Source organism: Calidris pugnax, unplaced genomic scaffold, assembly GCF_001431845.1.
Source record: "Calidris pugnax isolate Ruff unplaced genomic scaffold, ASM143184v1 scaffold56, whole genome shotgun sequence".
Classification (NCBI taxonomy): Eukaryota; Metazoa; Chordata; class Aves; order Charadriiformes; family Scolopacidae; genus Calidris; species Calidris pugnax.
Window position 1 is genome coordinate 9,694,318 of NW_015090839.1, and position 72,089 is coordinate 9,766,406.

General features: G+C 36.1%; 2 protein-coding genes across 7 annotated transcripts in view; one reads left to right on the top strand and one right to left on the bottom strand.

Moving 5' to 3' along the window:
• The first annotated feature begins 13,048 nt into the window (after positions 1-13,048).
• STRN3 (striatin 3) lies at positions 13,049-58,707 on the top strand. Of its 6 annotated transcripts, XM_014941687.1 has the most exons (18): positions 13,049-13,152; positions 18,171-18,244; positions 19,668-19,749; positions 20,049-20,228; positions 20,689-20,821; positions 22,136-22,277; positions 27,891-28,001; positions 35,552-35,692; positions 40,789-40,922; positions 48,459-48,634; positions 48,765-48,812; positions 49,985-50,106; positions 51,702-51,869; positions 52,125-52,265; positions 53,368-53,475; positions 55,596-55,682; positions 55,792-55,993; positions 56,594-58,707. In XM_014941687.1, the coding sequence occupies exons 1-17, from the start codon at positions 13,124-13,126 to the stop codon at positions 55,959-55,961; spliced, it is 2,046 nt and encodes a 681-aa protein (XP_014797173.1). In that variant the 5' UTR covers positions 13,049-13,123; the 3' UTR covers positions 55,962-55,993; positions 56,594-58,707. The 6 variants fall into 6 exon arrangements, with proteins under 6 accessions (XP_014797173.1, XP_014797172.1, XP_014797174.1 ...); XM_014941686.1 differs by having other exon boundaries at positions 55,792-58,707; XM_014941688.1 differs by having other exon boundaries at positions 19,671-19,749; positions 55,792-58,707.
• A 9,029-nt stretch (positions 58,708-67,736) lies between these two features.
• COCH (cochlin) overlaps positions 67,737-72,089 on the bottom strand; it is a 20,884-nt gene continuing 16,531 nt past the window's right edge. The window contains exons 8-11 of the mRNA XM_014941619.1: positions 71,802-71,905; positions 70,891-71,117; positions 68,876-69,392; positions 67,737-68,142 (exon numbers count right to left, since the gene is read on the bottom strand). Of these exons, the coding sequence (XP_014797105.1) occupies positions 67,967-68,142; positions 68,876-69,392; positions 70,891-71,117; positions 71,802-71,905 (1,024 nt within the window). The 3' untranslated portion in view covers positions 67,737-67,966. The remainder of the gene's footprint in view (positions 68,143-68,875; positions 69,393-70,890; positions 71,118-71,801; positions 71,906-72,089) is intronic.

Genomic DNA, 72,089 nt, shown 5'->3' on the forward strand with positions numbered 1-72,089 from the left:
GTGTTTTTACTGTGTAATAATTATTCTTTCATAAATAATTATTTGGAATAAAGTCACTCTTACTTAAAAGCAGTGCACAGAGCTGTTTTTTCATAACAGTTGCACTGGTGAGGTTTTCTTTTAGACACAGCCTAGAAGTGTGTTATATAACATTTCTTGGTGAAGAGTTAACTTTTTTTTTAAACACTGGCCATGTATTTTATTAGTTTCATTGCCATCACGCCTGTGCATATTTACTGGCTCTTTGAGGAGTCTCACTTTGTGGGGAATTTTTTTTGGGTGTTTGTAGTAGTAGTATCTGGTACTATAATAATTTCTTTCACAATGAAAGTAGGTTTTGAGATAGTGGTGCGTGTTCTTCATCCTTTTGTCGCTTAAGAAGTTGGGAGAAAGTGATAATGAACTCTTTTTCCAAATTGATGAAGAGAGTGGCTGGGGAGGTTGGATCCTTCACTGATTTAACAAACCTTCAGGACAAATGTATGACTTGCAAGAGCTTTGTTTGCATATCTGATTGGGTTTTTTTGTCACTTGGACTGTTCTTGAATTATCCTGAGCAATGGCTCAGTAGGATATTGAATTTAATGATATCTTCTGCCTTAATCTGTACAACTCCAACAGGTGTTAAGAGCTAATTATGAAGCTGGCTGTTCTTCAGGCCCAGACCTGATCCCACAGCACAAATTCAAGCACAGTGTAGTTTTTTCTGCCACTATATGATTTTTATAAAAATGGCTGATTAGAGGTAACCTGCTGCTAGCAATTAAGGGTAAAAATACATTTTTCTGGGTTCAGAATAAATTCCAGTTAATGTTACTGCGAGATGGAGTGCGTTCTTAACCTTTTTAGGGTATCGTGCATGTTTATGTTTATATTTGCATTGAAAAATCCTGCATGTGTTGGCTATAACATTCTGAAAAACTGTGCTTCTCTGAATGCTGATTAGAATGATCCTGAAATAGGGAACGAACTTCAGAAATTCCAGATGTCTGAAGTTCACTCTGATTATCTTTTTAACTCAAAACTGTGGTTTGTTTCTATGTAAAATAATTTTTAATCTCAAAATACAATTTTCAGGTGAATGCTGTAATCTTTTGCTTGATGCTAAATTTACTAGCAGACAGCTTCACTACATTTGCTTGTATTTCAGATACCACAGTTTGTCAAAGTAGAAAATAAGAAGTGGTAACAAGCCAGATGAGTTTAACTCTTTAAAACACTTGGCGATTCAAGGGTTGCGAAACAAAAATTGTTTGCTTTCTTTGAGGGTAAGGTGCTTTAGCTCTCAGACCCTGGGGGGTGGGAACAGAATCCTGGGATACACCTTGAGACCCTGGGAAAGGAAAAGATCCTGTTTAGACAAACAGAACTCTCAGAAGTATTCTAGGAGACCGTGTAAACAAGTTTACAAGTTCTATAAAACCTATTCTGTTACATAGCTTTAGCAAGACAGTTGAACTGGTAGAAGACACGACAACTGACTGTGTTAACTCTCTGATAAAGTGGTATAAATTAGAGAGAGCTGACCCTACTCTGTGCCAGGAGACTAGATTATCATCTAGGAGGCGCAAAATACTTATTCCTCATCAACTATCTGAGATGCCTCCCTGAAAACACTTTACATTATGCATTTGTATCTTTACTGTCTTTTTTTATTTTCCATTTTTCTTTTGTGACTTTTGTTTCCACGGACTGGATTGTATTCAGTTTTGTTATTGTCAACTTTGCCTTAATGAGGCAAAGCTCTTTGAACACTGTAATACTGTGTTCTTTTATGTATGTATAGACGGTTTCTTTTATTCTAGTTCTGGCACTTCAGTAGTTTTTGATTTCTTCTGTCTGTTCCTTGGGAATGTGTGTTACTGACCTGCAGCTGATGAACACTGACATGAGCGTTCATCACTAAAACAGTCTAGGTCAGTTTAGGTCACTGTGTTCACAGTCTGCTGCGGTTTATACTTTCTCCTTCTATATTCCTAAATAATAAATAGATGTTCCTGGTCTTGGAAAGGAAGTGTGCGTTCTTGAGGGTGTTTGCCACGCTGCCATTTTTCCTTTGCTTTCCTCTCTAAAGTGATTGTGACGACCTGCCGTGCTACAAAGTGTACAACTTCACTCTGTTTTCTGCACTCTTGTACTACAGCTACTAATAGAAAAGAGAATGAGTTTAATATTCGAAGTTTTGTTTAGTGTTAAGTGTCTAACAAAGCTCTAACTGTGGGACTTCATTATTAGCTGTGTAACTTAACAATGTTTTTTCATCTTAATGGAACAATGTGACAGTGTAGTGATGCTGACAGTAAAAATATTTTTAATCTAATAAAATTCAAATACTGTGTTTCAGCGTTACCATCAGTGTATAACTAGTCTTAATGGTTGTAGTAATGACTTTCTTGGAAAGAAAACTTTTTTACTAGCTTAGATGTGTTCCAAAAAACACCCAGCAGTTTAAAAGACTGTTTCTGAATCTTTCTAGATAGATTTCATTCATATATTTAGGAGAAATGTAGAAAATATAGATGATAGAGAATGAGAAACTTCATCTGAGGATGGACTTGTGCTGAAATAAACATGCTGAGTTGCTTTCTCCAGGACTACTGTGAGTTTCCTACTAAAAGAAATTCATAAAACCCCTAAATGATGTGTGGCTTTGTAAGTGGGAGCTATAAATATAGAAATTGGGAAGTGATTTCTGTCTTGTGATCTGTGCAGAACTGGCAAGGTCAACATTGCAATATAATGTCCCATTCTTCAGTAGTAATTTTTAAAAGAATGCCGAAAGTTTAAAAAAAAATAAACCCAAACAATTTTGAGGGCTGTAAATACCATCTTGAAGAGTAGTCCATATAAAATTCAGTCTTGTTGGCTAATCAGAAGTCTGAGAGGTAGCCTTATAGGGTACCTCCATTGGGTTTTTAGATGTGTTTGGATGCTTTTTTAATTTAAAGTAGAAAATTGTTTACTTCAAGGGGTATGACACAGCAGACTGGAACTTCACCTTAAAAGAAAATTATCCCAATGAGGGGGTGTAGCTGGTGTGGCAGATAGGTGTGAAGTTGGGTAACTGTGGTTTTGAGTGTTTTGTTTGCTTTGTTTTGTAGAACAGCAAAGAATTAATCAGTCAAAAAATTTAAAACATACTGAAATAACTTTTGTACAATGAAAAATTAGGAGTCCTTTCTACATGAAGACAGAAGAAATATACAGGGATTCAAAATAAGCCATCTATTAGTCTTATTTATTGCTATTAAGTTTATATGTTCTTTCAACGCCTTTTCTTAAGGCATCATACTTAAATGAAGAACTAAACCCTTGGAATAAGCTACTGAGGGACTAGGGGGTTTCTTTTTTTCTGTTTTGTTTTTTGGGTTTTTTTTGTGTGGTTTTGTTTTTAAATCCTAACTCAAACATTTGATTCAGTACGAAGGTAATTAAATGAGGTCTACCTAAATGTCAGACTGCTTTAATTGATCTTGTCTTTTAAATTAATTTTATTTGCATCATTGTTGGTTTGAAAACACTTTCCTAGGTGCCCCACTCCAGTTATCATGTTAGAGAAGATAGAAGACTATTGTTTTCCTCCTGGAAGACAGAGAATTTATAGATGTATTTTTAGCTGATTCCACTGCTCTTCTGTAAAACTAAGTCTCCAGCACTTTGTCACATGTGAATCTCTTCTCCTGTATGACTGAAAATAAAAACTTGCCTGCTTTGGATTGAAAAAGCATATTCACCAAATTAAATTCCAGTAAAATGTGTGTTTGTGTATAAGTACATACAGCCACACAAATGCATAGTTAGCTTATTTTCAGTATCACTCCTTCAGTTTTGTGTTTTCTAATCCAGTTATGGAGAAAACTGCAGTAGTAAGCAGGAGTTTGGTCACGAGAGTACTGTAGGTTAATCTTGTGTATTCACATTATTGAATGGTTCTCTTAAATGAAAAGGAAGGCAGTGCTATCTGTACTGTAATAGGTGAAATGGACTCAATGTCGCTAGTTGCTGCTAGGAAAGTCAATGACCTTTTTGTTTAATAACTAAAGTAGAGACCTAATCAGATTACTGATAGTCAGGACCGAAGTACAGGGTAGGAGTTTGCTGATGGGTTGCTGAATAATACGCCTGTCCAGGGGTAGAATCTGTTTTTGAAAAATTAAAAGCAGAAGAAAATGTACAAGAACCCTTCCAGTGTAAATTTTAAGACACCCAATTGCAAAATAATCCTTTCTTTAAGAAGTTCTCTTTCAGTTGCTGTGGTTGCACTGCACTTTAGCCTGTGTTTTGCAATCAATTTGTGCTGTAAATTAGAACCATTACATAGTGTTGTGTATAAACTGCAGACCTGTCTATAGCACCCTTGTATCTGTGTTTCAGTAACATACAGAGAAGATACAGGCATGTTCAACAGTTTATTTTGAATCTCTGATTATTGTCGTATGGGGTAAATATATACAAGAGTTTGAGTCCCAGCAGAAAAGTACTTCAGAGACTTCAAAGTTGAGTGAAAATTTATTAGGGATTATTTTAACATTACATAGTACATTTTGTGAATGAACTGACATCTAAAATGATACTAAATCTCTTCAAAATACTTGCTCTACTGTGGTGTCACAGCTGTGATGGTGAAGAGATTTCTCAAATGGTTAAACCTGATGATTGGACTCTGTGTCGTCCACAGGCTTCTCTGTATCTATTTGCATTAGTATGTCCAAAGAGAAGATACTACTCTCAAGCTTTGATTTCCTTAAGCATTTGATACTGGAATAATATACAAAATGTTCCAAATTAGAAAGTTAACATAGGAGATAGTATATCCAGTCTTGTTAATTGAGGGAGAGAGCACTTATAGTTGATAGCTGATATTTTTGGCAAGAGTTCAGCTTTTGAAATTGGTGTTGCAATTGGGTTGAGGGTTTTTTCCAGCACAGACATTTGGAAAATGTCACTGACTGTAAAAATGCAAAACCTCAATGATTTCTTACCAAACAGTAGTCTAATAAGAATTTCTGTTCATCTGTGAAAAAATATTAATTTTTGACTGCTGTATGTAGCAAAGAAAGAATGTAGTGTTGAATCTGCAAAAACACAGGACATTTATGTTGTCTATTTTTTGCAATATTTTGTGAAAGATTGTGTGACTTCATAAAAAGAACTGATTTGTTTAGGTAGATGCTCTTAAGCTCTGCTGACTTTGATGTTCTTGCTATTGTGAATCTTGTGGCACGGATCAGTTTTCTGGTTTGATAAAGAAATGCTGACTGGACATAGATGTAGGATGTATTTTGTCTTGAATTTTGGTATTGATCGAACTATGTCTTTGCAGATTAAACTGCATAACTCGTGTTCTTGTGCTTTTCTGTGGTCCCTTTGAAAGTGACCATATGTTGGTGTGTAAAACTATCTAACATCCTGCATTTTTTTTTTTTCTGTAAAAGGCATATGAACACCAATATATTTATTTATTGAAAAAACTGATGTGAAACGAATTGAAGTCCCATAGCAAGACACTTACGAAAATAGACGTAGGACTCTTGAAGATCAAGTTATATAAAATAATACTAAGAGCTACATACTTTCTTGAGGAAGGATACTAGTGTTTTCATACAGTCCTAATTGTAAAGAGAACTTAGTTCAATTTACATCTGTTTGCACAGCTTTCTTAAATTATTATGAGAGCTTGTGTTCAAACGTGTTTCACAGATTATTCAACCTGCTAAAGGAATGCAGTTGAAATATGCTGTCCAGACTCTTCATAGAATAGTGTTTATAAGTAGTAAGAAATACTTTGGCTGCTTATGTTTTACTGGGCTATTTAGTTGTCTTGAGTGGTGGCATTCAATTTGATGTTTGAATGGAAAGATTGTAATTTCTCTGTAGAATTATATTGATAGCGGTGAAGATAGAATGACTTGGAGGTAAAAATGAGTGTTTTTTGATGTCAAAGTGAACATTGTGTCTGAGGTGATCTAGTACCATCAAGCATTCCTGTCAGCTGTCAGTTGATTAAAGAAATAACTATGGCTGTTTAATGGTTTTCAGCTAAAATTTTTGCTGAATCTTGGGTCTGCTTAGATTGCTGATGTTCATGATGACTTCATGTCATCATGGCCAGGTGCAAAGGAAAATGCAAATTTGCTAGTGGAGGAGCCTTTAATGATACTAAAATGACATGCAGAAGTTTTAAGCTGTGTGGGGAGGAGGAGGGCTGGCATATAGGGACACTGTGGCGTGGAGCATTTTAGTAGTTCTCTTACAGTATGTTGGTAATAATGACCAGAATAGCTTCACTTTTCCTGAAGTTAATGTAATCATTCAGTCTTAGAGAATAGAATCTTTTTCCAGGAAGATGACAGTTCTTTTAAAAATTCTGGCAGGAACTTACTTTTCTGAAGGGTTACCTCTGGGACTGAAATGAAAACGAAAAACTTATAAACAGAATTACACTCAATATTTTAAAGTTTTAACTAAAAATTTTAGAAGCCTGTCGCATAAAGAACACTTGAGTACAAGAATGGTCAATGAATGATAAACTTCTAAGGCACTTATATTTGTTATTCCAAAAAAAATGGTTTCAATTCTTAGACATGTTTTAAGTCTCTGAGGAGAATGCTCTTTGTAACAGAGTTTGAATCCATCGTTTTTAGTGGCTTCTAACTGTTCTTGAACCTGTAGTCTCAATTGATGTGTTTTTCCCTGTTGCTGGCTTCTACATACTGGATAGGAGACTATGGACAGCTGGTTTACTTCTTGTCCACACCGTGAAAATCTTTGTGTTAGTCTTTAAAAACACATCCATGAATTGTGCAAGTTTTGTAACTCTATTATTGCTAAACACTATATTGGTTAGGAGAGTGGCTATAAAAATCCTAGCACAAGAAAAAATGATTCTATGAAAAAATTCTAGTAAGGAATAGTGACAGAATGAAGGCAGTACCACTGTGGTTCTAGATAACTGACTGATACGTGAATTGGGTAAACTAGCAAAGAAGCAGTCGCAACAGGTGGGAAAAATACTTAGATCTGTGAAAGTTGTACCAATAGGGTAGAAGGCTCGATTTTCTGTAAGATGTTCAAAGAAGCTGGTGAAACTTGGCAGTACTTGAGCCTGTAGTGAACAGAAGCAAACTTTTGGATCCGCATGACTGGAGGCGGTATGGTGGCACTGGAAAAGGGGAAGGACAGACTGAGGGAAGAAGAGAGTTTTGCAAGGTTGGTCTTTGCCATACCCATCGCAGGACTGAAGGGAACTTAGGGATGAATAAATTCTCTTATATCTGTCAGTTGTGTCATTAACCTGCCAGATTGGTCCTTAGAACTAGCTGGCTTTCTTGTGTCCACCACTCCTGTGGGACAGTTACTCAAAGATGTCGCTTTTCTAGTAGTTGCATTTGAGAAACAATCAGAATGTGATCAGACGAGCCTTTGAAAAAAGTATCAGTTGAGCAAGAAATGATCATCAGCACAAGTGGAAAAAGTCTGTAAAAAAGGGAACCTTCAGGAAACATGCTTCATGTTTTCGCATGCCTGATGGTTTAGGTGTTTGGAATGAGGTGACACTTCAGACTGATGAAAACCGAAGGTGAAGACTTCTCTTACATTTGGTTTCCCTTTTGTGAATGGGAACTAGAACATTAATAGCTGCCCACATGTGACCACTCTTAAATTACTGTTATGGGTCAAATCTTCCACCTCCCCAGTACTTCCTGGTTTTCCAAAATAGTGTTCTGCTTCATCTTTGGCATAATAAGCTTCAAAAAATGAAGATCATGTTAGTCTTTTTATGTGATAATAATCTTGTGATTAAAACAAAATGTTTTAAAAAAAAAATCTTACTGTTGTTTTGTGATATGCCCTAGCAGGATATAAGCACACACTTATGCACTGGATATGTATATATCCGAGCTGCTTCAGTGTATTGCATTTCTTTCAAAAATACTGCAGGTCTTTCCTTCCTTCCTTCTAGAAGTCTGAATGGACTTCAGAAAAACAAGACACAAGCATCACATTGCAGCTGGCATTGCTTTACATACAGTTGAATTTTTTCAAAATGCGCTTCTAGGGTCTGAGAGTTAATAATGTTTACAACTGTAATGGAAAGAATCTATACTCACTTACTGAGTGTGTTCTTGTATTGGTAAAATCCATTACAAGTTGATTGTTTGACTTGTACAGGAAAGTGTTAGTGTTTCAACAGCATAAGATAAGCCCTTTAATCAGTCTTCTCTGCTTTACCATTCAGGTTTCCTGCCTCTCTTTCCCTTTGATGTGTTTTGCTAGGTTTGAGATGTTGGATAAATATTTCGAATACTGCATATCAGGATTTATTAACAAAATAAGGTTATGAAATCCTATATGTAGTTATTATGTAAACTTTAGGTTGCATATGCAATTTTACCTGCCCCAAATGCTGTAATAACTTCCCTCTTTTCATCCTCAATGGCTAAGAGAAATACGATTGATCAACATAAAGATAAATCAAGCTTTTCTGTGCAGTTGAGACAATAAAATGTAGTTGTAGTATGAAGGCTGCTATTATGGGTAATGCTGTGTGAAACGTAGAGCAGTAATTCTTAAGTTTTAGGACATTTCAAGCTTCTTTAAAAAGAAGGGGGAAAAGTACTAATTTTCTTCCCAGAAAACATTTTTTCTTTAAATTTTGGTTTATCAACTTCCATGTGAAATGCAGCTTTTAAAATTATTTAAAGTTATGTGGAAGTTCTCTAGTAAACTACTTCAAATCTTCTGTTAGACTTTGATCAAGCAGTGTAATTGCATGCTAGAGATGTGGAGTGGCAGTATCATCGGTGGTTTATTTTTCCCTACCGCTCAAGGAAAACTTCAGTTTCCTATTTGAAATATTGGAGACTGTTGGGTGAAAGGCTATTGCCTGGTTTGCACATGGTCAGTCTTCCTATTTAAAAGATTAAAACCCTGCCAACTACAAAATGTATTGCATGTATGTCTGAAATGCAACACACCATTAAAACAATATTAAGTTTACAAAGTCTAGAATATTAGATGTTAGAATTTTAATTTGTCCCCTTCTGTGTGTGCATTCTGTAGTTATTTAACCTCAGACAATTCTTTTTTGTGGGATCTATACTATTCAAGTAGTTGCTCAGTAATTCTTTTTATCTTTGTATTCTATCTTGCCTCGTTTCAGGCATTATTTCATGCGTCCTTGCACAAATACAAAGTACCTGTCACTCTAACTGCTGCTCAGAGCTCCCCGAATCCACTTTCATAACAGAACTGGGCAAGTTCATGTGGTGGTATTCTTGTTTACAGCTGAGGGCCAAGGTGTAGAGGGAGCCCGAAGTGTCACTGAATTTTGTAGAAATATTGTGGATCTCAGAGATCCATGAAAATGCTAGAAATATGAAAGTGGACAGGCTGCCCTGGAAAAGAGACTCCGGGTTGAGCTTGTTTGAAGAATCTGAAGCATAGCCCTATCTGTGGGGGAAAATATTCTAACAGAATCTGTACACAGCTGAATTCAACTGGATTTTTTTAAAGCCATGGGAGGCCATATTTTTAGTTACAGAACTAGTGTTTTATACATGTTCTGTAAAATAACATGTTTTCTCCCTCTTAAGAAATGCTCTTGCTAATACACTTCAAAAATATTTTGATTTAATCTGTAACCAAAAAGAGTTAGGGCTTGTCTTGTATTTGACTTCCATAGTGTCTCTACTCTTATTTTTGCAGCTCTGGTGCCCTGAATGTGCAGATCATGGTCAGTTAGGCTGATCTGAGACCATCTTGTCACTGAAAAGAACTGTTACTTCGGTATCCTGTTTGCATCCCTTGTGCCAGCCTAAGTACTCCCATGGCTATACAGAGTAGGATCAGGAAACTGATGTAATTCAGAACGGAGTAAAAAATAAATAGAATGATTTCCTCAGTAGGCCTAATGCGTGGCAGCAGAAGCAGCTAAGTCAGCACAGTAGAGGGAACAGAAATGTGAGGAGGAGGATTGCTCCTCTTAGTATCAGCCTGGGGACTTACAAATTGGTTTAAGACAATGGAAAGCATTCTGTCATAACGGGGAGGGAAGGAAGGTGAGTACCAAATTGTTCTGTGCCAGTTTGTTTCCCAATTTTAGTGCCAGTGAATTTTTTAGCAGTGCTATAGATATAAATTGTATTGAATCTAGCTCTCCCAAGAATCGTTTCAAAGGAAAGGAGTATCTGAGGTAGAGAAAGTTGTATTACATAGAGAGCATTTCTTAAGCATTTGTCTTTGTATGTGGAACTGAAGTTGGTGCAACAGCCCTGAGGGAGACTGATCTGTGTACTTTATCTGTTTGTTTTTGTTTTTTTTTACTGAACCTGAGATTTACTGCTTTCAAAAAAGTCAATGTTGGGGAACTGTGTGTTAATTCTTAGGGCTCATAGTCCTGCAGTACATCAAGTGGTAGTTTTGACATTCTACATTGCTCAGTTTAAGACTTAAGGAAGCAAGTTGATTAATGTAATTTATACAGCAAATCTGCAGTGATCTTACTTATTCTTCTTTTTGTTTTGTTGAGGGTCTTGATGACTAAGTGTTCCAAAAGTCTAAGTTGATTTTCCATATTTCTAAAGATTAAGCTCTTAACTTCTGCATAGTTAACTTTTGTTAGGTTTTAGCCATGTGATGGTTACAATGGAGGAAAAAAAAATAATCCCTCAAATCAGTTATATTTGTATACAAGCAATTACAGAAAGTGATGCTAAAAGAAGTCAAAAATGTCAAAAACTCAATTACGAAATGTGTTCCTGGGTGGCAACCTCTCTGTTCAACCTTTTGGACCCTGTGAAGATTGTTATAAATACTGTTGCATATAAAAGATTTTTTTGAGGGCTTTTTTGTAGGGTGGATTTTTGGGGTTTGCTTGTTTGGGTTTTTTTATAACATTATTTCTGTAGTGCATTGATTCTCAAGATCACATAGCTCATTAAGCTGTCTGGTTGAAAATTATGAGATCTAGGCAATACCTAGTAAATGAAGACTTGATTCTGCTTGGCCAAGTATTTCAGAAGTATTTCCAGAAGAAGGAAAATACTTTGGCCGCAAGCATTTATGAGGCAGACGCTTCCCTCTGTGTATTATTTTCCTCTCCATTATCAGCAATCTGAGGATGCAATAAGGCCCAAGACTTGTCAAATAGTTATAAAAGGGTGCTGGCCAAAGAGAGACGACTAATAGAAGGGGAGAGAACCACCACTTACAGAAAACCTGAGTTTTGGAAAGAGTTGAGAAGTGCTTTCGAGTCAAAGAGCATAAGAGCTCTCATAACCCTCCTCAGATGAAAATTATAGAAGTATTTCATTCTGGTTTTATTTCTGTAGAAAGAGTCTGTATGCATGTAGCAGCTTCCAAATATTTGAAGTACGGTATTGCACATATATGTGTGTAACATAATACTTTTTAAAAAAAAACACCCTACTTTTATAATTATTTTATGTGTACATTCATATTTATGTGTAAGAGCTTTTCTTGTCTTATCCTTGACTAGTGAAAATTGAGATTACAAGTTCGCCTTGTGAAATTGACTGGGCATTTGCTGAATTAGATACTAGAGGATTGTGAAGTATGTGTAACTGTTGTTTTCTCCAGAAGGCTGTTAACTCTCTATTGGATTAGAGTCAGTTTTATAGTATTTTTTAGAATCTGAGGAACATAATTGCAGTTCAGTATAGTTGTTGGGTTTGCTTAGCATCCCCTTTTCATCAGGAGCCCACTTTTTAAAAGAGCTGATTCTGTATCTTTTTCTCTACCTGTAATCTAGAAATATCTGTGCAATCATTCAAAGTCTGGTTGTTTGTTTTTTTTTTTCTTCTCTACTAATCCTGCACTGCTTGGTCCATTACTTTCTCACTAAGTGGCAGTGGCTAGTTGAGAGTGCTTTCGTAACAGACTTTTAACTGAAATACTCATAACTGCCTTGTTCTCACTAAGTTTTAAATTTTAATTGAATAAATCATTAGTTTATTAATGCAAGGTAAAAGAACACATTTTATTGGTTTACCATGGAGTGTGAGGGATGATGTGGGAAGTTTCATGTGGTGATATCACTTAGTCTTGAGAAAGGAGCAGTGCAAGAATGCTATCCTCCTGGTTAGATTCTTTCAGGCTCTAAACACTGAGACTAATGAAAATGTACCACCACTCCCTTTAAAAAAATCTTCAAGAATAGAAATTCCCTTATCTTCCCTAGGATTTTGGCTTGCAGAAGACAAAATACAAGCCCTTTCACTTTGTCTTGAAAAGGCTACTTTTTTTCTGAACGAACTTAATGCCTTCATTTTTCAACTACTTTCAAGTTTTCCACTAAACCTTTTATACTAGTTGAGATAACATTCAGTGGAACATACAAGCTATCTAGTAGGTTAGCAGGCAGGTAGGATGCTTCATTGCTTTTTTGTCAGTTGGGTGGGTAGTATGATTGATGCTTTTTTTTAAAAAAAAAAAAAAAAAAAAAGGCATTATTTTTATCAATATAGAACATATCTCCTGTGATATCCTAACCTCTAGCTGGTTTTAGTAGTAAGTAAAATGTGAATCCATAAAATATAGTTCTTTCATGCATAACAGATTTGTAAATTCTGTAATTGAATTCATGTATCCATTTATTAATCTGTTCAATAAACTGGCATTGAAAATAGTTTAAAAGTGTGCTGTGCACCTATTTTAATTAGACTTTGGGTTAAGAAGAAAATCTTGAATACAGTTTATGCTAACAATACCATAAGGACAAAAATGTGTGCATACGTTGAAGTGTCCCATATGATTGCTCTTTGTGCCTTCTTTTAGAGTTACTATACTAACTTTTAATATCTTTATTTCTAGAGAAACCTGCCAAGATTTATGAACAGAAAATAATACTCGGTCTCTAGAGCAGAAATATTTTTGTTATTAATGACTGACTGAAGTGATTAATGCAAAACAGTTTTGTTTTGTGGTGGTGGTGGTATTCTGAGCCAGACTTCATTGCTTTGTTTTGGGAACTTGGGAACAGAATGGAATAAAATCCATTATCTTTCTTTTTTTTGTGTGTTTTCAGGCTCGGATAGCGTTTTTACAAGGGGAAAGAAAGGGTCAAGAAAATTTGAAGAAAGATTTAGTAAGAAGAATAAAAATGTTAGAATATGCATTAAAACAAGAAAGGTAGGTATACAAATTGTTGAACTTTTATTTGACCTGGAAGACTTTACAGACTAAAAGGATTTCCATCATGTTATGTAAACTGTCTTTACTAGATGATTATACGGTTTATGTAAACTGGCTTTATGGTGGGTCATCTTTACACCATGTTTTCTGATAAACTTAGTGTCTGCTATAATAAAAAGTTGCATAATTTTCAGATTGTTTGGACTTGTGTCTTAAACAGAAAATTCAAATTGGACAGTTTTATGTGTTAGTGATGGTATACTAAGTAAGAATATATGTTCTAAAAACATACCTTATTGCGTACCTTTAATGTTCTTCAGTAGTATTAAACTTGAAAGGATGAAAAATATTGTTCTCTTGATTCCTTACAGCTATTTTGCATGTGTTAAATGGTGAAAATGGGGGGTTTTTTGTGGCAAAACCGAATCCTTTAAAAGTTAGTATTACATTTTGAAGTATTGTTTTTTCTTGTGGTAGATGCTAGAATTTCTGGTCTTAGTCGGTGCTGATTTAAAAATTAAAATTCCATTCAGTCCATGCGGGCTGATGTCCTTCATACCTACATGCTCTTCTGTTGCCTGGATATTTCATTTCACCAAAATTGGTAGTTAATTTTGCAAAAACACTAGAAAAATAATCTTGTCATGTGCCTATACTTTCTGTAGTGGACTCAATTCTTACATTTAATTTTATATTGCTCTTAAAAAAGTAGCTGAATCAAACAGTGTAAACGTCTTGAGGCAAAAAAATAGGTAGCCTTTATTTGTTTATTTTGATTTGAAGGGAACATTCCTGTCAGAGTAAACTTTAAATTTTATAGCAAAGCGACGTGAGGCTTCACCTAGACAATTTTAAGTTAGTTGTCCAAGAGTGAGTATATCTAAATTTTACATTATTAATTAGTACTACGAGTAAGTGACTAGCACAGAAATAACTTTGATTAGTTTGTTTGGTATTAGAAGCTAATGTTTTTGGCAAGGATGGCTACATACCTCTGTGTGATGTGTCCAGTACAAAGGAAGCAGTGTACACTCATACAGAAAGCTGTACCAGCACATCATGTGTTTTCTGGTGAAGTAATAGGCAGAAAGGATCTATTTCTTCATTCAGCCCTGTCCTCAAAATGGAAAGTAACTCCAGGTTTCCAGCCAATGTAAGACCAGAAGTGACATTGTTATATCATACAGGTAATGTGTAATTTGCTTGGATTCAAGGCAGATGAAAAGTATGCAAAGTGTTGGGGTGTGTCTGCTCTTCCTTTAAAGAAATTGAATGTATCAAAGGAATAATGTGCTGTTACGGCAGACCTAAGTGTCTTGGGCATAAGTAACTTTTTGAAGTTGAAGGAAAACATTTTGGTTGTTTTGGCAATGATAAACCCTGTGCAGCACATAGAGACTTTCTGCAAACGCAGGACTTTCTCACACCATAAGGCTGTGAGGCTTGCCTACTTATTGAGATAAATCAGAGGCAGTTAATTACAGCTGGAGTGTGAAGACATCATATAACAGAATGCAGAATTTGAAGGTGAATGGCATTGGTGAAACCTTGTTCCTGCTCTCCCCTGAAATGCTGCCTTTTTACTTCAACTTCCCATGAAATTCCAAAATTCATCTAATGGGCAAGAAACTTGTAATCATCTCTACAACAGAAGCAGAAGAGCAGAAACATACGGTTTGCTTCAGTTTTGGCAGCTAGTGGATACAAGCCAACACTGCGTACTTTTCAAGAGGAAGATCCTTGCTTAAGTCCTAGCAAGAATAGTCATGAAGGTTTCTAAAACCAGGAACTGAAACTCTGGGGTTGATTGGTGAATGTGTGGGAGGCAACAAGGAAGCTTTCTGGGGTTGGGGTTTTTTTTGTTGTTGTTTTTTCCTACAAATGCCCAGTAGTTTGAGGGGATCTAATTGTGAAAGTGTGATGGATTGAGTAAAGAAAGCAGGCAGGTACTGACTTGTCAGTAAATCATCCAGGAATGATAGTATGTCAGTTTCTTGGTTGTTGCACTGAATGAAAAGTTCAGGATAATACATACTATTTTTTGCTGTTGTTCCTTCGAGTGAAGAATCACAACTAATGAAAGAAATCAATCCCAAAGCAAAATAAATTCTGAGAATTTCAGATCTGAAAACTGTTGAGAGCAGTTTTCAGTGTTGCACCTGATTCCTCCTTTCCCCCTTTCCCTTCCTCTTGTTGCTAACTCCCTGAGCCAGTCCAAAAGTTTCATGTGGTGAAATATCAGATTCTAGGGAGTCAGAAACAAACTCATTCAGACAATGATGACTGTTGTGATTTCTCAGGAGGAGGTTATGAAACGGGGCATCAGTGTGAAGATAAAATAAGATGCAGTAGTATTTACAAAATAGTTGGTATTTCACACATCTGTCTCTAAGTAGATGTACAACAGGTGTGATAATGTTTCAGAGAAGTAACATATGGTTTATTATTTTAATGTCCTTAAATATTTTGATAATTCTCTATGAATTTTATGAATTTATTAATTTAATGTTAGGTCTTAAGTAGTTATATATGTGGGATTTTTTGTGGTAGCTAGTGGATATTCCTTTATGCTGATTTGCAGACCCAGCTAGACGTCTTCTCTTGGGTATGTTGAGCCACTCCACTCCAAGCTTCATTAGCATAGTGCTGGGCTCAAGTTAATAAGGCTTGCTGAGATCATAAAACTATGGCTATATTTTGACTTTATGGGGTTTGGACTGGAGCTGGCTTATATCCTTGCAACCGAGTAGCAGGTTTCAGCAGTTAAATCAGCTTCAGGCATCTTTTTCACTCATGGAAACCCAGCCTTAGAAGATCAACAGCCCAGTACTCTGAAGGGTTCAAAACATGCCTCTTGTGGAATTCAGTTACTGTGTGGTGTGAGGGAGTAATGTCATTGACTTATCAACAACAATGTAGCTTGTTAGTGACTTTTAAGATGTGTAGTAATTACCCTTGTTTGTGTGACAATACAGAGAGGAATATGTGTGTGAATACGTAGTTTATTGGGATTTAATATTAATTTCTTACTGTAAAATTGAGCATCGGATGTGATATGAAAGATGTAAGTAATGTCATTACATGAAGCAGTATTTTGACTTATTTGTAGTGGGTAGTCATTGGTATAATTTTAGATCAGATACATCATTATCTTCTATAATGATAAATTAAAGCAGAATTTTAATTAATGTTTTGAAATTGTAGCTCTAAAATGGAACAACTGCTCCTAAATAGTATTTACCACAAATCTAAATTGAACAAATTTAGGTTGGCTTTTCAATTACAGTGCTTTATTGGCTTCACTTATGAGTTGAGCAAAAACACTTTGTCAGCTTTATTTAACTTCAAAATTTCCTAATTATTTTCATTTTGATTGGTGGTTTGTTTTGTTTTTACTGCCAAATGTACAGTACTTTATAGTGCATATAAATCATAGCGCGTACACTGTCTGCAAAAGTTGGTGGAACCCTGCCCTATTACAATGTGGAACAAAGCTTTGTCTCTCGGTTTAAAGACAGCATCTAGGGTAGAGAGGCTTACTAATGCATGGTTGAAATATGAACATATTCATAAATAATTTAAAAAATATGATTCTTTGTAATTGACAGTCAGATTCAGGTTACACAAATAAATACCTTGCCTTCAGGAGCCTTACAGTCTTTTAGTTCACATGTAATTGCTATGAAATGCAGGATTTTATCTTATTATAAAGGTTCAATAGTGCCATCTACTGATAGTTTGTTAATGAGTCCATTCCTAATTGCAACTTTAGCAGAAACTTCTGTAATTTAGAAGAAAATCTTCTATACCACTAAGTATATCCAGCAGATTTTGAGATCAACTTACACCTCCAGTATGGAAAACTTACAGCATCATTTTAGACGAAGATTTGTTGGAAATCCTTGGTTTTGTCCAGTATGTGTTCCATTATCTACCTTTTCTTGAGAAGCTTCATATTTGAGAGTAGTCTTCAAAATTGATGGGAGCTAGATATGGTTCAGTTACACTGAAAACCTTGGTCAAATCTTCAATTTCGAATTATTAAACCAGCTGTATTTTATAGAGACTTTTTAAAAATATGACTTCTAAATTTTTAACAGAGATCTTTCACCTTAGCTCTATTGCAGAACATCTAGATCAGTTTTCCCTGAAATTTTGAGTGTTTTTTGCAGAGGATCTATGAGGCAAAAATGAAACTGTGAAAGGTCTAGGACAAAAGTTAGAGAATTCCAGGAGGTAGGTGTAGGTAGTTCATGTGATATCCTGGAGGTAAAGGAAGCTGAAGACATTTTGATAGGCAATTTAGGCACAGAATAAGATTTGGAAGGCATGGAAATAGTATCACCAAGACTGATTTTTTTAAAAAAAGTGATGGAGAAGGAGAGGTTAGGGGATGAGAGACAGAAGATGGGAAGGAGTGAGGCATGTTTGCGTAGATGGACTGAGTAGAATTGGAAGCTAAGCCACCAGTCAATGAAGAAGAGAAAATTAGTGAGAGAATACATGAGGGAATCTAACATTCCAACATGGTTCTTCAAAGGGAAAAAATCTCTATCATAAGCAAAGGCAGAGCAGGAGAGAAATTGAAGCAGAAATTGAAGGTGACAAATAGGCAGGAATGCCAAATGTGAGGCTCATTCAGCGTAGTTTGATTGGCTGGATGTGACAGTGCTACAACTGAAAAAATAATCTCTGCTAAATAGTTGAACCTACTGTTTTTTGAAAAGTTCTCTTAATAGCCAAGTATCTAACACGTTTTCCAAGAATGTGGCTTTTTTTACATACTAAACTCTCATCTGTGTGTTACTTGATAATTGTGAGTAATTGTAAGAAGGTTATCCTAAAACTGGGTTCTCTAAAGAATAGGAATATGTATGATACAATAATTATCACAACAGTTTTATTTGGATAAATTGTATTGTGCTAGTATGGTTGTTTTAAAGGGAGTAGTAGAATGTTTTGAGTTGATAAAAACATTGTATGGTAATTTGTTAAACATTTACATACTTTTTCAGGGCAAAATATCATAAATTAAAATATGGCACAGAATTGAACCAAGGTGACTTGAAAATGCCAACTTTTGAATCAGGTAACTTTTTTACAATAGCCTGTTTTAGTATAACTTGTTTATACACTGTTCTAAATCTGCTCTGTTCAACTTACTGCAGCTTTCGTTCTGCCGCTCACTCTCCCTTAGGTGTGCTATAGAGAAGATACCTTGGAAATGTTTGGTAACGGTTTGAAAATCAAAATTAATTGACTGTTCCTTTTTGAAGGAGCTCTGAATGTCAAAGCTTTAAGTGAAGTTACACAATTCCTTATTTAGCTCCTTCTTGAAGGATTTAATAATTTTTGCCATTGTGCCGTGAATCCAGAAGGAAAGATTAAGTGCAGAATAAACAGAAGAAATACTGTTGGGTTTTGGTGCTTTTATAGGATTCTTCTTTTTAAAGAAAGGGGGGGGAATAGTGCCTTTGCTTCTGTTTTTGTCTTAAATCAAGGAAAAAAGTCCTAAGAGAAAAATGAGGCTATCCTTAATGGTACTCTGGAGCACATCCAATTATGCAATGTAGATTTAAAGTTGATCATAAGTTTTTCTCTTCACAATATTGCAAACAGAGGAAAGCATTTTTCATAACAACATTGGACTATTTAATAACTAGAACTACACGTGACTTCTCTTGAAACGTAGGTCTTTGGGAAGTTGCACTCTTGGCCTATATTTGTATAATGTGCCTTAAAATTGTGGTCTAAAGATTTTTATTCCACACACACGCCCTTTTTTGTTTTGTTGTTTGTTTTCTGCTTTAAAAATGCCAGATTTTTGGTATTTTTATATCTGGTTGAAACTAGTCGTCATTATTCCCATTTCTTGCTTGATGGGATTTTTCATATGTGTTAAAAACCAGTGTAAGTTAGATGTAAAAATCCTTAAGCTATTAGGTTGTAGCATGTTTTACAGTTTCTGCCATAGTTAAAGTGCAGCGGGTCTAGATTTTAGTTGTTGAGAGTAAACTGAAGGAATTTGCGTTAAACCTGACATGTTAGTTTTCTCCAAATGCTGATACATGTCACTGTTTCTCTTATTTTAACTGTATTTTCTATGTTGCTTGCTAAGGATCTCTGCTTTGTGAGAGATACGGCCTGTTTTCTTAGTAGTAACACTTCTGCTGATCAGGGCAAGGTTTTCTTTTGTGTACAAGTTAAATATTTTCCTAGTTCCTTTTCTGCATGTAAGGGGCCAGGATTTTTCAACTGATTCTATTCTGTTTAAGTATTTGCTTGATGCTTCAGCAAAAAATGAGAAAAAAATATTATTTGGTTAAAAAAGACTGCATGAAACTGCATCTAATGTCAAGCTTTTTTTTAAGATTTGTGTTTAATTTCACTTAAATGTGTTTCACTTAAATTTCACTTGATGTCTTGTAAAAAGTAAATTGATCTTTACACAAAAACCAAAATGAGAATAAAAAAAACCCCAACCCATCCAACTATTACACTATATCTTTCAGAAGAAACCAAAGATACGGAGGTTCCTGCAGTACCTCAAAATAGCCAATTGACCTGGAAGCAAGGCAGACAGTTACTAAGACAGTAAGTAACACTGTTGAGTATTGGTGTATTCAGACTTCTCCTTGAAGCATGAGGAGCTGTATGTATGCTTCCTCTATGAAGCCCAGTAACTGAGGTGGGAAAACAGTGGTTCATTTTTCAGGACATCGTAGTCTTGAGCTTTAAGCAATATAGAATAAAGTTTTCCATATGAGATGGAGAGCAATGAAGCATATTTTCCATAAACGAAATAGAAGTGGCATTAATTTTTAACAGTCAATACAAATTTCTTTCCTTTTTCCTCAAATGTCCTTTCCCCTTTCTTCTCTTACTACATCTAGGTACCTTCAGGAAGTAGGTTATACAGACACAATATTGGATGTACGCTCCCAGCGGGTAAGGTCTTTGCTTGGACTCTCCAACTCAGAACCAAATGGTTCAGTAGAGACAAAAAACTTAGAACAGATCCTCAACGGGGGTGAATCGCCTTCATCAAAACAAAAGGGACAGGATATCAAAAGGTAAATGAAGAGATAAGAAATCCATAAAGTTTAAGTATGTTTTACTTGGTCATTGATCTGTACTGCGCAGTTCACATTGAACCTTCAACGGTAGTGTCTCTGAACACCTGTGAGTCTAGCTGACTAAAAATGGTTGTGAACCTAACTGAAGATGATTATACATAGGAATGTATGTATCTGTATTACATACATACATGTATACTATATACAGGAAAATATATTGTGTATTAAAGTTGCATTTCTGTCATATAACCACTTTAAGGCAAGATTCTGTTGAGTGGTGCTTTTGCAATCACTAATTCAGCACCTGTAGAAACTTCTTCATACAACCACTTCTTACTGTTTTGCTAGTTTTAAAGCTCTTAAGCTGTTAGGTAGCAATTGCATTTAATCTGATTAATCTTCTAAAATCTTCTCAGCAAGTAAAATGGATTCTCTGTTAATGTTTTTATTTATGTAGGAATTCTGGTGATGTTCTTGAAACATTTAACTTCTTAGAAAATGCAGATGATAGTGATGAAGAAGAAGAGAGTGACATGATAGAAGATATCGCAGAAGGAAAAGAAAAGCACCGGATAAATAAGAAACACAAAGTAAAAGATTTTTAAATTTTTTTTTAATATAGATCTGAAATACCCTTCTTTTAAAAGGGAATTTTTTTCCCCAGATAATTATAACTGTCATATTAAGATGTTGTACCTTTGTTATCCAAACGGATTGTAAGCAGGTGCATAATTAGTAAATTTAGTGGTTTAGTTAATATGTTGCCTTGAAAACTGAAATCAACCAATCAAGCTGTTTGCAAATGTGGCTTAAATGCTGAAAGAGAGAACTAATTTGGCCATTTGGCCATCTCGGCTTCACTGCATACTGTGAGTCTCTTTATGAGGCAAATTTAGCACAATACAATGTGCGTCCTTTTTGAATTTTGGAGAAGGTAGGGACAATTCCTTAGAAGAAACTAAGTTATGTAATGGGAAAAAAATCAATTTCATGCCAAATACATGTTTAATTCTTGCTTTTATGCAACCTTTTACCAAATATGTTAAGAACCTAGCAGAGACTTGTCTCCAGTAGCTCTTTTTCTCCTGTACTGCAAGAGTCTTAATCTCCCAACTTGACTTGAATCATTTTTGTTCTAAAGCAGTAGGTAGTTCAATAAATAGATTTTCTAATAAGTAAAGCACATACGAAGACACTTCTCTTATTTTTTTGCTCTTGACAAAGCTTGTTTTTTATAGAAAGTAGAAGGATCATTTATAGTCGTCTTTGTCAAAGTTATCTCTTCCTGCAAAAGTGTAAGAATATTGTGCAACTCATAGAAACATAACCCCATGTGGAAATTTTCTTCACCTGCAGAAGGAGAGAAACCTTTTCACTGATGCCTTGGTAGGGGGGATGTTTCTTTTGTTTATGATGTAATAAAACTAGTAAAGAGACGCTTTTCTGAAAACACCCTATTTTCCAAGCTTATGCTTAACACTGAAGTAGAACTGGAAAGCAAAAAGGAAAAAAGGCTTCTGTAGCAGTAGAAACCATAGTTTGTTTGTAAAGCTGCTCTGCAGAGCTACTGATATTGCAAGAAAATCAATAAAATTTTCCAAATGGTATGTTTTAAATAAAAAATGAAGATGGGGATGTACGAGATCAGATTTAGCTACAAAACCAGTGTCAGTATTCTTTTCATTTCCTGATGATCACTAGACTGCACTGCTCGCGCTCTTTTTTTTTTTAATAAGCAACTCTAGATCTGACTATCTCTACGTGTTTTTTTCTGCATTTCATGTTGAAGAATGTTTTCCCCTGCAACCAAGTACTCGGAATAATCTATATCAATTCTAACCTAAATATTTGAGTAGAAAATCTGTTCATGAGTCAAATGCAGAAAAATGTTTGTCTGCTTGCAGATTGGTAATGAAGGTTTAGCTGCTGACCTTACAGATGACCCCGATACTGAAGAAGCTTTGAAAGAATTTGATTTTTTAGTGACAGCTGAAGATGGTGAGGGAGCCGGAGAAGCTCGAAGTTCAGGAGATGGAACAGAGTGGGGTAAGATGCTAACAAAGGCATTTAGAAATAAAGGAATACTTGTTCATGATAGTACGTAAGAGGTGCAGTACTAAGATGGTGTGAGTGCGTGGATGACTGTGATAATCAAATGCTAATGCTTAGATAATAGTGTATTGGATGCTAAAACTTTCATATATGTATATATGCTGTTGTAGTTGCCACATACACAGTTATAGTTACATTTGTTTTGGTTTTGATTCCAAAACCAAAATAGGAGTCTGTTTTCTTTCTTGAATAAGAAGGCTAGGATTCAGAATGCCTTCATACCTGAATTAAATTTGCTTTCAAATCTTGATTTGATATTTATTTTTTTTTTCCCCCCGTTTGTTGCTGGTCAGGAGCCTAAAACTTTTTGTATTGGAGTTAAATGAATTTCTTTAGTGTACACTTAAAAATGGGCAATTATATATTAATGTTTTCTGGTTGAGATCTTTAGATGTTATTGCTAACGTGATTTGCATTAACAGAATCAATATAATACTTTCATATGTGCCCAACTTTTTATTTCTTTATTTTAATTTAGAGTATGTAATAAAATTAAGTAGGTTACAAATTTGATAAAAACCAAAATATGTTAAGTCAGAAACTTCTGGACCCTACATGTTTCGAAAGAAAAAATTGAAAGAGGGAAAGAATTTGGGTAGGAAAAAGAATAATGAACCAAGTAATTCACATCCACCTTGAAATGAGAAATTGACCATCTTCGTTTCTGAACTGTGGTACTGTCTTTCATTGTAAGGCCAAAAAGTGCAAGTAGATAATCTTGTTTGACCATCTTATGTCATTGAGAGAAGAATTTGTCATACTTAAACACCTTGGTGGGAAAAGAGAGTATAAAGATCTACAGAAATCAAAATACTGACACATCTTCCAGGAAAATCATCCTGTCTTGATTTTGAAGGTATCAAGGATTAGAAAGCATTCCTTCCTGGAAATCAGTATCAAAGGGTTAGTCACCTTTATTTTTAAAAATCAGTCTTATTTCTAGTTGAAGATGAAGTCGGACAAACTCTTACCATTAGTTTTGGTCTATTTTTAGAAGCACTTTAGTTGCTTGTTGGTGTTCGCCTTTGAAGCAGTGTTATCTGATTAGTTTTTTGATCGTCTTTTTATTTGGCCAAACAGGCAAATCTCTTGGTATAACAGGGCCTATAGATACATATAGGCCCAAAGCCAAGGTTTTGACTTTGTTTGCAGCATCCCATCAAATGTATAGGGATGCAAAAAGTTCTGTTCTAACATCAGTCGTATGATAATTGTATATGGAAGGAAAGACAGCTTGTTACTATAATTCATGCAAAGTTTTATGCGTTTTCTCAGAGCAGACTGCTGAAACTTACTGAACTACTGAAATTCCAAGTCATTGCTTTCCCAGATTACTTCCCAGTCTGTTAGATCTCGGTTGCCTTCTCAGGTAGTTACCCAGAATGGGGGAATTCTGATTTATTTGTGATGCTGATTTTGCAAGTTAATGTTTTTTCAAACTTGTTTTTGAGCAACTTAGTTGCTGTCCCAAACTTTAAAATAAAATAAAATTCAAAAAATCTATTTTAAAAAACAAATTGACCCACCAAAATTTTCAGAGAACAATTCTAATGTCTTTTATTACAGTTTAATCAAGTCCATAGCAAAAGTGAGAGCATTTTGGAAATGTGTACACTCTTGTGACAGCTTTTATTGTGACAACTGGTTTAACTGCAGTAATTCTGTAGTTACCAAAACACTTCTGTCTGAGGCAAGGAAGTGGGGAGGAGGAAGTAAATATAAACCTACTTTCATCTTCAAAAGTATGTGTTCTAAGTTTTGCCTTATGAAGACAATATCCATAAGTTTGCTGTGTACTTTGTACTAACTTACAGTTTAAATGAGTCAGAAAACATTCTTCCAACTGCAGTAGCAATGTTTTTTTTCATAGGATGTCAGCGGTTTTAGTACAGCTGTTCTTTTCTTAATGGGTGTTTAAGGATACAATCTATCAGTCTTGGGGTTAAGTGTCACTTTTTTGAAGATCAGTGTGTACATTTGAAATACTTTAAGGCAATGCTTCTTTATTACCTATCAAAAATAATATATGAAATTTTGTCTCACTTAAAGACCTTCTACAATAAAATAAAACATTGCCTAAACCAATTTATTTTAGCCTGCACATTATTTTGAACTCTATGAAACTGTTTTTGCTTGAAATCTCTGGGTCCACCCTTTTATTTATTTATTTACTAGGAGAAACTGCATTTAAATGAATACTTGCCAATACTTTTCTAAACAATTGCATCAATCATCTTTATTATTTCAGTTATAATTCATATTTTTCTTCTCCTCGTAATGTAAACAATTGCTCTGTTCTCTTAACAGCTTTTTTCCTTCCTGTTTTAGTTTAGCTGTCATTGGCATCCTTCTATCACTTCTTACTCTTGCAAAGATTTAGGCGCTCTGAAAAAATACAGATGTTTACATGTGTATTTCTTTGTAATGCTTTTATTTACTCTCTGGAAACCAAACTTCTGATGTTTAAGCTCTAAAGCTATTGCCTAGTCTTGCTTTTATTATTATTTTCAATACTTAATTGCCAAAGTATTATCTGTAGGTCTAACTTCAGATATGCTAAAATATTTCATTGCCAAATTTGATAGTTTACAATGTAACTTCTGCAGACCAGCCACCAAATGTGGAATTTTGTGCTGCTTTTGGTTTTTTTTTCTTCCTGTAATACAGTTTTTTATGAACAAATTCTTTTTTTTTTTTTCCAAAGTGCCTCATTTAATATACTTTGAGTCTTAAATTGTTCCCAGACATTGTGATTTAAAGTGTCCTGTCATGCGACATGTTTTACTTAGGAACAACTTATCTTCAAAATACTGGAAGATGAGCAAATTCAAACAGTGTTAAATGAAGGATGGAAATACGCAGTACATTCACAAATGAATGTATGTTTTTAGATTAAAAAATAGTAAATGCCTTGTAGTGATACGGTATCATCAAGAAAAAGATGTACATATAATTTGTTTGCTTAAGCGAACACGAATAAATACATATTATAATATAGTATATTACAAATTAAAGATACTGTATATTATGTAGTCTTCTTATTCTGCTTATTATTTCAATGACTAACTACATATTCGTCACTGAATTTCTTCTCTCTATGAAACACAAAAGTTCTGTTTACAGATGGACCATGAGTCAGAGAATGACTGTGCCCAGAATTTTTGCGTGGCAGAGTTTGACTGGAATTCAGAGTCTTGTGGGTCATCTTTCAAATTAATTAAAAACAAAATTGCAAACATAACACCTTTTTCCACTAAATGGTATTGGCCAGTGGGTATCCTGGATCCTCTGCACTGTCCTGGTGCCAGTTTTGCGTGGGCTATAAACACTGCAGGCAATTTGAGGAAGTTCCCTCTCTACCAAGGGGGGAATTATGGAGTTCTTCTGATCTTACATGGCTCTATCCTGAAATAGCTGAGTGAGGCATACCTGAGAGAAACACTGCTGGGTTTTCCTAAAAATCTTCGTGAAAATTCATTTCACAGCCTCTTCGGTTAATCAGAGTTAGTATTTTATCTAGTTTTCTATTTCTGACCTACATTTCAGCAGCCGACAGCATTGTTTTTCAGTATTTATGTTTGCAGGCTTACGCTTTTCCTGTTTTCTGTTGACTGAATGAGCCCAGTTCCTTGAAATTCTTTGTCTTGATATCTAAATGCCCTGTTTGTTTTGCAATCCACAGACATATTTTCTAAACTTCTAATGTAGAACGCAGACTGGACATGTCAATTTTATCATCACCATCACTGAATTATGTGGACTACCTCTGGTTTAATTCACCACACCTTTTAAAACACAGAATGACAGTTTTGTTGTGGCATTCTTTTATTAGGTTGGGTTTTTTTATATACACCAGCATTACGTTGCTGTTACGTGTGTTTAGCTTCTGGTTCAGTTTAATTCCAGAATTATTCTCTGCAATGCTGCAACTTAGCTGATTATTTTCTTTTTATTAATAGTGCTTTGGGTTTTTTTAATTGTTCTTAACTGAATTTCCTTTCATTGGATTTTAGGATTTTCTTTGGTTGTTTTTTCTAATTTCCTTCCTCTTTTGGCTGGGCATATCCTCTGATTTATCTTTCTGTCCTTCTTATGTTTCCTCACCAATCCCTATTCTTGTCAGTGTTTCGGCCCTGCGATTAGAAGGGTTTAGGTCTTTGTGTTTGCAGTTTGGTCGTTGCAGCTGCAGTTTGGTGTAGGATGTCGTTGTTCTGTTCCCCTCTCCGCAGTTCTTTGGGGACAGCTCAGGGCACTTTGCTGTTATGCTGCCTGTTTCATGCCTTTGCCACCCTCGCCGTTTCTATATTCCACCTCTCTGATCAAGATTGTTTCTCTTTGTCACTGATTGACCCTATTTGAATGATTTTCTCATCCCTCTTGGTCGATGAGAAAATACCATCAGATATTTTTTCATTCCTTGTCATGTTTTGTCATGAAACATGTACTTGGAATAGGTCCTACTTGTTTGCATCATAAATGCATGTTTATTTCTCTCTGTAGCGTATGGCTTCTCTTGTGCGCTTTTATAACTGTAATGGTTATAACCTCAAAAATTGCTGTTTTGTGAAAACTCTGATATTGTAGGTATGATTGGAAGTTGGTACTGAGGAACTTAGTTTTATTATTTTATGTCTAAAGAATTTGTGAGCGTAAGGCTTAACTGGCTCACAAACCAAGTTTGGTTGCTGCCTAGTTGTCTTTTAGCAAAAGTCCTTCTGCACATGTGACATTTACCTTGTCTTAGAAACAAGTTTCTAAGGTGGAATCCTTTCACTAATTCTGTGTTTCCGGAAGTACTTGTGATGGATAGTTTAGTGAAGTGGAGACTTGACTTTTCTTGGAGTATAATTAACTCTGCAATATTTGTCAAACAGAAAAAAGACATGTCTTCTGAATCTACTATGGAATGTTGTATTTCTGCTAATTATAATTTATTTGCTGGAATGCAGTGGGATGTCAATTTATTCACCCATGCAAATTACTTTTCTTCATCTTTATGTAATAAGCTGTATTTATAGACTTGTTTCTCTGGTTATATGTAGGACCAAGGTTTCTTTCTTGTGCATGTAGAATGAGTGCGAGAGGATGCATGGTGGTCTTCATGAATAAACTGACACTGACTTACTCAGCTTGCATTTTCATGAGTAATATAGCATGAATACTTTTATTTGCTTATTCAACACTGGCTGAATAATTTCTTAACACTGTCTTTCTAAAGATGCAGTAATCGTTTCTGAACGCAAATGAATTTTTGTATATTTTGAAGTATCTAACATAAGCAGTTACTTATGAAGCTTAATTTGTTTGCTCCTTAGTAACAAATTAACACAAAAATTTCAAATATGTAACTGATATTATACAGTGCCTTGGAAAACTGTATGAAATGAGACTTAGTATTTTGTAAACTTAAAACTGAGACTGCACCTTTAAAGTAAAGATTTATTAAGAACTTTTATTAATGCTCTTATACAGCTATGATAGTAAATCGCCAACAGCTTGCATTGCCAATTGCTGATTTTTTTTCTTTTAATAATATGCTGCATGTAGACAAAGATGACCTGTCCCCAACTGCTGAGGTTTGGGATGTAGACCAGGGACTAATAAGTAAACTGAAGGAACAGTACAAGAAGGAACGAAAGGGGAAGAAAGGGGTAAAGAGTAAGTGCAGATTCTGAATCTTGTAATGCAACGCTTTTTTTGCCTATCTATATAGAAGACATTTTTTCTCACAAGTTCTGTTTTTGGTTTGTTGTTGTTTTTTTTTTTCCATTAAGCATTGTTTTCTGTAATGGGGGCAACCAACTTTAACTTTCAACCTGCTGAATGTGAATGTGTCAAAACCTTTGCCAGCCATTTCCTAGATAAGAAATTTTGAAAACACATAAAAATTTAAGGTTAAATGAGGAAAGAGCCAAATGCTTTGGAATGTGAGTGTAAAAATAGTTGCATAATAACTTGCATTTTGAGGATATTCCTACCCTGAGAAGTTTTCTGAAAGATTTAAATTATCTGCTTCTTAAAATATAATACTGTGGTATTGTTGTGGGTGGGGTGGTGGTTTCTTTTATTTTTTTAACATGAGCTTGAATCAAGCTATAATTGCTATTTATGGGCTTGTAATTATTTGTACAATCTAAGCCTGTAATAAGATTTTAAAAAAGAATTTAAAAAAGCCTGAAACGTAAATAGAAAATTTTGAGGGGCTTTGTTTCGGTATAATCCTTATTTTATGGTGCCCTTCACTTTTCTGTGCGGTTACCACATTCTGGTTGACATCCCTTTGCTCTTTAAGAGTTTCCAAACCTGTTGACCTGTTTGAACTATGGAAGTTAAACCAAACTTCAATATTGAAGTACCTGGTGAAAATGCTTTTGTAACTTATTTCATCAGCTATACCAAGCTCTTAGTGGACAAAGTGTTATTAAATAAATGAATGTCACTCTAGAGAAGCTCCCTTTGTAGCAGTGTTTTTATTTTGGGAGTATATTATAACAGTTTCTGATGATATTTAGTAAAAAATACTATTTCCTTGATTTGAAAAATCGTGCAAATATGTATTACCTAAATTAAGTGATATTGAAATATAACACTTCATGAATCATAGAATTGTCTAGGTTGGAAGGGACCTTTCAGATCATCGAGTCCAACCATCAACCTAAGACTGACAAAAACCACCACTAAACCGTATTTCTAAGCACCACCTCTACCCTTCCTTTACATACTGGGATGATGATTCCACCACTTCCCTGGGCAGCCCATTCCAATGCTTAATAACCCTTTCAGTGTAAAAATTTTTCCTAATACCCAGTCTCAACCTCCCCTGGCAGGTGCAACTTGAGGCCATTTCCTCTTGTCCTGTCACCTGTTACATGGAAGAAGAGACCAACACCCACCTTGCTACAACCTCCTTTCAGGTAGTTGTGGAGAGCGATAAGGTCTCCCCTCAGCCTCCTGTTCTCCAGATTAAACAACCCCAGCTCTCTCAGCCGCTCCTCATAAGACTTGTGCTCCAGACCCCTCACCAGCTTCGTTGTCCTTCTCTGGACACGCTCCAGCATCTCAGTGTCTTTCTTGTAGTGAGGGGCTCAAAACTGGACACAGCACTCGGGGTGGGGCCTCACCAGTGCTGAGTACAGGAGGACAATTATTTCCCTAGCCCTGCTGGCCACACTCTTCCTGATACAGGTCAGGATGCTGTTGGCTGCCTTGGCCTTGTGGACACACTGCTGGTTCATGTTCAGCTGGCTGTCGACCAGCACCCCCAGGTCTTTTTCTGCTGGGTAGCTCTCCAGCCACTCTGCCCCAAGGCTGTAGCCCTGCATAGGGTTGGTGTCACCCAAGTGCAGGACCCAGTACTTTGCCTTGTGGAACCTCAGACTGTTGGCCTTGGCCCATCCATCCAGCCTGTCCAGATCCCTCTGCAGACCCTTTCTACTCTTAAGCAGATCAACACTCCCACCCAACTTGGTGTCATTTGCAAACTCACTGGGGGTTCACTTGATCCCCTCATCCAGATCATTGATAAAGATATGAAAGAGAACTGGCCCCAGTACCAAGCCCTGGGATATACCACTTGTGACTGGCCACCAACTGGATTTAACTCCATTTGCCACCCCTCTCTGGGCCCGGCCCTCCAGACAGTTTTTTACCCAGCAAAGAGTACTCCCATCCAAGCTACAAGCAGCCAGTTTCTCCAGGAGAATGAAATATTCTGTAATTAAGATTTGAATTTACTTTATAACGTCGAACAAATTAAAATTCATTTAGTGCATGTTGATTGTTTTTTTTTATCAACTTCGCATGACTTGCATGTACACACATGTACAAATATAAAATCTTTTATGAAGTAAAGATTTTCTTACCTAGCCTTTGGTGTGATTAGAACTGACAGTAGTAATTGGGGTGCTAATGAGTATGAGCAGTTGACACCAAATTCACATGAAGTATTTTGTAGGGTTAGAAACTTCCCTCTTAATACTCAAATGGAGTTCTTTTATTTGAAATTTTAAACTCTGCATTCTAGACTTTTCAAAGCACACTGGCTGTGAAATAAAAGCAAGTGTTTTTAATTCTGGGGAAAATAAAGAAAATATTCAGGGGATCTCTATATTTCTTCCTCAGACATTGCAAAGCTTTAGGTTATTGCATACAGAAGGTTCTTGACACAGCACTTACACATGTCAATTCTAATCTTTTTGTACCCACCACACTGTTTAATTTCTACCTGCTGGCTTGTGGCAGGCAAGCATCTGTAGAACAGGGATAAGTAGTGTAGGATTATAAATTCTCTGAAAAACTCTTCTCAGGCCTCCAGATCTGTTTTAGTGGCATTATTTTGACTTGTCTAGGAAGGATTTCTCTTTCCTGTGCTTGTTGCTTCCTTGTCTGCTATGCAGTCAAGAATTCCTATCACCTTTTTGGTTTTCCATCTGTAACTCTGAAAATTTCCAGAAGAGAAGCATAATTCTCACCCATCTAAAATAACTACGTTGTCAAAAACTGGCATTTTAATGGTCTACATTGCCTATTAAATTGGTTATGACTGTCATTTAGGATAAATGATGATGATTCTATCTGAAATGTCCAGTTGCAAAATTTAGCTTTGCAACATTATTATCAAAACTTTTCTTCCTGTTCTCTTTCCTGCAGTTGCTGCCAACGGTATAACATTAACTTTTGTACCATGAATGGCCTGACATGTCAGCCATCAATTATTATTTGACATATATTCTATATTGGCAGTGTGTTTCACTGTCAGTACTTAAAGGAGTATTTTCTTTATTTAAAATAGTTTTGAAAGCTGCTTATGCTCACAGAAGAGAATATTTAGGAGATAGCTGTGTGTCACAGTGCTGTGAGGTCACATAAGTCATTGTTCAGCGTTTCGGGTTTTAAATTTAAATGGCCCTTTGGGAAACCCTCAGGTCATATACATATATAGTCTCACGGTGTGGTTTGTGTGATACTGCACTTGTGTCACATTTGTGATAGTAGTTTCTGATTAAAAATTGGCCTCTAAATGACTGAGCTAAGTGAATGAGAGAATTCCACAAACAGTAAAAATGTTTCTTTAAGGTTGGCTAGGTTTCTTTAAATTCTATTATTTGACCGTTTTTTTTCTCAGCTTGTTTAACATTAAGACTGAAAATAGTGTTGAGGGTCTTTATTCCTGCTTCTCATGTCTGATCGTTCATGAACTTAGAATCATAGAATCATCTAGTTTGGAAGGGACCTTGAAGATCATCTAGTTGATGATTTAAAATTGATTTAAAAAAAACAAAACAAAAAAAACCCCAAAGCACACAACTCTCCCCCCATTACTAAACTATGTTTCTAAGCACTATGTCAACCCATCTTTTGAAAACCTCCAGGGATGGTGCTGAAACCACTTCCCTGGGCAGCCCATTCCAATGCTTAATAACCCTTTCAGTGTAAAAATTTTTCCTAATACCCAGTCTCAACCTCCCCTGGCAGGTGCAACTTGAGGCCATTTCCTCTTGTCCTGTCTCCTGTGACTTGGGAGAAGAGACCAACCCCCACCTCGCTACAACCTCCTTTCAGGTAGTTGTGGAGAGCGATAAGGTCTCTTCCTGATACAGGCCAGGATGCTGTTGGCCTTCTTGGCCGCGTGGACACACTGCTGGCTCATGTTCAGCCAACTGTTGACCAGCACCCCCAGGTCCTTTTCTGCCGAGCAGCTCTCCAGCCACTCTGCCCCCAGCCTGTAGCACTGCCTGGGGTTGGTGTGACCCAAGTGCAGGACCCTTCAGAACTTCATCTCTTGTTTTGCTCTTCAATGTGTCGTCAGACTTTTCATCAGAATTTATTTGGAGCAATACCAGAATTTATATGTGTGGGAGTATATATATCAAGATCAAATGAATGTACATTGACTATCACCTCTTGCAATACTTTGAGGACAGCATAATAGGGCAGACATTCTAATGAGTTCTTTTGATTGGTATGTTGGTAACAACCAAATCTTCATTTAGTCTGCTGTCTTCATAGCCCTGGCCCACGTATGGTAAACTCCATTCCAAATGTAGATGTTTTGATCTCTGAAGGAGGATAAACTGAGATGGGATTGTAGGTGTTTTGCTTTTGCTCAGAACAAGTTCATGTTTACTGATTGTTGTTTTTTTTTCTTCTTTTGTTGAGGATGAGTCATCCATTTTGTGCCTTGAACATGGTTGCTAATGCAGAGACAGCACATTCTTATCCTTAAAAATTTCTTTGTAACATTTAAAATGCTTTAACAATTATGTGAAGGTACACTTCCACTTACTTGAAAGCAGAAATCTGGAGAGTCTTCTGTGGTAGTGGCACAATCTTGAATATTGACAATTTTCAGCATGAAATACAGAGAAGTTGTTTGGAACAGCAGCTGTTCTTTTGTAAACTTCAGAAAGAAGTTTCTCTTTCTATTGAATGATGGATGTCCTGAAGTTGTGCCTGAAGGATGAGAAGTGACTAAACATACTGGCCAGCAGGTCAAGAGAGGTGATTCTGCTCCTCTACTTTGGTGAGACCCCAAACTGTGGACTGTGTTCAGCTCTGGAGCCCTCAGGAATGACATGGAGCTGTTGGAGTGGGTCCAGAGGAGGGCCACAAAAATGACCAGAGGGATGGAACATCTCTCCTGTGAGAACAGCCTGAAAGAGTTGGGGTTGTTCAGCCTGGAGGAGAGAAGGCTCTGGATAAACCTTATTGCAGCCTTTTAGCACTTAAAGAGGATTTATAAGAAAGATGGGGATAGACTTTTTAGCAGGGCCTGTTGTGATAGGACAAGGGGTAATGGTTTTAAACCAAAAGAGGGTAGACTTAGACTAGATATAGGGAAGAAATTTTTTACTGTGGCAGTGGTGAGACACAGGAGGAGGTTGTCCAGAGAGGTGGTAAATGTCCCATCCCTGGAAACATTCAAGATCAGGTTGGACATGGCTCTGAGCAACCTGGTTTAGTTGAAGGTGCTCCTGCTTATTGCAGGCAGAGTTGCTAGCTGGTCCTTTAATGGTCCTTTCCAACCAATTATTTCTGAGTGTGCTCTGAGACAAACTTCTTATGCCCATATGTTTGGTGTGAAAGCACCAGAAGATGCTTTCAGTTTAAATATGAATACGAGTTTATAAGCCATTTTTGGCATTTTCCTTCCACATGTTGAACGGTTCATGCATATCGACATGGAGAAGACAAATGTTGATAGCAAAGGATATGTTAAAGTAGGTGGTTTAGGGTACCATGTCATTTATTCATTGTTCTATAATATCTTCAAGAATTTACCTGCTGCTGGTCACCATAGGTGGCTGGCTGGCAGCCAGCTGGAATGAAGACAAAAGCAAGCTTTGTGGTCTGTAGGCCAGAGACCTGACCATTTTAAGAATGAGTTCTTTATATGAGATCTGACCTGCTGACTTGACTGCAATTAAGTACTACACCTTTGAAATGAAATCCTCTCAGTCTAGTGACTATTAGAAAAAAAAAGCGTTGGCGCAAAAAGACAAGCTTCATTTTAATTATTTTACATGTACTTCATTAGCTGAGATCACAGGTTTTGAGAGTGATTTCTACTAGAGAGTGAAATGAAACTTAACTACTCAGGAAATCTGTTGCGTAAGGGAAACTTTTGGAAGCCATTTTTGTTCTCGGACAACTTCTGGGTAGCAGCCTTTGTGAAAGAAAAATGTGAGAAACACAAAAAAGAAGGTATTGGGTGTTATATATTATTTGGCAAAATGAAATTGTTTTGCCAATATGAATGAGAATAGTTGCATAGCATCCCCCTTGCGGTATTCGTGGTTTACTTTTGCTATGATTCTACTTCCAGAAATGTTTTTCCTTGTCATCATTCTCTCCAGAGAATTCTCCATTATCTTCAGAGAATTCAATTATTGAGGGATAGTTATTTTTGAACACATCCATTTTAACAATTTTTTGTCAGTATGATCTAAGAATGGAAATGATCAGATATTATTTGAAAGAGTGGTTTTAGTGTTTTAACTGTTCAAAGGGACAGTTCTGCTTTTGGTAAGTCATCTGTAATTACAGTGTTTACCTTTAACTTTTTTGAGAATTAAGGCTTTGTTTTAGTTTTGATTTCCTTTAATAAAAGTGGTACATGTCACTTCAGAGTATAAGAAATTGTTTCCTGATACTTACTTTACTAAAAAATGGACATATTTGAAAATTATTGCAGTTCTAATATGCCCATCTAAATACAGTAAACACTTCATTGTAGCAAGTTTAAAAGTATAGTTTTTGAGGGGCAGGGTAGTGGGGGGTTTTATTTTAATTGTTCTATAATAGAGCTGTTAGCAATCCCAGGAAGGACTCTTTTATTGATAGAAAGCTGGTTATGTCTTGCATCATTGTGGATCATTTTCTTTAAAGAGTTTTTGGCCCTGAAATTTCACTTTGTGATTGAGGCTTGCTTTTTGACATGCAAGCTGTAAGGTGGAATCAGGAATGAGTTTATTAATTAAAAAAAATCAAGCTATAACGTACTGTTCTTGTCTGCTAGTGTTGACATCTTGAATTTAATGCATATATAATTCATTATGATTTGCTTCTAGAGGCATGCTTGTATAATAAGGGTAATACACATCTGCAATTTCATACATTGGTGGAAGCATTCTTGCTCTTGTGTTTAATAAATACTTTATACAATTTAATTACCATTCAAAAGCAGGGAAAGTTAATTGTTTGTTGCACCCCCTTATGAGTTGTCTGTACTTCTTCCCTCATTTTTAAGCTTATTTTTTCTTTGCGCACTGTTTTTCAGTGTTAAATTGTTTAGTATAGTTAAAGTTGTGTAATATTATTAGCAAATGTTTAATTCATCTGTATTTTGTTTAATAGTTAATGTTCTTTTAATATGTGTCTTGACTTCTCAGTAGGGCTGTAAGATGATTTTTTTTCTCCCCTACAGGAAACTGTAGAACAGATCTACAGAACACAAAGGAGTTATTCTTTGATTTAGTAAATTAAAACTGTTTGCATGTAGTTTTCAAATTTGATGCATTAACTCCTCCTTTTGATTTCCAAAAGATGAATTTCATTAACATACAAAGACAAAAGCAAAGCATTGTATTTATTTTAAGGAGGTCCCATCAGTAATTATTCTTGTTTAATTAGTTTAATGGATTTTTAGACTTCAGTCAAGTCAAGCGGTAGCAATCAAATGAATCTTTGCTGCTGACGTTAATTTACAGGAGTCAACAGGACAAAACTTCACGACATGATAGCTGATCTGGGAGATGATGAGATACCCCACATCCCTTCAGGAATCATTAATCAATCTAGGTCACCCTCTTCTAGAATGACTGATCATGAAGGTGCAAGAGCAGAGGAAGGTACAAAAAATTCAGCTACTTGTTATATTTCAGGAGATTTCTTCTAGAAAGCACACACTGTAATTTACTGTCCCCTCTAGAAAGCTTAATGCAATTGCAGATTGCCACATTATTATTTTATTTGCAGTTCTTCCCAAATGGTTTTATGAAAATATGTCTGAGCTTCTGTGGCTTATCATAACTCACCATTATTTCATAAGTTTTTTTAAACAACTTCATGTACAGCAGTGTGTTCTGAAACTATTCACTATTAAATCCCTGTTTGCTGACACCCCCTGTTAGCAAAAGCTTTTACAAATAGGATGTTATTGATTGAGGGGAAAAAAAGGTGAGTATTAACATTTTATACACAGTTTGCATTTTAAAGTTAAATTTCAAAGTGGTTATTTAAGTTATGAGACTTGTTTGTCTCTTTTCCTCAAGTTTAATGTTCTCTTCTTAAAAATTGTCTTGGTCTTTGTACAAGTGTACAAAGACACTCTTTCTTTACAAAGTATTGGTTTCAATTTCAAGATTATTTTAGGCAATGGAAGTTAGTGGCAAACTATTACCTAAATAGTCCAGAGTCTTGTATTCAACTTTAAGGTTTTTGTTTTAAGGTAATAATTTTCCTTGTATTAACTTTGAGATTAGAATACTATTATGTAAATTCTGTCCTCAGAACATTTTCATTCTAAATACTTGGCTAAATTCAGATTTGGCTCCTTTATTATGATCTTGAAGCAATAAGCCCTGGCATGGAATCAGATATACCAGAAGTGGAAAGAATTTGCTTTATTTCTGATCCTGATACCCTGTTGGTTCTCCTAGTCTTCCTTCACCCCTGCCCCCACAAATGCCTGTCAGCAAGCAAGCAGAAAAATAGAATTTTTGCAGGGAGGTTTTTCTGTTGCTCTCCCAAACTGTTATTTTATAAAAGCGTTTGTCTTCCTGCCTTCTCTTTTACTGCCTTGCCTTTCATCTTTGTTTTTATTTACAACTTAAAGTTGAACCAGTATCAAAGTTATCTGTGGAGCGCAATTAAAAAACCTACTGCTGAACTTCCATTTGCTAAACTTGTGGACGTGCATTTATGTTGTGTTTAGGTTTAGTATTTACAGGCTTTAGGTTGCCTTTTAGCCTTGTTAAGGTATAGAGGGCATGTTGCAGTTCCCTCAGTCTGTCTTAGGCTGTAACATACATGTTATGCCAGGGAACACGGATGTTGTGTGTTAAGGATAAGCCATGTAGCTGTGTCTTGTTCAGAGACTTTACATCTAAAATAATATTGGACAAAATTTTCCTGAAGAAATAGATGCTAAATTTTAATTTGATAGGGACTGATTTTTATTACCTGGTTCCTGTAGCACAAACACTTAAAATAAAATTGTCCATGCTATTTGCAAATAAACTATTCCTTAAGGATTATAATTTCGTTACATTTAATGTGTTTGTATGTTTTCAGCCTGTCAGCGTAGTTTGGGCTTTATTCATTAAAAGTTGTAGTATGAATATCTCTACTGTCATATCTGCTAATTGTTCTTTCTACATAACTTTTAAACTTGAATACTAGCATGTAAATTCTTCTGTTTGATCAGAAATTATATCCTGAACACTAGGTGACTTTAAAGTTCTTGTCTATACCGTATGGTGCAAAGCTGCAAGCAAACAAGCTTAGTGCTGCCTTTGAATCCCTTCTAGGTCTGTCTTTCCTTAACAAGGCCAAATACTTCATTATAAAAAAATGCAGATCTTTTTTGCTCAATTATTTTTTCAACCGTGTTTTAAAAGCTAAGTTTTTTTGCAGACAACTTTAGGCCTTCTTACTGGGACACACTAGCCTATGCTGGTCATTGTTACCAAGTCAAAATGTTCTTGTGAATGTATGCAAGGTTTATGCTACACTCTGAAGTGTTACAGTTCTGAGGTAGTGGTTGATAATTTTGTCTAGAGAATAAAGCATTATTCAGTTCATTTTTTTATTTTTTTGTTTTTTATTGAGGGGAGGAGGGGTTTCAGGAAGGAAAGTAAACTATGGTTCTAATTGGCTGGGATTATACGTTTTGTACCTCTGAAGGTGTGGACTTTGGTGTTGGTTTTTTTGTTTGTTTGGCTTTTTTCTCTCCCAAGCGCCTGGTTAAATATGATGAGAAAATCGTTATGCGTTAATTACACTTTATAGTTTTGGCCATAAGAAATTGGGGGTTCCATTTCACCATATTGCATGACTTTCAGAAATAGAATCAAATGCTGCATGGTTCTTCATCCACTGTATTTTGCAGAAACTTACTATTTTCATGTGTTGCTTTTCTTTTTTAATAATCTATAGATTGTGGGGGTTGTTCTATAGATTGACAAAAAATAGCAGTAACAGCTAATTGCTTGGGCACTAACTGCTGCTTTTGGTGAACCACATATTAACTTTGTGGAAAACAACTTTAAGATGACCCTGTTGTACAGTAGACAACAACAGCATATATGAATGTACATATTTGGTTAGAGATTAAAGCAGTTTCAGTCTGTACAAATATTACTGCTTGATTTTTGACTTATTTATGTAGATGTCAAGAACTTGAGGCTAAGAATTGCTGGTTAGGATTGGCCAAGCAAATATTTAGCTGTTGCATTATTTTTTTCTCACCTAGTTTTACCTACAAAGAAACTGGTACTATCACATACATTTTTACTTGGTATTTATTGGTTGCAAACCCAGTTAGTGTATATAGTATATTATGCTATGAGGATAATATTGTACTCTGTGTATTTTAGAAAAGTAGTTTCTTTTTAAAGATGGAAAGCATTCAATAAGTGATTTATTTAACTTTATCATTTGCATGTATCTATTGATACATTGTTTTTGATGTGTAAGTTGTGGGTGTTTATGTTAAGTAGCTATAACATCACACATCATTCATTGCATTACTTTTCTACCTTTTAAAAACAGAAACAGCTTGCACCCATTTTTTAAGCTTCTTTCAACGTGTCTTATTTTAAAATAATAAAATGTGCAAATAAAATGTAGTTATACAACTTATATATACATATTGGCAACTTTAATAATGAGATAAATTTGAGATAAAATTTCAGACAGCATGATAGCTTTAAATAAAGATCGATTAATCTCTGATGCACAAAAAGTTTAATAAATTTATTATATAGACAATTAGGTTCACCTAGAGAATGTTTGTGATGTTATTTTATTTCTTGCCTCATATAAAGTATTGTTTGTGTCACCTCTTATACGCAGCTCAGACACTTTCACTAAGAAATCAATCCTTAGAAATTCTGATCTCATCTAATAATCATGGATGGCTGGATGCACCCTCACCCTCCCTAAAAAAAGCCCCAAACCCAAAAAATATGAGAAATGGGTGGTAACATAGAAAGTAATTAATTTCTAGGAATATGGCTTTTTCTGAAATATAGGTGGTTTGGAATTGACTGTCAAATTGAGTAAAATATTAATGGACATGAAAAGCTTATTCATATAAGGGCATGGTAAGCTATTTTGGGCTATCAATTTAATGTAGTACTCTGGTGAGTTAAGACCTTTGTGTGGATTGTGAATGTTGTAAAAAGAGGTGATAGTGGACAGATTGTGGGTAGAAGAGTGTGGATAGTTAGAGCACTATTTGCTTTTTTTATGCAATTTTAGGAACTGCCAGTTCTTATGTAGATGATATTCTTAGATTCTCACATACAGTTGTGTTGCTTGTACAAATAAGGTTACATTAATTTAATAGTTCTCTAGCATTAGAACTTGTTTTATTCTTGAGAAATAATGTTTTGATCTAGCTGGGCTGGCTCCTCTCTGCTTTGCCATAGCGATGACCCTGGACATCTATAATTTTACACATGGTCTTAGTTTTCTTCAGCTGGAGTGGAACATAACTAGGTTACCATTCAGGTAGCGGCGATACAGAATATTGGAGATGCATGTTTGAAAAGGGAATGTATTGATTATTTGTCCTCTTGTTTGGAACTATTTTTGTAAGACAAAATCTGGTTATGGATGTTTTTCAGATCTGGAAACTATTTTCTCTGGGTTTCCAGGGGGTTTTTGAGAGGATTAGAAACAAGGGGTGGTGTTAAAGTGAGGCCATAACCCTATTCCAAATCACTGAAATCCAAGAGTCAAGCAAGTTTAATTCTTAAAGATAGCAAATATTATTTAACGTATTTTGTAGATGTTTGCACATAGCTAAAGTTTAAATACTCTACCTAACAAGTGTACCAACTTTTGTACAGAAAGGAATACTGATAAGTAAATGCACTGTCTGAAATATACTAAAGTATTACAATGTTTGAGCCTTTCTTCCTGTTTCTCACTGCTAAATTGATACTTGTGGGTAGAAGGAAATATACAGAATTGTTGAAGAGTGTAAAGAATACAGGTAAAAATTCAAAAATTTATTATTCAGTTGTGAATTCAGAATGAATAGTTGTTATAATTTTTATTCATTCTACATGATAATTAACAAAAATGTAAAATATTAATTTGGGGAAGGCACAGCTAGCTAAGGTAAATATCAGTTGAGTGTATTTTTAAATTAGAATCATGCTGAGAAAGTAAGAGAGGGAATTCCTGAGTAACAGGTGTTTGCTTTTTTAAATAATTTTTAAAAAATCAAAGTAGAAGAAATGTTTTGTACGTTGCCTTCAGCCTGAGAGATAAAAAATACTTACATATGCAACTAGAGATATTTGAAATTGTAGTATAATAATAGTATAATGTAGCAGTACATTATTTGCAAATGGACAGAAGGCAGATAGCATGGTATAGTAAATGAAGTATTTAAGAGAATTTGGAGACTTGGGACATACATTTGATATTGCAATGTAGTGTCAGTCAAGTCGCTTGTCAGTGGTATTGAACAGCTCTGTAAAATAAGTTGAAATCAAATGACAAAGCACGATATGAGTGATGTATTTAATATATGTGTGTGTGTTTGCACATGTGTGCGTGTTGTCATGCTCTTTTTGTTTTTTTAGTTGGGTCAGTAGTACATACAAGTTTGGTATTAAGCTCTGCTTTTATTTTAAGTGATGAATAATGCAGTTTTCATCAGTTTGAATTATTACATTGAGACTTAAAGAAACTGTTTTGTTCTTTGTAGCTGAGCCAATAACGTTTCCACCTGGAGGAGGCAAGTCATTTATTATGGGTTCTGATGATGTGTTGTTAAGTGTACTGGGCCTTGGAGACCTTGCAGACTTGACAGTAACAAATGATGCAGACTATAGTTATGATGTAAGTGCAATTTTATTTTAACATTCTTTATACTGTTTAATTTAATCAATAATAGTTGGGTCCCCTCTCCCCCACCCTGAACATTACAGATGCAGAGAACAGAGGTTTCATTTGCAAAAACTATTACTTGGTAGGAGGAGCCCTTGTGAATGGGCTAAGTCATTTGGGTAATAAAATTCAAATGAGATTACTTGTTTGCTTTCTACTTAGATAATTTAATTCAGACTTTGTCACTGGAGGAATGTGTTATAACATGAATTTTTTTTGAACAAAAATGGCAATTCCACACTGATACTGAGTATTGAGAAGACATGGCATAAACCACAAATATTGATATTAACTTATTACTTTGCCCCCCCTTTTGTACATATGTAGTGTTAACAGTATAGACTACATATAGTAGTATATTTCAGAGGTGAGCTTTTAGGGTGTATTTTTATTATAATCCACAGTGTTCTGACATTCCTTTCACCATATTTATTAAGCTACTACCAGTAGTGTTACATGAATTTTTCATTGGCTAGTAACATATGATTGCTGGTTAGGGAAGTGTTCAGGTAAGTCTTATATATTGTATTGTATTTAAAGTGTCTTGTGGTTTTGAGCTGGGGTTGTTTTTTTTTATTGCTGTTGGTAAGGTGCCTCTCTTTTGTTTCTATAACTTTTCAAATTAGCTAAGTGATGTTTGTACTGGAAACCATTACTGAACATTTTATTAAAATCTCAGAATCTGCAAAGTGAAGAAATAAATTGTTTATAACTTTTTACAGAGTCTGAAAATACTTGTGTGTGATTACACACCTTTTTTTAATTATAGTTGTCCTTTAGTATTTATAACTGGTAGGAATCTTAATTGATGTAATGAAGTAAGAGCTAGTATTTACATTTCTCCTTTATTGCAGGGTGTTATGTTACATAGTTATATTTCCTGAATAACAAATGAAAATGTTAATTATCCATCTTTCTGTTACTAGACAGTATAAAAATAAGTGCAAGGGCTTTTTAAAATATTTGGAGTAGTTTCTAAATTTGTATTGTTATTGTATATTGTTCTGTTCACAGTAAAGGTTAATATTCAGGTTGTCTGTTTCATTTTAAATGAAGTAACACTTCCGGGAAGTCAGATAACTTAATATCAGAGTTCAATTTCAACTCTTTCCACCTTTACTTTTTCAGGATTTGGCCTTCTGTCTAGCTTAATCTCTCGTGTAATCACATGTAAAAAGTGTCAGACTTAAGAATCATGTACAGTTCTTCAGTTCTTCAAAATTATCACTTTTAAAGTTTCAGTGAAATCTATGAACAATTGGACTTCAAAAAAAAAAGTTTTTCAAAAGCTTCAATTGTAAATGCTTTAGAGCAGCTTAAATTTGAAACATCTAGTAGTAGTAATGCTAAATGCTCCTGTCTGTATCTTCTTTGAAGAATTAAGAAAAGTTTGGTTTAATGGTAATTTGCATAAGGAAAAATAAATATTTTAAAGCAGTCAGAATGTCAAATCAAACTTCTGAACTTGTCAATTGATTATTTCCATTTTACTAACAGTAAATTTGAGGCATCAAAAGCTAAATTGTATACTTTCAGTAGTGAAGCAGCTACAGTTATGATATTAGATCACAAATTGGTGTTGAATTTGCATTGCATTATATGTCTGTCCTATTCCCCAGCTCAGAACTTTGGACTATCAAGGTCTGGTGGGTCACACTAGCCCTTCATTAAATTTATAAAGATAATGTGACAATATTTGGCTCTTATGACACATGTTTGTAGCTACAGAATTTTCTTATTCTTTCAAAAATCTAAAATATTTAAGCACCCATCTTTCCTCTTCTGGCCACCAAAATCACAAGTCAGCCTGTATGCTGGGCAGTTAATGCGTGGGCTAATTGGTATGGTGACCTCTATGGCTGGGCTGTAGTATTGTATTTTGCATGGCTACATTCCTCGCTGGCTATTTTTAATCTCATGAGAATCATTATCAGTCACAATTAATTGCATAAATTACAGTATCTTTACAGTTCCAGCATTAGCAGAATGCTTTCTATCTCTATTATAGATCATTATTTTCTGTTGTTCTCCCGTTACCTCTCTCTGCTGAGAATTACTATATACATAGAAGGAACAAGAAGTTCCTGGGCTGAAGTGATAATGGTCTGGAAGAATAGTGAGAAGCAGCATCACTATTCTTGTACTACTTCTTAGGCATTTTTGGCTGGGTTTGGCTACTGTCAGAGGCTGATGCCAAGCTAGAAGTATCTTAGATCCAAATGATGCAATCATCAATATGTTCTGATGCCATAATGGCAAATATGTGCCATACTTCTTTCTGTGCCAAAAAGACTGCAAGAATGTCTTTGATGTAAAGGAATGAATTAGTGATATCTCCTTCAAGAACTCTAGTGGTCGAGGTAAAATTGGTCTGTAGAGGATAGCCCATGAGAGACTTTCAGAAGCAGGATTGGCATTGTGGGAAATGTCATGCTTGAGTGCAACATTGTGACTTTGCAATATATTATTCTCCTCTGTGAAGTTCTTCATAAAACAGTGCACAGCCATTTTGCTTATTCCAAGAAAGAGTATTTACAGGTGAGCCAAGGCAAACTCAGGATGGATTACAATGAATAATGTAATTGACACCAACTGATCAAATTGTTTCAGGAGAATATGGTACTTGTGGCAGACCCGAAAATACAGTTTTTATTGTGCAAAGAGTGATGCAGGGTAGAACTTGGAGTTGCCTTTGCTCTTGGAAAACTTAAAGCAGAGAGTAGAGGACATAAATATGGAAGTATGAAATACTGCCTCAGCTAATAAGGAATTTGCAGCAGAAGGCAGTACCTCACAAATTTGGCTGGTACAGGAGACACAAGATAGAAGTAGTTTTTTGCTCTCTTACTGGATTGTTTACCAAATGGGAGTTAGAAGTAATTGACCACAACTGTCACTTGGTTTCCCTGCTTCCTATGCGGTCCTCCTTTCCAGTGCTCTCAGGGATTTTAAAGCATGTCTGAAAATGTAGGGTGGCTTCTGACTTCTTCGTGTTTCAGGCTAAATAAACTTGAAGTATCAAATAACACAGATGGAAATGGCCTTGTAGTGGATCTGAAGAGACTGACATTCAGATGCTATTAGTTCTCCATCACAGTGTTCCTTCAGGTTAAAAATTCCTTGATAGTTCTTAATTTCTGAAGTTGTTTCCACATAACTGTGGATCTGCAGGGCAATAAGGTCATGTCTTGCTTTGTACCTGCAATACAGTACTTGTAGGACATCTTAATCTCATTCCCTTTTGAGCATAGCTGAGGCCACCTCCTTTTCCAGTGAACCTCCAGTTAAGCAGATAATGTTAAGCTAAGTTAATGTTTAAGTAAAACAACCAAGAAAACCCACCCAAAAAACCACTTAATATTCCTATTTCTTGCATTTTGCTCCCAGCCAGTCCATGCTCTTCAGACACCTTGTGTGGGCCATTATAGTGCTTGAATAATAAAGCCCCAACAGGGTTCCACTAGCTTTCGTGTATGGCTCCTTGATGAGTGTTGTATTTTGAAAAGGAGGGGATATGATGTGGATGAGGATTAACTTTTAAATCTTAGGAAATTTAAATATAGCTGACAATTGTTTTGAATGCATGATTAAGTGCACAAGTCCACGAGACTAGTCATCTAAGTGGTTGATACTGTTAAGACTGTACAGTCATCTCAGGTCATGTCTTTTTTGATATGTAGTTTTTTATATTTACCTCAGTGTGCGTAACTGTATCCTGAGGGAGTAATGTTGTTACCAAAGCAAGTGGTCCCATTTGTAAATTTTGGATTCCATGGTTGCACAGGGTGGTGGTGCTTTTCTGCTGTGTGACTGGCTGCAAAATGGAAAGTCCTCATTTATCAGAGCATCTAAATTGGAGATTTCCAAATCAGTCACAACATTATCAAGAAAAAAATAATATTACAATATCAAAAGACTCTGACTAGAGTTACTAATTATTTCTTTCTAATTCCTCTGGTTGCTGTAGGTGTGTAGTTGATTGAGATAGGGAAATACATGTCTCCTTACTATCCTGTAAGGATTTTGTTGACCACAGGGTCAAGGAAGAGCTTCCTTGCCTGGTGTCTTTTTTCTTTCCTTTCTTTTTTTTTAGTGGTTTGGTTTCTTTGGTTCGTTTTGAGGGGATTTTTTTTTTTGTTGGTTTTTATTTGGTTAGCTCGGGTATAGTTTCTTCAGTCTGGTTTGGTGGTGGTTTACAAGGCAGAATGAATAGGTTCCTCACCTGTGTTCCCATACAGACAAGCAAAACGAAGGCAAAAAGGGATTTTTATTAGGTTAGGTTGTATTATTAGGTTAGAAGTATTATAAAGCGAATGTTTCCAATTCTGATTGGTTCTCTAATCTGTTAGCTGTTTCTTGTGGTGTACGGTTTGTATGTTTTTTTTATTTTCCTCTTAAGTTTAAGGAGATTTTCTGGTAAAGGTTTATTAGGATATGCAAAGTGTTTTGTGTCTCCTCACCTAGACAGAGATTTTGTTTGGTTGTTGGTGGGTGGTTTTGGGCAGGGGAACAGAAGCTCTTTTTTTGGTAGACACTACTATTCTAAGCATCTACTCTGGCTGTTTGCTGATGGAAGACTAGGATCAAGGATTCAGCTTTTGCCTCTTAGTCCTCTGAAGTCCACCAAAGTTTAGGGGGAAATGGACAAGGAGCTAGCGAAGCTGTGTGGTTCCATAGTCTGCTTTCTCACAACTTTATCTTTTGGCTTTAACAGTAAAACATTAAGACTCAATGGGGCAGTGTGTCTGTGCTTTCTGTTTTCAGGGGCTTTTGAGATGTCACGCTTTAGAACATCGATATGCAGTGTCAGATTTCACTTCTTTTCCATTATATTTCTGGCCCATTTTGTATCTCACGTTTATCCTTTGTAATCAGCAAATCCCTTTTCTGAGTCCTTGACCGTGTTTTTCCGAGATGTATTTTTCTCGGAAATACACTACTGGTTACCTTTTTTCCTTAGAGAGGTTATAAGGATCTCTTAGAAGATGTGTCAGTTGTTCTCTCAGTCTTGCAGCTAGGATGTCAGGACTCATTGGAAACATGGATGGGGGAAAGAATTTTCAAAAATGGCTTATATATAACTAGATTTCTAGGAAGGTGTACCTGGTTTCTTCTAAAAGAACCAAGATATTCAAGTCTGTTTTAAAAAAAATAAGGTTCTAAAGCTTAAGATAGGAAAACGTACCTTGTTTTTCCTAACTTCTGTGCCTTGCATTTTAGCAGATTCCACTGAACTGCTAAGAATGAAATTACCATTGCAACAGCCATTTTAACAAAAAAGACTTTTTTTTTTCATTAAAGAATAAGGAGCACTGGTTTCAGTCCTGGCTTTCTTGAATTGACTCTTCTTCACAACTGTAATAGAAATCAGTGTAGTGCGGATGCACATTGCACCCAAATAATCAAGGTTTTCTGTCTAATCTGGGACATAACAATTAAAAATGAGCCATTGCTGTTTCACATAATTAGCTTTGATTTCTTCAGGCCCCAAATGACCACAAGTGCATGACGCAACGTGAGTTAGTCCAAGTGAATGAATATATTACAGAATGAGGATTAAAAATATCAAGGGACTCTGCTAGAAAAATATAATTTTTTTTGTTTTTTTCCTTAATTCTCTTAGCCACTTTTATTTCAGGGAGGTGAATAAATATGCAGTTTGGGCTGAAAACTATCAAGTTTTAATGCAGAACTCCAAAATTCCACTCTATTCCCTGAAACAAAAACTACTCTTTTTATGAAGCTTGTATATAGTAATACACAGTGTAGTGCTAAATAACTTAAATCTCAATAAAAATATTACAGAATTCAGTATACTCTGAAGTAGGAAGGTTAGACACAAAATGCATTGTTATGAAATGTATTTGTTGGATAGTATTAAAAAAAAAGTAATCCTGGTTACATGTCTGGTATAACAAGTTTCTGTTGCTTGATCTGAATTTGGCATAATTTGCTCTTAGACCAGAAATTTACATTAAATAAAAGGGAAAAGCAAATGTTTTCACATCTGTAACTCAAACCAGTAAATTTTATTGTCTGATCCTTTCTATTTTGATTGGATTAGAATGAAATTTAGTTTGAGTGACCAGTGGTAATTCAGTCCAGAGTATAGATTTGTTCTAGGAATACTTACTGCAGTATATGGTAATGACAGATATAAGGTACTGAGATTTTATTGGCTGTGGGATATTTTAATCTCTTAAGCGTTGCTGAAAATTGTAGAATAGTTTGTGTTGGAAGGGAGCTTTGAAGGCCATCTAGTCCAACCCCTCTGCCCCTGCAATGAGCAGGGACATCTTCAACTATATCAGGTTGCTCTGAGCCTCATCCAACCCGACCTTGAATGTTTATAGGGATGGGGCATCTGCCACCTCTCTTGGTAACCTGTTCCTGTGTTTCACAACCCTCATTGTAAAAAATGTCATCTTTAGTCTAAATCTACCCTCTTTTAGTTTAAAACCATTACCTCTTGTCCTATCGCAACAGGCCCTGCCTGTCTCTATCTTGGGATAATGGGGGATTCTGGCCTACAGTTGAGAAACATACTTTAACAGTTACATGGTGAATAGATAGTGTGTAAGGCAAAGGATAGGATTAGTTTCCATTTATTCTTTGTTTGCTAATTTTGGTCATCTAAGTAAAGGCAGTTTTCTAAGCTCCCCTTATAACTACTTGAAGGGAAGAGAGAAGTACCTGCACATGTATTTCTCCTTATGATGGAGGCTTAGGACAGGTGGGATGTAGTCTTTTAAGAGTCTACTCTCTGCATAATATAATTTGTATTCAAAGCTCTAAATTAGTTTCATGCAGTCACTAGAAGAGTTTGATATTTTCAGGTAACTCTTCTGAGTTACCTAGAATTAACATCAAGCAGCTGTAATTATTTGTATTTTAGCCTAACAGTCTATAGGTTAAGAGTGTAAATTGGATGTTCACAATATATAAACATAAAGTTTGCATATATTGTTCCACATAGTAACTAAGTTATTGTCTCATGAATACATTTTAAACTCTATTAAAGACTTTAGAAAATATTCATATGTAATGTTATGAGGCAGATCACTCACTAGGAATCTGAAGTTCATTTTTATTGTGCTTAAGAGATAAATGAGTGTTTGACATTTGTAATCTCTTCTCTGCGTGCAGACAATATGACAAGTCATAAAACCTGTATCTTTCTTCAGGGACGAAGAACCAAATTATCATTGCACAAAACGATTAAAACCAGTCTTTGAAAATCTAGGCTTCTTGTCTCTGTCTTCAGCATTGTACTCCATTCCACACAATAAAAAAATTTGCAGACCATCTTGCATGCCAGAGAGGGAGTTACAGATGCATATGGGCAGATCAATAGATAAATGCAAATTTAAGATTGAACATGTATTAGCTGAATCAAAAAGTAGCATTTTCCTAAAACATGGAGAGATATATACTATACATATTTCTAAACCCAAGATAAAATTATTTCTTTCCTTTTCTGTTTTTAAGCTGCCAGCTAATAAGGATGCCTTCAGAAAGACGTGGAACCCTAAGTACACGCTACGCAGTCATTTTGATGGAGTGCGGGCATTAGCTTTTCATCCTGTAGAGCCTGTGCTGGTTACAGCCTCTGAGGACCATACTCTAAAACTTTGGAATTTGCAGAAAACGGTTCCTGCCAAAAAGCAAGTATATGGGTTTTTATAAAACATCAGTTGTGTTTTAAATGCCTTTGAAATAGATTAAAATCTTAAATGTTGTCAGAGGTTTTCAGTAGGTATCATGTAGTGTAATAACTCTTCCTTTCTCTTTCAGGAGTGCCTCTTTAGATGTAGAACCCATCTACACATTTAGGGCCCACATGTAAGTGTTTGACATAATTAATGCTTGATAAATGTATTGTCATTATCACATGGATTCAGAAAACACCTCAGTTTTAAAGCCACAAATGTATGTATTTTTGCATTGTATATACAAGGCCCATTATACTTCGTACAAACAAGTAATGTTCATGACTGAGTCCCTGTCATGAATTGCATAGCCCGTGATAAAACAATGTAGTTCCAACGGAGAGGAGAGATTGTAGAAGATGATAATGAAATCACCTGTGTGATGACTGTATATTGGACTGTGGATTTTGTATATGATACGTGAAGATTAAAAAAGTAGAATTTATTAGTCTTACCTAGTAGCTTCAGATACAGGCCTGAGAAATTAAAAAAAAAAAAGAAAAAAAAATATTAAAAATCATCAGGACAAAAAAAAACCCCAACCATTGAATGTGCATTCAATGAATGAAAAATAAGGAGATCAAGCAAGTGACTAGAGGGTTCTGGGTTTTTTTAGGGGCTTGAATAAGAGTAAGAGATAAAACTTCATTGCCATGCCATATCTACAACTTTGGCCTATCCTGCCAAAAAAATTTTCTCTCTTACTGCAATGACAACTCAGGATTTCTCTTTTCCCGTCTCAAGTTTGCCAGCTTTGTGTGCAGATGGTTTTTCATTGCACACCATAATAGATACTCTCATTTCTGATTGTGCTTGTCTGATACCACAGCAAACAGGTTGAAGAAGTTAACCCAGTAGAATCTAACCTTGGCCAGAAGACTGTTTGTAGGATCATTTTCTCAACCAGTTTACTGGGGCATAGGTTACTGTCGGTTCCTAAAAGAGGATGAGAGGATAGTTTGGTGCAGAGGTGAGCTATGACCACGTCTTTCAGTACAGCTGGCTATTAGATTTGTCCAGATGCACTGTACAAACTTTCTGTTTGGAGGTGTGGTTACTGTTGCTTCTGAGAAATAACGTGGTATTCTTGAATTTGTATAGTTTTAGCTAATTTGTTATGAATATTTTAATACAGGTTGGTATTGCTTGTTGAGACTTTAAAAAGGTTTTAACAGAATTTTTTTTCTAGCTTGAATTTTTTTTAACTACTTAATCCAAATTTTTTTTTTGAAAGTAGATAGCCAAATTTTCACTTCTGTCTTGTAGGCAGTATCAGTAAACTTCTTTTTCTCTGTCTCCCAATAGTGGACCTGTATTGTCATTGGCAATTAGTTCCAATGGAGAACAGTGTTTCAGTGGTGGTATTGATAAAAACATCCAGTGGTGGAACATGCCTAGCCCTAACGTGGATCCATATGATACCTATGGTAAGTACCTTTTAAAAGATAAACAACTCATGACCATTGTCTTAAACATTAATTTTCTGCTTTTTAGATCTTTCGTGAAATGTAACTGCCATTTATCAACAAAATTGTGTGTTTTCAACTTTGTGTGTGTGTGGTAAACATGAATTATTTATTCCTGCTTACATTGATGACATATTTATATAGAACTGTAATAAGACAACTGACAATTTCTGACGTTTAGGCTGTAAAGAAAAAATTAGTCATAACTCTTAATTTTTAAGAAGAATGATTACTACTTTGAACCAAAATTCCAAATTTTTGAAATATTATTTATTTTTTCTGATAGGAAATTCTCAGAAAACTAAGATAAGTGTACTCAAATTATGTCCCATGTCTTCTGATTTTGTGTATCAGTTCCCATAACCACTGTCTCTAAAATTAAAGAGCTGATAACTGCCTGGAAAACTTTACATCACTCTCCTGTCATTGACTGTGATCAGCATTTTGCGCTTAGTGTAGTTCTAAGGATGCAGTTCTGTGATTGACTGAAGCTTGAATGAACCGAGTCAAGATTTCTCCCTCCTCCCCTGTGTCAGTGTAATGAGGGAGCTAATACATCAGGCTGCATCATCTGTGGCAGTGAGATGGTGAGGGGTGGGAAGCAGTGCTATCTTGCACTGATTTAGGAAGACCGCTACACCCTGTCCCTTAAAACCAATATATAAATCAAATTGTGCCTCTCTGCTAAAAATTTATTCGATCTAGTCTAATCTCTAAAAATGATCTGATTTGTTCATGCAGGTAGGATTTGTTGGTATAATTTTCGTGGGCCTCAGACAGAACTATCTCAAATTATTTTTAAAAGAGAGCGCTCAAATAGGATGTTTTTCCTCCCTAAAGATTGTTAGCAGGGTTTTGGGTTGCAAGACCAACTTGTTTTTAATTTCCTGCAAAACTAAATTTTAGTGATTTATCTGGCTTTATTCTTTTCCATTTATCTTTTTCTCTCATTTCTAAAGGCCTGGTAGAGAATAGATTAAAAACCCCTCTATAAAAGATAAGAAGAAAATAAGAATGTGTGTCCCTGTTCCACAATAGAAATCATCTTGATCTAATTATTGGGGGGCTTGAAAGTTTTAGAGCATGCCCCTGTGTCAGCAGAGTATGCTGAGTGAAAACAGCGTTAGGCATCAGTGTCTAAGTAGAAAGCTGATTTTTTTAGGTAGTTTTGCACCTTGTAAAGAGGGAGGGATGTGACCAAGCGTCTTTAAGATGGTGAATTTGGAGGGAAGAAGCAAGTGCCTCAGAGAGGAGGTGGCAACAAGTGTGTATCATTTTGGAAAAAGTGACATAGTTACTGGAGGGGGGGGCGGGGATAGAGCGTTGATTGGTTTGGTGGGGGTTTTTGTTTGTTTTTCTTTTTTTCTTTTTTGCTTATTTGTTTTTGAGAAAGCTGGCAGTGGTTGTGCAAGATGTCCTCCTGTGTAATATTCTAGCTGTTGCTTAAACAGAAAGGGCTATGACAGTTTTAAATGGAATTTAATTTATATTAAAGTACAAGAAAGACATATTTAATGCTTCTTCCCTAAAGAGGTTTCATTTCTCTTTTTTTCCAGAGCCAAACGTTCTAGCTGGCACATTAATTGCTCACACAGATGCAGTCTGGGGTCTTGCTTACAGCGGTGTAAAGAATCACTTACTGTCTTGTTCAGCAGATGGCACTATTAGATTATGGAACCCACCAGAAAAAATGCCCTGTATTTGCACTTACAATGGAGAGAAAGGTAAGTTTTTGCAGTGGTTTTGAAAATATATTATGAGACAACTAGTGATTCATCCAGGCTCGTTACCTAAATGGAGTTAACAGGACTAAAGGGAAAAGATCTTTTAATAAAGTAATCCTGGTGCTGTAGCATTACTCTGAAGAAAGAAGCTAATTTATTCTTTAATGTATAAATATAAAACAAACTAAATGTTTAAACTGCCAAGAGTTTTAAAAGCATTTCAATCTCTGTAAAGATACTTTTCTCTCTTTCTAGAGCATGGAATACCTACATCAGTTGACTTTATAGGTTGTGACCCTGCTCATATGGTGGCATCTTTTAACACTGGCAGCACAGTCATCTATGATTTAGAAACATCCCAGTCGGTGGTAATGCTTTCATCACAAATAGAATCTGGTAAGTAAAGCTCTTTTTTATTAAATATCCATCTTGGATGAGGTATCTTTATCCAAGTTTTATTATATGGTGAAGTAAATGAAAAAATTTTGCTGCTGTCCTGCAGCATGCAATTTGAAAGCTGGTTGGATGTTTAAAGATGCTTGGAACAGACACTGATGCCTGATGAAACTCTAGATAGAGGAGCCTTCTTTTCTTGAACATATGAAAGTGTTCCATAAGGAAAGCCTCCAGTGTCTGGTCACTCCTTTCTATGAAATGAGATCTAAAAGAATAATGCAAGGGGAGAACTTCCTTCTCCCCTCCAAGTAGTCTAGTTTACTTAGTGATTATACTTACAGTGTTAAGTAGCTTATAATAAAGATTTCACCACAGGTTACAAAACTGTGTAAAAGCTATATTCTAGATAGCTTGTGCAAAAACTGACATTAATAGTGAGAAAGAACATCACCAATTCGAGAAATACCTTTCCTGGTTTCAAGAGGGAATCTTAATTGGAATCAACAAAAATTAAACACAGAAATGAAGGGAATCAGGCTTAAAACACTGGCATATCAAAATAAAAAAGTGGTTTTTTAAAGAGCATTCTAAAAGCTTCTAAAAAGATTATAGACCATTCATTGTTTCTTTAAGTTGAAGTAAGATATAAGTGTATCTGGCAGAATCTAATAAGTTGGGTTGACTTTGGTTATTTGGCTTTTTTTTTTTTTTGAGCTAACACTTTTTTGATGTGGAGGTGTAAGAGGTGTGTGCTAAACATACATTATGGATGCTACAGTTTGTTTCTACTGGGTTAGTGCTGCCCTGCAGTACTTGCTTGGTTAGTTGCTTGCGCTTCCAAGAATAAATACAATAAAACACTTGTGCAGCTTTAATCTTACAGTACAGTGGCTGGAGTCTACCTGGCCTAGCCCCATCCTGTAAAGCAAGAAGCTGTTATTTCTTACGAGATTCACTGATGCTCTTCCTAAAATGTTACTAATTTTATTTATATAATATTAGATTGTATAGTCAGCTGAAGTATAATGCTAAAATACTCTCATTTTAACTGTAACCCTTTCCTTTACGGCAGATGAATATTTTTATTTTATTTTATTTTCAGGTGTACAATCAAATAATCATATTAACAAGGTAGTAAGTCATCCCACGCTTCCTGTAACTATTACAGCACATGAAGATAGACACATCAAATTTTTTGACAACAAAACGGGTAAGGATGAAGATAACCTAATTTGTATGTATGAGTTTGTTTAAAGTAAATCTGGATGGAAATAATGAGAACCCATTTGTAGAAAACTTACTAGTGATGCCGTTTTACACAAAAGTATTTCTGAGATTAAACCTCTTTAGTACCTTTTCTCTGAAACAGTGTTACTCATTACAGTTGTGATTTCAGCAGTCAGAAAATAACTGTCAAAACCTGCAGAGATAGTTGTGAGGGACAAGAAGGTCCTCTTAAGTTAGCTAATTTATAGAATATGTCTGCTATTTTCTTCCTATCTTCACAGTCTGTCATGACAAAAAGGTTGGAATAATTTTAAGAACAAACATAAACTTACTGTTTGTCAAATTATTCAGTTGCTTCCTGCATGTTATCCTTCTAAAGCTGGAAGAAAAAAACCAAATATCAGCATAAGCTGACTTTAAGCATATGTGCAAACTCCCTGTTTCAAGTAGGTTTGGTTTGGGCCCAGTCAGGGATTGTGGTTTTGGTTTTTTTTTTGTTTTAAAGGCAAAAAGCTAGACGTTTTCTCACCCTTTCACCTTCCCTAAATGTATGTTTTTGAACTGTGGGCATTAAATGTGTTGCAATGATTGTCCTGAAATTGAAATTTGTTATTTTAAAGAAGTAAAGATGCAGTATAAGGAGAAGAATCTTCCATGAACAAATAATTGGGTGAAAGATAGGAAACAGAATGTAGAAGTAAATAGTCATTTTGTGAAATAAAAAATTACCAGGTCCTGGAGGGATCAGCAGTAGTTCAACGTAATATAAATCACCTGGATAGGGGACTATGCTGAGAGTTTACTGACATTCATTAATTCAGGGTGTTAAAGATGAAGTCTGATGAGGAAGAACTGAAGATCTTAATAGACTTAAGAGCAGTCAAATTAAATTCCATGTGGATAAATATGAAACGATACATGTAAGGAACAAAAACCTTTATCATATAAAATAATACTCAATAGGCTGACTGTTCTTACTCAAGATAAAACCTTGGATTTACAAGAAGAGGTTGGATGAAAATGTTAGTTTGTTGCTTAGCAGTCAGAACAGCAAAGGATTGTTAGGAGGAAGGAAAGGAATTAACAACAGGGTCATTGTTAATACTTTTGTATGGATTTTGGTGTATCCACATACATACTTAATGTTTCTCCAGTCTCCCTTATCTCAAAAGGGATATGGCCAAATTAAAATGGTTCAGAGAATGGTTTAAAATTGATCAGAGATCTTGAGTAGCTTTTAGCTTAATGAGGAAGAATCTTAGAAACTAAATAGGCTGAGATTCTTCAGGAAGACACAAAACTGGGCAAAGATGATTGATAGGGATTCATTTGCTTTCTTTTCCAATACATGAACTAAGGTTCAGTTGATAACCCCCAACAGGTGACAGGTTCAAAACAGGAGGAGGTGGCTGTTCTTGCATGCAGTTAAAAATTTTGGAACTCCTTCCATAAAGCATCATGAGATGCTGAAAGATACATTAATATTAAGAGTCCAGGAATGGAGGTCACTGGAAAGAAATGCATTAAAAGTAGTTGAATGCAGAGATAACACCTCCGGTTTGTGACATGACTGAACAGTTAACTATTAGAAGCTCGAAAGTATTCTGGGCAGGCATCACTTTTATAGTTGCCGTGTTTTTATTTTCTTCCCTGGTTTATCACCAATAGCCTCACTCCTAGCATTGACAGAGTTAGATGGACCTTTGGTATGACTCAGGAAGTCACTTTTTACAAAGCTTCATCAGCACTTTGTCCTACTGGAAGCAGGCATTAGGACACGTAAAGGACTAAAAATTTAGGTTCTCACCCAGTCATTTTAGGATTGGTCTTCATTGTCATTACTACCATGTCATTGTCATTACTGAAGATGCCAGGTGGATAAAAGGAGTGCTTATAATGGAAATGCTTTTTTCAGAGTTGTGTCATTTACCCACATGCTTATGCAAGTCTGCAATTGAAACTTAATAATTTCTGATGGAATTGTATCATTCAAATATTATTAGAGTCTAAATAAGTGTGTCATTCTGTATTGCATTTAATGGGAATGTTATGTTTAAAAGAAACAATACTTCCCAGGAAATTCACTGTTTATTTTGCTTTTAGGTAAAATGATCCATTCTATGGTTGCTCACTTGGATGCTGTCACAAGTCTAGCTGTAGATCCTAATGGAATCTATTTAATGTCTGGAAGTAAGTCTTTTTTTCATATTCTGTATGCTCTATAAATTTTGCATTTATGATGCACTTAAGTGTCTGACAATTCTGTCTTTTGTCTTTTTTTATTTTGTTTCCTAAACAGGCCATGATTGTTCCATTAGGTTATGGAATTTGGACAGCAAGACATGTGTGCAAGAAATAACAGCTCATAGGAAAAAGCTGGATGAATCAATTTATGATGTAGCATTTCATCCGTCAAAAGCGTATATTGCCAGTGCAGGAGCTGATGCCCTTGCCAAGGTGTTTGTGTGACACAGCAGAACAAACCTGCATCATAACAGCAGGTCTGTTTGGACAAAAAAGAGGGAATGCGTCACTGCCATCAATGATAAGGTTACCAATAAGACACTACATCTGATCTGCCTGGGTGGAGGCTCTTATGTGGTATAAGTTGGTGAAAAGTCACCGTATCTTGAACAATGTCAGGCTCATCCATTTAACTGTAATTACTGTATTTGGGGGGGTGGGGAGAAATACAAAAAAGAAACCAGTATTTGTAGCCTTGACTGGATATGAACTGAGCGTATGTCTGTTCTTTAGGTGTCTTTAAGCAAACGTGGAGTCTGATCTTACAAAAGACTTTTATTTTGGACTCTGTGTGCTGCCTTAGGGTTAGGAATGTGGTGCTCTTGTGGGGGGAAGTGAGCTCCAAGAGTAGCTTTCTTTTCATCTCTTAGTAATCTTCTGTTTATCAGTTGAATGCCACAGATTCCCCTTTTAAACTTTTATTTTGCTTTAAAGAAAAGGAAATTTAACTTAAAATATTTTAGCATTAGTTGCACAAAATGTTTGGATAAAATTCTAGTTTTTATAAGTCTTTTTATATATTTAGCCTGTCACAACAGTGCTCAAGATTGTATTGATAATGTTTTTCTGCATTATAGAACCCTAAAACACAGAGATCTCACTGACCCGCTGCCGTGTAACCACACTCTTCCCTTCTTTTGCCTAATCCAGCTCAGCTAAGTCCTTGCATAAGGATGCTAATTCATCATCATCGCATAACTGTCTTCATAAATAAAGGACTGTAAAATGTGTTCAAATGAAACACAGAGGGGTTAACACCCCCAAATGAACTCTTTAAAAAAAAAAAAATTAATCTTGGCATCCTATCACTATGTGATATTTTGTACATCTTACTGTATTTACGAGTTTATTTATCAAGGATTACCCATCTTGCTAATGGCCTATTGTTATTTATTTCACTTTTTGTTGGTCTTTATATCCTTTTATGTAGTGTGTTAAAGGGCCCTGTATATCTATTATGGCACTCTTTGAACAGTCTAAAATAGATGAGAAAATGGGACATTTGATAATTCTAAAGTTGCAAACCAAGATTTTCTTTTTTCCTCTGGTTAAGTACCTGGAGTGGAGTTGATTCCAAAAACCAATTTGTTTCAGAACTTTTGGAGTGAAAAATATTTTTATTTGCGTTTCAAATAGAATACAAAAGTAGTTGATTCAAGATTCATAAATCTGCTGTGTTTTGACTAGTTATTCCCTGCTTTTATTTTATTTTCAGATGTGCTTCAGTTTATGGTGTAACTAAAGATTTTGTTTGTGTAATGCATGATTAATACAATAAAGTATTTTTTCTAGTCTTCCACAAAACTTTTCTGATCAGTTTGCGAGTTTTGATGAGTTTTGTAAGGTTTCTGTTTTACAAACTATGAATCAGCAAATTTTTAAGATTGTACCACATAGCAAAAGTACAGCTGTTGAAAAATAATGTATATAAAATGCATATAATAAATATTAAATGGTGTACCTGTATGTTACTGTTGGCTACATTATTTTGTGTTGCACAGTTTGAAAGTGTCATTCTACAAATTACTAAATTAGGTCTAAATTTTAGCAAAATGACCTTTTGTTTATTATGCTTATAAGCTGCTTTGCTTTTGGAAAATTGTAATAGTTGTCTGGATGTCATCCAACTGTTCGGTTTCAAGCAGCAGCACCCACATATAAGAACATGTTTCCACAATATTTTTAAAGATTTTTACAAGAACAAATTGAAAATTGCTAGTGTCTTCTTAGAGCCTTTATAAGGCGATAATCACACTGGTTTTCACTGTCAGTCTATGAAGTGATTCTCAAGTGATTTAGGAACCAGAAAGCTAATCTGTTTTTATTTCAAATTGCCACTGAATCATTGTGTTGGGATTTAAAAAAAATATATATATATTTTAAAAATAATTTCTAAATGCTTAAGATTTGTCCATATGTCAAATGTTATCTGTTAACCTTTGTCCATTTATTTACAAGTCCTCCAGTAATCAATGGTGTGCAGCAGGGCGGTCTTTTTGCAAAAGGCTAAGCTGCAGGTCAACATTTAGTTACACTGTGGGGTGGAAATGGAATACCACATTATGAATCAGAGATTTTCATGTAAAAGTAGTATATTTAGATATATAAGCTGGAACATGTTCCTATAAGTGGTTGTAACTGTATTGTTCCATGTAAGTTTCCAGTTTTGCAGTGAGAATGTATCTCATCCCATCTCATGTCAAGCGAATTAGATTTTAAAAGAAAAACAAAAAAGGAAAGGAAAAAAAGGTGCTCATGGTAGGCAGAATACTGCAGTTATATTCTGAAATTAATTTTGTTTTATTAATAATGTTACGTTGCTTGAAATGTTACAGTAAGTTATAATTGTATAGAAATTGGAGAATTTTGTCCTTTATCATGAAGATTAAGGTGAGGCCTTTCAGTAACCGCTTGTAGGACACTAAGACTTTACTTTTGAAAGTAACATTCAGCTGATTTGCACTTTTTGTTCCTTCCAGTCTAAAGCATTCAACTAATCAACAGACAAGAGAGTATTTGAATTTTATTGGAAGTAATTTCATAATCGCCTTTTCTGAAGCCAAACATTGTTTCTGGCAGCTTTTCCAGACTGCTGCATTTTAATGCTTAAATGAAATGTGATTGTTTAATAAACATTGCCATGCATAACATTTACTTTTTTTTTTTTTTGAACTGTATTAAAATTGAAATGGTAAAACCAAAAATATTTGCTTATTTTCCTTAATTGAAATCTTAACGGTCAACTTAGTTCACTAATGCATAGTGGATCAAATGCTGTAGCGAGGTTTCATTTATTGAATATTGAATATTGACAATAATCTCTAATACAGTCTTTATTTACTGTGGGGTATAACATGCTAAAACTTATATTTGTTTTTTGTTTTGTAGAACAGAAGAGCTGTAGTACTGGTGATGGGGAAAGAATGATAGTGCTGAAATAAATGTTTTCATTTAGCAAAAACAGCTCAACTTACGAAAGGACTGGTTTACTTCTCTTTTGTAAGTAAGACCCAAAGGGCATCTTGCACTAAGAACCTGAATGGAAAGATCTAAATAGTTTAATAATACATTTAGTGTTTAGGTTATGGTTGATATAACAGACTTCCTGCTTACTTTTTACTGCAGGAACTGTTTTAAGCAGATGAGTGGTCATTGTAGTCTAGTATCTTGTCTGCGTAAATATCAAATACATCTGAAAAAGGGTGTAAAAAGCCCTGATCAAGAACCTTCCCTAATTTAGAAATGCTGTATTTGCCAGAAGATAATTGGTAGATTTTCCTGTTGGAAAACTCTGTGGACTTGAGGATACATTATCGGAGGCTGTTTATTTCTCCTATTCTATGTTAATTGATTTCTTTTTAAAACCCATACCACTCTCTCCTGTGGCATACTCTTAGGTGCTTCTCTAGCACTTCCCATCTCAAATCAGTGGAAAGCTTCTTGGCCACACAGCACTCACTGCTCTTCCTTCTCACTAACATATTTATGATTTGATTTCAGTACAGTGCATATGAAAAAAATATATATACACACACATACATATTTATGGATTTTTTAAGAACTTTTTTAAAAGAAAAAAAATAACAAAACCAGAAGGCTCTGGAATTGTTTTTAAATGCTACATCTGAGGTGAGTGTGAAAGAAGGTTTAAGTACCTTATGTAATACCTGCTTTTTTGATACCTGGAGAATACACATCTTTGAGTCCTATGCAAACTAAATGGCTTATATTAATAGATTTTTAAAAATAAATATTTCAAGTGACAAAACATTACAGAATTAAAAACTTTCTAAACTAAAGGATTAGTGCTGTGAATTTATACATAAATTTGTAAAACTGAGACTAAAGGTAGGAATTCAATAGTGATCTTGTACTAGCCGTGTGGGTTAAAGGTCGCCTTTTTTAAAGTGAGTATTATTGGGAGCTGTATCTGTTTTAGCAAAGTTTAAAAATATTGATATTGCCCCCTTCTTTACAAATGGCATTAATCCTTTGAAAAGTGATGGTCTTTCAAATAAAGATAACGCAAGCTTAATTATTCTGTGACTTGTAGAATTGTTCATTTCTATCACAAAAGATACAGGGTGTGAGATTTATAACCTCTTAAGGTGAAACACTCTATTCTACTCCAGAGAGTACTGGATACCTTAGAATAAATCATTTCACTTGGTGATCAAGGACTATTTGCTTTTGGGTTGTCTTTGACTTGGATGTATTGGAGACCCTTTAACCTGAAGGGAGAATTCCGCCATAAGAGAATGATTTGCACCTCTATCCTCAGGTTCCTTTCTGACAAAAAATAGGATTGGCTTTGCAACCAATTTTTTTTTTACGCAGTTTTCAACATGTGTTGAAGAGGAACTATTTGCAGCTGAACATTTTTGATGGTAATAATATGAAGATTATTAGTGCTATTCAGTCTTAAGCGCTCATTAGTGCTAGCTGACTCGCTAACTTCTTTCTCCCCTCTGCTTTTGTCTCTCGACTCTGGAAGTTTCTGGAAAGTGCCAGAGGCTTTTGAGAAACCTGTGGGAGGAAAGAGTAGCTTGTATGAATTTTTAGGTGGTGAATCTATGTGTGATCTACAAAGTGTACATCCATTTGAGCTCTTGGGCAGATGACTCCATGAGCTCGGTGGAGAGAGGCTTGTGGGGTGGAGCTCACCTGGGGGGGCCACCTGGAGGAGCCCTAACGGCTGGTGCTGGGCGTGGTGAGTGGGCAGGGCCAGAGACACCTGCAGCCATTTTGGTGGCCACCGAGGGGGAGAGCTGCTCACCTTGTCCACTGTTGGTCGCATACCCGCGAGGTATTTCCTGAGGCTTCTCCCTTGCTTCCATCTGCAGCTTGATTTGCTGACTGACTGTTGGGACCCATTGTTTCTCCTCTGGCTGCCAGCGTGGAGCCATCCCGGTGAGTCTGGGGGCTGGGCAGGGGGAGCGACCGACCACCAGGGCCTCCTCAGACGGAGCCAAGAGAGCTGCCAGGTGTTTGCTCATTAATGGCAGCTGGCCAAGGGGGCACGTTCTTCCCTCATGAAAGGAGGCCTGGCCAAGGGGGTCATACGCTATTGGTGACTTTCTAGTGACTGGCCTGGTTGGCTTTTTTTGAACAGATTTTTTTTCTTACTGCTTCAGGTGTCTTTCCTCTCCAGTTGCTCTTTTGTACTGTGAAATGGGTGGATTTCTTGTTGAGTTGTCTTTTAATATGGGGGGGGGGGGGGTTTCCAAAGAAAAAGCTTTTCTGAGGAAAAAGCTTCTCATTTCGTTAGGGGCATCTTGTATCCAAGCTGTTGTCAGACTTATAAGTCAGTACGAATGAAGAGCTCCTACTTCATGGGGAAGTAACGTTTTCCTTCCCTGAAATATCAATGGTTGGAAGCAAAATAACCCCAAACCCTTCTGCTCTCTTGGGAAAACACCCTGTTTCCACGGGCAGGGAGACCCCCAGGCAGCTGTGGGGCCTGTGCTGCTGCCTCCTGCCCTGGGGACGGCCACAGCTCAGCTGCTGAGAAAGACCCGGTCCCTGGCAGAAGCAGCAGTTGGTGGCCATGAATGCTGGTGGCAGGAGGGTCCTGTGAGGTCCTGCAGAGACTCCGCACGCGGTGGCAGTGTGTTAAAGTCTGTGTCATGGCTCCCTGTTTCATGCCCGGTGCCTTTCGTGGGCTGGTCAGTTGCCAGAGGTTTCCCCTGGATTGCCTTACCTAAAGATTTTCTGTGTTACTTAAAAATACCAGTGCGTCTTAATGACAGTAAATGTTTTAAAATGCTTTTCAATACCACTTCATTACTAGGGTAGTTGTTAACAAAACAGAAGCTGTATTTTTTGCTTCATAAATTAGTGCTTTGACTCTTTTTTTCTTTGATAATCCAGGTGACTGATTCTGCCAGTCTTAATAAGTGTAGTTTTCTGTTAAGGTGATTTAGCTAACAGTCGCTGTACAGAAGAAATTCTTAGGGGCTGGAAGTATTTTCCCCACTCTAAGTGATCTAACACCTGACAGTTTCTAGGGTGCATATATTTATTACATTCTGTCAGAAACTTTTTTTTTTTTTGGCAGTTGTTTGGGTTTACAGAGGCAACTGATCATGGTCTCTTAATTGTGCGTGTTACTCTAGTTTCTGTTCAGATTTGAACAAATCAGACGATTGGGGAGTAAAGCCCTTGTTGATGTATTTGCTCCAGCATGCTGAGCCAGACGGTTCTGTTCTCTTTATGAACTGGCTCCTAGTCCTCACCAGAATTAGTTCAACGGGACAAAGTTGTGTACCCCACTTAGTTTAGAATATTTAGATGGGAGAAAGCTGTTGTCTCCCTATCTTCCTTTTCTGAGCAAGTAGTATAGTATTAAAATACCCAAGAGTAAGTGTCAAAGAACTCTGGAAATTCCATAACTGTGAATTTGGTTTTGTTTTTAAAAGATTATTTTAATGGTATAGTTAGCTTGATTTGAAACTTATCAAAAATTTAAACACAGTGCTAAGTTAGTAAGCCATTTTTGTTTTTCCATTCAATTCAAGTTATTTTCTTAAACCTTGCCAGTCTTTTCTCAGTCTTTTGACTTGTTGTTGTCTCTAACTTGTGTTCTTTGGCAGAGAATTGTTTATCATATTTGTCATCTGATCACATACACCAGGGCAGAAAAATAGTTCTTATCCCTTTGTTTACATTCTACCATACTCTGATTGCTGTTAAGTAGTAAAGGCCTTGTCTGACCTCAGGAAAGGTTGGAAAAGTGTAATTAGCATTTGCTACCAAAACAGCTGTGCAGGGTTCCCTTGCTGGTGTCTTAGGAACTGGTCCAGTATGAAGTTCAGCTGTGGGCTCAGTTTTACCCTGAGGCTGAGGGTATATTCAAATTGGCAGCACCTGGCTTCCAAGAGAGTGCCCTCAGGGTGAAGTTTGGCTTTTGGCAGCCAGGAAGCGATGCTACCTGCTCTTCCAGGCTGTACCACACCAACTGGCCCAAGCAGTGCTTGTCCCTTCATTATCCAGGAGTGTCTGGAGTTCAGCTGACCCTGCTAGCATTTGCAGACTGCTCCCGTGATGGGACATGAAATAGTAAGGACACAGTATCCGTTTGTATGTAGACACAGATGAATGTAAATAAATTTTAGAGTAATAATAAATACCCTTCAGGTAATGTAAGTGGCTTGTGATCAAGGATACTTCACTAACCAAACTTGATTGCTTGAAAGGAAAGGAAATTTTGACCCTAATGAGATTAAATTTAAGTGGGCAGTGTGCTTCAAAACAGAGATTAAGCCCTTGGACTGTATGATAGACTGCAAATTTTCAGGACCTGTTGTTCCTTCAGCTGAAGCCAGAGGCAAAATTCCTGTTGAAGCCAAAGCGGGTAAAAGAATGCACGCTCCAGTTGACAGACAAGTATAACTGGAACGTTACTCATACTTAAATTATAAACTGTTCAGTGGAAGTTTCCATATATTTGGTGTCTATATTTGGATAGCGGTTGATCAGAAGCTATTCGAACACATTCTGCTTCAGCTTCTCAGGAAACCCCTTGATGTTTACTGTCCCAGGACCAAACCAAAGCCAGTCAGTAAGATTTTTTTTTTCTTGATTGATTTTATTAGGCTGGGGATCTAAGCCTCCAGTTTCCAGGCAGTTTGTTGAAGTTACAAGCTGATCTTCTTTGACAGTGTGCTCAGGCCTTGCATGCAACAGAGACATTTTCTGATTTTTGAGGCTTCGATGCTCTCTGGAGTTAACTTAACCCTTCAGCCTAATGAAAGAAAGGAAAGTGCTGAGAAAACTAGAATCTCTGCATTTAAAAGCAGTGACTTTGGTGGAGTTTTGTAGTGATATTGAGAGTTGCCCTATTATTAAATACAGCTTAAAAACTAAGGCATAAAAAGTTGTCACGGTTTTTCTCCTTCAGAACAGGGGGAAAGAAAATACAATATTTGTATTGTACAGTGTTTGTATTGCCATACTTGGTAGAAGATTTATGTGACAACATTAATGTGAATTGCAAATAGAAGTAATGAGAGAAACAACTGTTCTGATGAAACTATTCTGCTTCATATATGCCAAACCCCTCCTGTTCTTCTCTCTCTCTTCCCACCTCAAAATTACTTCTTAAGTTGTAGAGACATATAGATGTTTGCTTTTGATGCAAATGTTTCTTGGCTGGTTACTACATAACTCTTCTTTATTGGCACTGATTTTGAAAGGCAAACTAAATAGTTTTAAAGTGATTATTTTGTCTTAAGATTATTAGGATGGTCCTGCTTTTGGATTTCTCTTATTCCTTGCTGGTTCAGTATTAATAGTTTCACAAGCAGTGATAAAAGTTGACTTTTGAGACCTGTGCTCCTCTGCTTGAGGATGTAATACAAAAGATTTTTGCTACCACATTGCAAGTCTGGTATGAAGACTTCTCTGCAGTTTACTGACCTTCAGTCCTAGACTGTATACCTGCTTCTCCTATATACTGCACTTGTCAGACAAGTGTGCAGCTAGAAAGCGTGTTGCCATCAAAAGATGTATCTACAAGGTGATTCATGGTCAGAGAGGATCTAAATGTCTAAGATTTGTGTCAGGTGTAAAATGTGAAGTGCCTTGGAATTGGAATGCGAGATCCTGGCCTGGGTACGGAGCCATTCTCTGCAGAGCCTGGGGCCATGCCAGCACCGTGGGATAAAAAGTCCCAGTGAGTGACTTGCAAGTTCAGCAGGGAGCTGCTTTGTACAGATACAATCTTTACACCTCTCTGCTGAAGTAGTATGCAGGGAGCATGAAAATTTGTGTAACGCGTCTCTGTGTGTGTAATCCCCAACTTGGAATCTCATCCTGGAGATGATAACCATTTGTAACATTTCCTTTAAGAACCGAGAAGGGGATACTGCCAATGGGAGAGAAAGTCGGATGCTTCTTTCAGGTATAAAATATCCTATGACTAAAGAATTAACCCAGGAAGTATAAGAGACAGATTTGGTGTCTTTCTTGGTCTTCTAGCAGTGAACAACTCCGGTGCTCAGGTGTTTGTCCTTACCAATGCATGGCTGTAGGTTGCAGCCCATACTAGAAGTTATCATGATACAAAAAATAATTTTGATTATTTTAGGACAGACAACTGATAAAATTTTGTAAATTTAGACTGCTCTGGGAACTCCACTAGGAAGAATGAATTTTGGACTGTGCTAATAGTCCATTTAATGTAAAATTCAGAAACAGCTCTGGGAGTTGCTTTAAGTGCCTAAACTGCTAAGCTTAGAATCTTCTACTCTTTTCCAACTGAAGGAATCTTATTATGTGCAGTGGTATGTCATCAGCAGTGGGTTTGCTAATCCAAGGCCCCCTGAGCCATGTGAGTACTTTACTTTTCAGAGAAATAGGGCATAATCACAGAATGAATGGTGGTTTGGGTTGGAAGGGACCTTTTACAGATCATGTAGCCCAGCCCCCCTGCTGCGGTTCTCATCATACCGGTGTTTATCAGTCTCACTAGAGAAGAGAACTGATCCCCTGCAGGCCCTATTCTTGATTGACAGCCCTAATACCTACAGCGATGCTCCCAAACGGAGTTTGCACTAGTGATGGTACCCGCAGCTCTGTTCACATTCTTTGTACTGCTTTGTACTTGAAGCATAAAACTGAACCCTGGTACTGTGTGGCTTTACTTACCTTCTTACCCAAAACAGAACTTCAGATCACGTCTGCTACACTCTACTATGCTGTTCTTCCTCCAAACTTACCTTCTACTTAAAGCACAGTCCGTATCCTTCCCACCCTGGCTCAGCATCTCACCACATCTTAATCCTTTTATCTGTATCCCTCCAATGTTTTTTCCCAGATCAAAATTGTGCTCACAAATGCTTGCTTCCACATAAATTCTGTATATTTAAAAGTGCTTTCTGTACCTACCACTTCCTACCTCAATGTAATCAGGCTGTCTGAAGTGTGCAAATAATGTGTCATTACCATTCCTGTGAACTGAAAGTATTTGGACATTTAGCTCTGAGGTTTCAGTGTCCCGGAGATCCAGATTTCCTTTTCCTGTGATGAATGAATGAGTAAAGCTACCTCCTCCTTTGCAATAGTAAAAACAAAGTGGGAGGGAAAATGTGGTTCTACTAGCTGGCGTGAGATTTGTAGTCAGAAGATTCAACTAGCATCATACCTGCTATGAACAACAACTAAAACTTTGATACTGACTCATTCAAATTAAAATACTTGTATAAATAGTATCCTTGCTTTTTGAGGATGATTTAGAATTTTTTTCTTACACAAACTGGGATTTAAGATACTGCAGACAGTTAGAAAGCATCACATGCAACTTACTTAAGCTATACTACACAAGGTTCATCATAAAAGACTTCTATATTCCAGGATATTAAAACGGAGAGCAGCAGTCCCAGTTTTCTTGCAATATATATTTCTATAAAACATTTATAAACTAAATGAATTAAACTTTTGCACCAACTTGATATTGCATATGAATTTATACAGCAATAGCTGAATACTTTTATCTATAAACACATAACAAAATTAAGGATAACAATTAATAGAAAAATACAAGACTTCTTTGCCATTCATGTTTAGTGTAATATATAGCCAGCCATAAATTACTAAAAAATGCACAACAAAAGCCTGATGAATACAATCCCTTCTGTGCCATTCCATAACTACTATGAATTTTACAATCAATAGCAGGGGAGGGGTGAAAAACGGGAAACCGTAGATTGACAGGGAAAGTGCTGCTTTGTTTTCTACTATATCTTTTACTTGCAAAAAACTTTATTTTCTAAAGAATACTTGAAGTCTGATATTCACTCCAGGAATCTGGAATAACTCCGTGAAATATTGCATCATTTTAACCACACATGTGTAGGTATAAAAATATCAACTCATTACTAGGTATGTAATCAAATTAAAGCCTTTTTTCAAGAAAACTATTCTTTAAAGATGTTTTTACTAGCATTAGACAATTGTTATTCTGTGAGCTATCAAATCCCACTTACGTGTCTGCCGACTTTCTTCCTTTCTGACCGTGTAATCGGATGTAAACCAGTTGGGTTTCAAGGTTTGAGATACCTTTGGATTTGAATTTAAATCTCAGGGTGGGGTCTAATTTAATCTCTTTGCCCAAGATTCCTGTCTTTAACTGTCTAGCCAATAACAACTTCATAAGATCAAGACAGGACAAGGCAGTTGACAGGAAAAATCTGGTGATCAGATATATTAGGAATATCAGTGTTGGTTTCACTGGTGTAGAAGCAGCAGTGTCCACTAATATATTGGGATCCAGATCCTCAAAAAGAACTACTGTTCCTTAAATACCTTTCAAAAGATATTTGTGCCAAAAGAACCAAATATAGATCCACAGGAATCTGTGGGTAAAAGTTAAATGTCTTTTGATGTAAACTTTGCCAACCAGATTGCAGTATCTTTCACAATAGCAAAACCTCAACTAGAAAAAAATGCTGTTTAGCTATAAACTGTCATATCTTTTCTTAAACTGCCTGGCAATAATGGATGTTGTGCAACTGAAGCACTGGAAGTGCTATCTTGAAAAGATACAGACTCATAAGCTACAGAAGGCTTATAGAAGATAGTACCATGTATTTAAAATGCTATTATTTTTAACTTGTAAGAAGACATCTAGCAAGTGACAGCAAAAATGTCAGAGCTGCATTGTTTCCTGTGCTGATATCTGATAGCCTTAAGTGCACAATATGCGTAGCTTTAAACGTATTGAAAACGTATTGAAAATGATAGCTGTTGGCCAAATTCTGCATTCCAGTATTAAGAACAACTTCTAACAAGCTCACAAGAATCCTCGACTGACTATGGAAACACAAAGTAGCCCTTCTTCTTCCCTTGCATTATGATAGAGTATGTAAGAATAAAACACCTGTACTTCAGAGGGGCCATTTCAATTTCATTATTTTTAGTTTCATAGTAATATCCAAGAGCAGATTTTTGCTTTATTGTTTAGAGTCCAAAAAATCTTTACAGATGCCTCTAATAATATCAGGAATCATCTGCTCCAACCCTGTGAACTCCCTAGTGAAGAAAGTATGAGATTCTCTTGGTTCAGAAGCCATGTCTTTCAGATCATCCAGAGGTGCCCAGGCAACGCCAACAGAGAAGACCGTTATTCCTACAATATTAAAAAGAAATAGTTCAGACCATTTTGCCTATGGATACAAGAAAAACAGCCATTTCCACATCCATGAATTAATCTAGATCAGAAAAGCGTGTTTCAGTACCTGTCAAAAATGATTAGATTTTGGCACTAAATATGAGGAATTAGATCCTGAAGGATCCTGAAAAAATCCTGAAGGAAATATGGGGTATCATAAGAACTAGCGTCTTAGTTGTTTTTGTAGTGACACATATGAATGTAGCAGGTACAATGTCAGTCATGAAACACAAATAACACTGTGTAAAATTATTTTGAAAATAAATTTGGATCCTTCACATACACTTAGTGCTTTCAAGCACCATCAGCCCAATAAGCTTTTTGGCCGGAACTGCTTATTTCCTTCCTAGATGATGGAGAGCAGGAGTCACGCTGTATTGGATGGCATCACTGATTGGAGCTTTGCTAGTTGGCTCTAACTTCCTGTTCAGGGAAATCAGAGTGGGTGTATGTTTCTCACTAAGCTGCCATGAGTGAGTCTACTCACACCCAGCTCCATAGCACTGGTAGGGGTTTTTTCATCCTAATGGAAAACAGTTCTTTAGGGCTTACATTTTGCTGAATTTAAACCAGATATGATACTTGATTTGCTCACTGGGGCTGTATTTGCAAACTTTAAAATCTTAACATTTACAATAGAGCAGAAATAGGATGAATCAACTTCCACTGCTTTTAAAGATATATCACTTACCTGCTTTTTGCGCAGCAGCAGCAGGTCCTCTAACATCATCATAAGACTGACCATCAGTCAAAACAACGAGGAAATTTTTGTTAGGACCATCTTTCACTGGGCCAAACACATTCCGGGTTGTGAAGGAAATGGCATCACCAGTAGCAGTACCACCGCTCATGTAGCGAATGTTCCGGATAGCTGAGAGGACCTTCTCTTTTGTGGTGTAGTCTGTGAAGCCGAACTCGGTACGCTGATCGTAGGTGAACTGCACGGTCGCGATCTTGGAGCCAATGTCAGAGATCTCAAAAGCCTTGGCAACGTTGCTGATGAATTCAAGCACAAGGCGGAAGTTGCTGTCTCCAACGCTGCTGGAACCATCTATCAAGAAACCGATGTTGACAGAGTTGTAGCAGGTCTTGCTACACAACATCTGCTCATGCGAACACAGCTTTTGGACAAGAGGTTTCACGTATTTGGTAGTACCAAACCAGGTGGGCATTTGGTAAGAGAAGAAGCCGTTGTTCCGACAGACAGCCTGTTGAAAACAAGAAGGCAACAGGTGAATACTGACACAAAGGCTCTTTGGAGAATAATCAGAGATCTACATTATTTTCTTTCAAAGGCAGGTTAGAAATGTAGCCTGACGGTGAGGGGTGGTTGGGGTAGGGTTTTGCTATTTATTTAAAAAAAAAATTGAGGACAAACATCTGGAGTTTGAGTCAGTGAAAGATGTAATGTAGCTTAATTTATCCAATAGTTAATCAACCTTACCCCCTGACTTCTTGAAATATGAAGTAATTTAACTTTATTCATAAGAATTGTAACAATTGGAAATTATAACTGTATTTTTGGAAAGTGAACTAAATCATGGCTACTGACTATCCAAAGGATTGCAAGTTCTGTACTTTTGCTTATCCACTGAAAATTTGCCTTCTGTGTTTTCCCTTTAAACTTGGTAAGCAATTTATTTTTTAGAATCTGTAAAATGTAATAAACACTGGCATACAGCTGGGTAGATATATAACTCCAGCTCATTCAAAGTAACATTTCTTTTTCCCTTGGCTCCCATAGGGTGACTGTAAAGTGCAAGGTAATGGAGAAAGAGGTTAAATATAAAATCAGCTCTCCGAGGTCATCACTGATTTGGCTAAGATCAAAATGCAGAAGGGGAGGGCAGGCCTCAGTCACCTAAGGGCAGGTCTTTCTGTGCCTATGAGTATGCAGGAGTTGAACCTGCCTGCAATACCACTGGGATCAGCAGCAAGCTGACTTGTACCTGGATGCAGCAGAGCAGTAGTGCTACATCCTGTTCAGGCCCAGAGCTATGACATTTCTGCTGAAATTAGAAATCTAAAACCTCCCTATGAAAAATGAGATGTTTTCCTCACTGGAAAATAAATGAAACCTACTGACTAGAAAGCTCATGTGAGAGTAGATGAACTGTGTTTGAATTCCTACTCAATTCCAGAGCAATATCCACAACTCTTCATCCAAGATGAACGGCTTGCATGTGAACTTGTTAGGATGGAGTTTTTCAATCTTTCCTGTCCATTTTGTAGTGAAAATAAGTAAATGATCCTCCTAAGAACAGGTACAGAAAGATATGCCTCCCTGTCTGCCATTTCAGGATAGGAGATATCATATCTGCATTTCATTGTCTTTGACACATGTAACTGTATTTACAATAGGGGAATCTCCTACTCTAAGAATCTTCATGTAAGCACAAGGTCCAGGACTTAAAACTTGGCCAAGACTCTGAACAGGGAGAACAGTGACAGCACTTCAGTACCTTTGTGTATCCCCCTTCAGCAGGAAAAAACTCTGTGTTTCTTTAGGCTTCCTAATGATACTCTTTTTAAATCACTTAGAAGCAAGGTTAGCTTCACTAGTGTTTTTGAGATAATATTTCAATTTATATATATATATACACACACATATATATGTAAAAGAATTAGTTCATTAACATTTTAGCATGAAATAAATTCTCTAGAGTCATTCCCATGACTGAAAAACGTATAATGATATTCTCTTACTTTGTCAACAAAACCAATGTCTTGTACCATTCCCAGCTCCTCTGTTGTGGGTTTCGCTACAGATACAATGAACACATTGACTCCAAATTCTCTGGCCACTATGCCGGCTTCTTCTATATCATCTGAGGGCCAGCCATCTAGGAACACTACAATGATCTTGGGAATTCCTTTGCGTGCTCCATTTTCTAAAGAGAAGAATTTCTGGGCTGTGTGCTTCAAAGCTTTCCCTAGTTTTGAATAAAAAAAGAATATGAAGAAATAAGGCAATTACATTTTGATACACCAGTTTCCTATTGAAATTGTGCTGGATTTTGGTTATGATTACAGGTCTAACCCAGTGTAAAAACAAAAAAGTGTCACATTATTATTTGATAATAACAAAGCTTGAGCAACCTATAAGTTAATAACAAACAAAACCACTTCAAAAAACCCCAAAACCGCCTCCACAAAAAAAAAACCGACCCACAGATAAAGCTGAGGAAGAAACCACTGACATTTTTTCGCCCAAAGGTCTAGTTTCATACCAGGAAGTAGGTGTATTAGTGCCTTCCAAAAGAATTGGGAGGAAGAAAGTTGAGGAGCTACTTATATTTAGCTTGTGAAATGCAACATATTTGGAACGCTCAGTTTCCTCATTTGGCAAGTATCTCTTTACAAACACTGACTACTCATTCCAAGATTCTTGTGACTCTTTAATTAGCAACTCAACAAGAATGAAATGCTAAGCCTTTCAGATATGAATTTGTTCTAAAGATATCACTCTGTTACTAGTGAAAAGTTGATGACTGTTTAAATGGAGAAGTAATATTTGCACTTCTACTCTAATTAAACTTCTGGAAATGAAATGGAAGATGTGGAAAAGGCTGAACCTGACTAAGAGAATTTCTCTTTACAGGGAGGCATGAACTCACCTGTATTAGAATTGCCTCCTCTAAAACCTAGTTCCTTTATCGCAAACAGAACTTCTTTTGCAGCAGTGAAGTTTTTCAGATAGAATTCAATTTTTGGATGTTCACTGTGGAAATATAAAACAGATTAATAAAGTAAACAGTTCACTTTTCATACCGCTAGGGCATTTGCAAGCTAAAATGCACTTTGAATCATTCTGTTCTTAGTAATATACGTTCTTCTTTATATTTTTAATTCCTAAAACAGAAATATGATCCTCACTTAATAATTTTCACAATCTTTATCAAGAG

What these genes read in the sequence shown, in the direction of transcription:
- STRN3 (XM_014941686.1), top strand. Translation starts at nt 13,124, where the DNA reads ATGTTAGAATATGCATTAAAACAAGAAAG. An exon ending in AAGGGACAGGATATCAAAAG is followed by an intron (nt 20,229 to 20,688) that starts GTAAATGAAGAG and finishes TTATTTATGTAG; the next exon opens with GAATTCTGGTGATGTTCTTG. An exon ending in GGGGAAGAAAGGGGTAAAGA is followed by an intron (nt 28,002 to 35,551) that starts GTAAGTGCAGAT and finishes GTTAATTTACAG; the next exon opens with GAGTCAACAGGACAAAACTT.